The sequence below is a fragment of the Lupinus angustifolius genome, chromosome LG04 (assembly GCF_001865875.1).
Source record: "Lupinus angustifolius cultivar Tanjil chromosome LG04, LupAngTanjil_v1.0, whole genome shotgun sequence".
Taxonomy (NCBI): domain Eukaryota; kingdom Viridiplantae; phylum Streptophyta; class Magnoliopsida; order Fabales; family Fabaceae; genus Lupinus; species Lupinus angustifolius.
Genome location: NC_032012.1, coordinates 14,016,462 through 14,083,300, shown reverse-complemented (window position 1 = coordinate 14,083,300; position 66,839 = coordinate 14,016,462). Strand labels below are relative to the sequence as shown.

Below are 66,839 nucleotides of genomic sequence, written 5' to 3'. Positions count from 1 at the left end.
TTATGATTCTACCATTTTAGGATATACACTAAAAGGAGGATTTCAGACCTTGGTGTTTGGGGTTAACCAAAGTAAAACATAAGAACTTGTCTAAGTAGTTCAAACTCACAAGAAGTTGAGAAATTTATTTTCCATATTCAAAAATATTTTGTCTCCTCAAGAATTTGTGAATGCTTAGTTTATTTTTCTTGTTGATTTATTTATGTGCAAATCAAACCGAAAAAATCACCAAAATATGTTTAAACCATTATTTGTGATTTGACATGTTTATATGAGTTATTTTATTAGGCAATTCCATGTGGTTCGACATAACACTATACTATACTACAATTGAATCTTGAAAAAGGTGTAAATTGTAAAATAGTAAAGTGTTATCAATAAATTTATTTGTTGAAAACACCTTTTAATATACAAAAGTGATGAAACTAACTTACTAACTTTTATTTATTATTATTTACTTTCCGCATTTTTTTCTTTAATACCAATCTTCCTTAAGGAAGAAGTTTGGTTTGTTAATAAAATGAACTTGAAAATGAACCTGAAAGGGAGTAAATAAATAAAAAGTCACTAAATTTATTATTCTTTTGTTATTTATTTGTATCTAACAACTAACTATTCATTACTTTTATATATTAGAATACCATTAAACCGATGTTGGAATTTATTCCACAAAATTGAGATGGTATTCAAAGGTACTTAATAATTATGTAATAGGTAATTGTTTCGATACCATTATACTGGCGTTAGAATTTATTCTAACAAAGCCGAGATGCGGCAAAGAAGGAATGACTTATTCACATGATTATTAAGAAAGTAAGTTGTAAGTGGAATATTCTTGAAACCATTATACCGGCGTTGGAATTTATTTCAAAAAAGTCGAGATGGCGAACAAAGAATAAAACTGAGTTCTCTTACTTACAAAAGGAACATAACGAAAATGAGAGTATAAATCTTTCAACAAATTGATACTATTGTCAGGATGATTTGTTGAGAGAAGAAAACTCCCAACTAAAATAAACACCGAATAACGCTTTCAACACAGTCCATTCCTAAGATGATATCTAATTGTGATAAGGGTAGACATACTAGGTCTGCTACAAAGGTTTGGTTATCTAGTATTATGGGACTTCGGAGCACATAGTTGACACTATGACGGGTTCGTTGGTGGGTGTTGATAAAATTAGGTCATAGGGTAAGGACACTATATGTAATTCTAATCGGTTTACAACATCATTAGATATGAAAGAATGGGTCGCTCCCGAATCAAACAACACTGATAAGGAAATCTCATTCATACAATATGTACCTTGTATGAGGTCCTCATCGTCCTCAATCTCAGCTCCGCTCATGGTGAACACCCTTCTTTTGGCCTTAGGTATGGCCACTTGAACAATATTCACTTCTTCTCTTTTCAGCTTAGGCACATAGGCTTGATATGTCCAGGCTGGTTACAATGATAGCATACGGGGAAGTTGACACTGAAATGCTTCCCCTTGCACTTTAAGCACCAAGGTGGTGTATTGTTATTAGAGTTCCCAACTAATGAACTCATTTTGTTGTTGTTGTTGTTATTTCCCGGTCGGAAGCCTCTATTGTTAAAAGGCTTGAAGTTCCTCTATTGGTTCCTCGATGGCGATGCATATGGCTTCTAGTTACGGTTGAAGGGATTTCCCCTTCCATGCCCTAGACCAAAATTCCTTTGGGATCCATAGGAATTTATGGGTGGAATGACACTCTTCAGTGCCACATTCCTTACCTTTACACTCTTTTCATAGAGTCTACACTTGTTGACCAGAGTTGGGAAATCTGGTATTTGTTGATGTACGAACATCACTTTCAAGTCTTGTTTGAGTCTATCCTCAAACTTGGTACACTTGGACCTTTCGTCCCCCCCCCCCACTTAATTATAGTGTGGGGCATATCTTGTCAAATCTTCAAATTTGGCAGCATATTTCCCAACAGTCGTGCTCCACTATTTAGACGCAAGAACTTCATCTCTTTCTTTACCCTCATGTCTGCAGGAAAGTATTTTTGTAGAAATATTTCCTTGAAAGTTGTCCAGTTGACAACTTGTTGTTCATGCGTCATCTGGTGTCTGGTAAACTCCAACTAGTTTTCAGCCTCCTTTGTCAACATATAGGTCGCATAGGTGACCTTTTGTTCCTCAATGCACATTAGTGCCTAGAATATTCTTTCCAACTCCTACATCTAGTCGTTTGTAGCATCAGGTGCAAAACCTCCTTCACACTTTAGCGGTTGGTGACTATAGAACTTATCCAAACCTCTAGAATAAGCCGGTCCTCGAGTTGGTTGTTGTTGTTATTGATTTAGTTGATTCAAGTTAGCATTCACATTTTGAATTGATGTTGTCATTGCAGTCATGAAGTCGAGGTTAGCAACTCCACGTCCAGCCATCGTATATCTGTGAACATCACACGAGTATGAGATACTTCTTCTACCGAAATTACCCATGGTTTGTATTTTCGCTCGAATATTACTACCAAACACTTAAACAAGCAAAGTCACACAAGAAAGCATGTAAGGTCATGCCTGAGGCCGGATAGGAAAGAATAACTTTGATACCATGTTGTAACTTTCCGAAGATTACCTTATTAATATTGTTATTAAAATGGGAATTTGTTTTTTAAATATATCATTAAAAATTGATTTACTTATATTAATTTCTTTTTCGAGACATCACATTCTTCGTAACATAAACTGTGGAAAATCAATTACAGTTACCTAACGGTAACTAAAAATGATATAATACTTTCCCGAATACTTCTTCATTAATAATTAGACTTGACCCTACAACGCGTATAACGATATGTTGCTTGGTCAACTAAAATGTCAGTAGAGAATATAAGGCGTAATCTAATCATCGCCCAACTGAAGTTATACAAAATAGGATGAATTCTTCAGCACTATAAAAGTACTCTACAAAGATATTTTAACCCCAAAAATCAAAAAGGAAAAGGAAATAGCTCCTAACGATTAGCTCCAACTCTAACGGGGACTAGAACCCTCACTCGGGTCCTCCTCTAGCTCGGAGTCCAAAGAGAGATCTATCACCTCGATATAGTCCTTTATGCAGACCAATACCACACAATCGTCCTCTTCAGATTCCATCTCCTCCATGATATCATAGGCAGAACCCCGTGACCTAATCCCTGTCCTAGCAAACGCCTGCGATTCTGGCACTGTACGTCGAGCGGCTCTCCTTGGCAGTATAGAACGGGTCACATTATTCCAACTCATTCGCCTCATTGACGGTCCTGCAACAACTGGTCCACAAGGAGCCGAAGATTGGGTGGATGACATAGTAGGTATCGGCCTCCGTCCTAGTAGAGTTAAAGTAGTCTCCATGACTGCATGGTGAGATGGAAAGCGCATAGTGGTGTCGTCACACACCATCTCCAGCTCTATGCCACAAGGGCTTGTGTAGGTATAGTGGTTCCCCATTAATTCTCTATGCCCCCTCCCGGGATATCGAAAATCAATAGCTCTAATTTCGCGCTGACTTGTCCATCTGGACAAGGACGTGTACCGAAATACAAGCAGAAAAAAAAAATGAGTAAGACATCTCATGAATATTTTTCATTAACGGCGTGAAATTTTACAGAATATCACGTCCATAAAACACACATAATTACATACTATGTTATCACATACATAAATGCAGATGATGAATGATGTTTGTAACTCAAGATATGGGGGTCAATATCCATGAGTTCAATATATGAATGATATGTTTAGTTCATCCATCCTTACACCAATATCCTCTCAGTAAACTATTTGGAAATAACCAAGAGTACAGGTCCCATAACAAACCGATTTGAATTCATCAACTTATTCCTCATAAGGATATATGATGGATCTGTTCCAGTATAATTGTCCATTTCAGGACGGTGTCGTATCAAACACTTTCTGGGCATCCCTTTCATCAATCCTGGTTACAAAAAGGGGTTGTCAGAGATTGTCTAGTGTGCATTGTGAGAACTGTTCGATCCAACATAATACCTCATCCAGGTGTACAGGGAACTTGTCTCACCTAGACTTTCCCTTAAGGCTTTTGCTGACACATCATCGCCATCCTGTCCCTCTCAACATCTCAGGGCTCATTCATCTCCTGTAACTTTCCTCTCCACTACTTCATTGTTCATAATGAGATTGCACACTAACCGAGGTTAGCCGATTAAATCTTTAAATCATTATTTATTTTTACATGATCGGCCCAGCCTAAGATATCTCCCAAAGGAATGCTTCTTTTGGGGCCCGATATTACGTCATAACATAAAAGAGGAATAATATTCTCACCACTACGAACCATCGTCACCCTGGATGGCCCAATGGCCAAGCCACTTACGGTCAGACGATCTCGTTGCGTGGTAAACATGACCTTTTGGGCCTCGCCCTTAACAATATAACAATCGACGACCTTGCCAGGAGGGACCTAAGTAATCCCGTTACCACCAGCAGCCTATATTACCGGTAGATAATGTTTACTTATGCTCTAGTGATAGGTATTTGTTTCATCTTTGGGACATCGGTCCTTTTTAAAGTATTTTATTTTGTATTACTCGCATTCTCATACTTTCCGTCATTCAGACCATTTTATAACACTGATAATCGATTATGCCAAAGGTTAATCAATTATTCCTAGTTACAGTAACTAAAATAATTATAACTTATGATATCGATAATCGATTACCAGACCAGGTAATCGATTATGTCCATCAGACAAGGAGATTTTAGAATATTGATAATTGATTATGTTACATGTTAATCGATTATTCCTAATTACAGTAGCTACAAGATTTTGATTTTTGATATCGATAATCAATTATGTAAAAGGGTTAATCAATTACTCCTAGTTACAGTAGCTACAAGATTCTAATTTTTTATATCGATAATCGATTATCAACCATGGTAATCGATTATGACCATCACACAAGGGGTTTTAGAATATGGAAAATCGAATATCTCAAGGGATAGTCGATCCTTCCTAGTTACAGATATTCGAGTAATGTTCATCCATGGATAACCACAATATTAGTCCACATATAGACATAACTTAAACGATATGACATAAGAGATCATCCGTACTTAATCCTAACAGACAAACAACTGATTAAGTACGAGATTTCTTAATACTCAAGATAACTTCAAACTTTTGAGGTATTTTAGGAGGTCCAAATGTCATATCCTGACACCACAGTGTCACGATATATTCCCCCTCACCTTAGAGTGTCGTGCGAGTGGTTCTCTTAATGAGAAATGTGAAACGAGTATGCTACCCAACTTTGGAAGCTTAAAAAATAAACACAAGAACAAATTAGTAGGTTTGTCAGTTAAAATTCTTGCATGATAACCCTTACGTAAAGACATCTTTTAACCTATCATGGACTCAATCACTTTCATCTCTCTCACATACACCATTAGCTATCATAGTATTCTGGATTATGTATTTCAATGTATTATGTACGTGATTGTACTTTTGCTTATTCAACAAGTAAGCTTGACTCATGAATGGGTGATGTGACAAATATGATAAAACTCATGCTCGTGTATTGTCGGTTAAAACTCGGCCATAGATTAAAAATCTCTCGATTTAGGGTTACGTTAAGAACGTCGAAACTTGGATTTCAAAATAATATCTAGAGATGAGTTATGGACAAACGTGGTGTCTATTTTGACTCGAAATAATATTTCAAAGCTAATGGCGCAATCGGAATTCGATTATGAGTTACGGAACTTAAAAATTACATTTGGGCCGAATTTAGGGTGAATTTGGGCCCGAAAGAGGCCTGAAGATTTTCTGTGTCAGAAAATTATGAAAATTTACCATAAATTAGGAAATCACAATACAAGACTAAAACTAAACTGAAGTTTAGCCTAAATCAATGTCGATCAATTTCTAAAATTAATCGTTTGTCAATTAAATAATTAATAAAACGCGCACAAAAAATCACGGTGTTACATTTATTATCTCATCCTTTGTAACAAATTCTCCCATATAATAAATTGGTTGGACTAACTCATACTAGATTTTGAGCTCGGGAGTCGATTATGAATTATGGAAGATGCTAGCACTATGTCTGTCTGTATTAAAACGATATCCTCACTAATAAGATGGACTTTATACCCTTAAATAAATTTATTTATTAAAAAAATATTTTATTTGTTATTTTTGTGTCTGACAAAAGTTCATCTTGCTCCTACATATCCTTAGATGTAATAGGAAAAGCCTACATAGATCTGGTTTGAAATTTATAAATAATAAATGGTCCATTATTTATACAAAAAGGTAAAGCAAGAGAAACTAATGGTTGTATCGGACCAAAGCTTGAAGAGATGTTTAAAATGATTGATTTTTATAAAAAGTGAAATTAATACCAAAGAGACAATACTGATCGTAGACCGACTTTCCATTCTTAGAGTAGAAAGGAAGAGATGACACAAATGCAGACTGAACTATTCAAACTCCATTTAAAGATATTTAACCTTTTAAAGGATGATTAAAAACATCATTTTAGGAATATGAGATTAATAGCAAAAAAATACCACTAATCATAGAGTGACTTTCTACTTTAAGGCAGAAATGATGAAATGACACGGGATATAGAACGGATTATCACTCGGTTAATAAATTAAAACAATTTTATTATAAAAGTATTTATTATTAGTTTAAAAAACTAATTATAATATAATTTTTTATATAATAAAAGAAATAAGAAAGTAAAAAGTATATATTATCTGCAAAAGACCTTTCTCGACGTGGTTGGGGGGCATGGCCCTATTTGATGCGTTTGCACTTATTCTACTTTGGATATATTATTTATGTCTAACTTTGTGTCCTAAATTAATTAGAAAATTTCATTCAATTAAAAGGAAAAATATAAAATAAAAATAAATATTTTAATATTATTTTATAAAGTTTGATTAGTTAGTGATACGAAAGACAAGAAAATTATGGGATATAAGATTCTCGTAAAAAATAATAGTGGAAACAACTTTTATTTAGCATAAACTTTCATGGGTCCATGAGGCAATAAGTGTTGTTGGCCATGGTGCTCATTCGCCTTAATTTCCATCTTTTAACAATCCAAGATTAAGAAGGCAAGTTGATAATATTTTCCTCCAAACAAATGATACATAGGTGTAGAACCATCATGTACATGCTCATCTCAGTGCAAAGTAACTTTGCAACCCAGTGGAACTCCTCCAAAATGTGGACTCCTTATTTTTCCTTGGGACCAATTGTTATAATTCTTAACATCAAAGTCTCCTCCTTGAAGCACCAACACCACTGAGCTCCAATTGCTCCAAAACCTGTTCCTTTGGAATCTCCTTGGAACCGCGAAAAACATAAACTTCAGACATATCAAAGAACCCCAACTCATGAACCCGCACCTTTTACATTATGCTTAAAGAATGCAACTCTCTCTTAACTATGATGGGGCTTGCTGCTAAAATGTGAAGAGTCCTTGAAAAGAGAAGAGTCCTTGAATTTTTCTGATTAATTATTACCATTATCAATAATAGTGTTACATGACATTGATTTCAATAACTCTTGGTTCATTCCGAGCTGTATGTATGATTGGATGAGTATTGGAAAATATCTTTATCTGGAAGTGGCATTTTTTATGGGGACTATTGCCCTGCTGAAGCTCCTGCTTTTTGTTTCATTAAGTTCCTTTGATACAGTATTCTACTGTTTGATAATGAGAACTTGCCATATGCAAATGCAAATATGCAATGCATAAACATCCATTCTATTGATGCAGCGGAAGCAATGTTGCGCAGCGTTGGTCACAAGCAATCAAGTAAAGGACATACGAGTAAATAGAATAGAAGAAACAATGGAATTTGTTAACGAGGTTCAGCCAATTGTGCCCACGTCTCCGGAAGCGTTGAGCGGCTGCCAAGATATTATTAGAGAATAAGGATTACAAACTCTAGCACACCCATGAGCCCACCTGCCCATAGGGTGTTTCTATTAGGTGCTTATATCTGGTGTAGACCTGAGTCCAATATATAACATTAGTTATTCTACTCTATTCCAACACATTCTGTGCTTAGAATTTAGAAAGTGTGAATCAAGACTCGTCATCTGTGCAGAAGACATTCGCGGTCAGTTAGAAAAGACGGGTAGTACTTCAGAGTTATGTTCACAGCTTGGAGCAGTTTTGGGCATGCTTGGTGACTGCTGGTGCGTTTTCTCATTCTTTTTATTTTTCTCTATATTTGATTGGAGGAAGTTAACATTATACACCAAAAGTTTTGGACAAAGTTAATCACTTAATCCTCATATTTTAATTGTAATAATATTAGTATTAAGGGTAGTTTTATAATTTTCATTTAAAAAAAAAATCTATCCCTCTCCCTAACTTTTTTCTCCTCGCACATTAACCTACTCATCCAAAAATACCAAAAACTTCTTCACCATCATAACCTCCTCACACCAATTGCTACCACTGAAATCCACCACATAATCGCACTGTCATATATGAAGAGATATCAATTTATACTTGAGTTAAATTATATCAATTATACTGATTCAAGATAAATCTAACAGTACATATATGTTTTTTTGGGTTCTCTTATTTCCAACCAGCAATTAATGCTTCTTATGTTGCTTCTCTCTTCTTTAATCATTTGCGCCCCTTCTCTCTTAGAACTTGTATCACATCAGTGTCTCTTGTATGGTACTTTATTCCCTAAGAAGGATTACCTTGACACGAGTTTTGAAAATTTATGTACCAACTCATACACAAATAAAATCTAGTGATCTGACTAGCGAAAGATAATTCTAAGGACTAAGTTTCATATTTACTCATGTAGTTTTATAGGATATGTTGAACATGCAATCAAGAGCACCCCTTTATATGTGTGTTTTAAGAGGTATATTTTTGTAGTCTGGTACATGAATTGTGTAGCTGCCTAAATTAATTTCAGTGGGAATATTCCATTCCAAAGAGAACTTATCTTTCTAAAGATTTTCTTGCCAAGCTAAATTGCCTAGACCTTAGATAAGAAAAGTAGGGCTTATATCAAATGTTTAATTATTAAAAGAATACTTTAACATTGTGTTCACCAAGACACTCAACATTAAATTTACCCTTACTCAATAGTTCTAGTTGACATCTTAGATAACTAAGTTGAAGCTCATATGGGTGTGGAATTGATTATGATCTAGTAGTAATTGTGATGAGTTTTGTTCAATATTTAAGTTCTTCTTCTTTCTTTCATGGGATGCAGTGCCCCTTTTGGTCTCTTTATGGTGCTTAGCTAATTGTGACCTTGGAGGAGGGGTTTCGGTGGTGGACATTTTTAAATAATTTTTTTTATCTTTTAGTTGATATGTCTTTTTTAGCCATGGTTTTTTTTGTGCTTTTTCTTGATCAATATCATATTATTCTAAAAGTTTTACGTTGTCTGTCGACCGCCTAATACAACATTCACCTTGTGTCCAAGTTTAGGACCGATTATATATAGCATCAAACACATAGGCAAAAGGAATTAGAAATGAATTACATTTAGTTATATGAGACTGAATGTTGGATGGTAAAATGTCAACAAGAGAATAAACTCAATGCAGCAGAGGTGAGAATGTTGGTTGGATGAATGAACATAATAGATAAGATATAATTAAGAATGAATGCATTTGAGAGAAAATTAGAGTAATGCCTATTAGAGAAAAGATGGTAGAATTGCTCCTTAGGTGGTGGAGGAGACTATTAGAAGCCCCAGTAAGAAGAGTAGAACAAATGGAGGTTAGTCCAATTTCTAGAGACAGAGGAAAGCTAAGAATAACAATAAGCGAAATAATTAGGAAAAATTTAAAGGTCAATGCTTTGCTAATGGACATGATATCAGGTGAATATTATGGTGTTTTCAATCTATGTAGCTCACTCCAAGTAGTGGGAGTAAGGCATGGTTGATGTTGTTTTTCGTGCTTTTTGTTTACTTTTGTGGATTATCATATCTTTTGCTTTTGTCTACTGCATTTCTTCTATAGCTATGTTTCTTGTATCACAAAATGAAAGAAGAATTTTGTTCCACAACATGTTTAATGGAGGCAAATTTTGATGTGGATGCTAACATGATTTTTCTGCAGCCGAATGGATAATGCTAGTTCTGCAATTGCTTATTTTGAAGAAAGTGTTGAACTTCTGTCAAAGTTGCCAAAAGATGATTTGGAGGTTATTTCATTACACTCTTGCTTTTATGGATTGAAAAGTTATAAATTACATGACCACACTGCCTTCTTTTGTGGTCAATTCATTGTTCTAAACTTCTTGTACTACAGATTGCACACACACTATCTGTTTCACTTGATAAAATTGGAGACCTTAAATATTATGATGGAGACCTTCAAGCTGCAAGATCTTACTATTATCAATCTTTGAATGTCCGGCGTGATGTTTTCAAGCATACCCCAAATGTTCCATCCTAGGTTGGTTACTACTATCCCCATATTTTTTTTACTTGTTACAGATATTCTTGTCTCTTACATTGAAACACAACTCTCTCATTTTAGCAGAGAATTGCGAATTGGTTCTCTCGTACCAATTCATGTTTTTTTGTGAATTGGTTCCCTTTAAGGAATGAACCGTATTTTTTAGCTATAGTTTAAGTAAATGAAAAGAAGAGTAATTGGTAATGTACACTCAAACAAGAAAGAATTTTATCCTTGGGTATTTCTCCTACGGTAAAATAAAAGTTGATTCAAACCTACAAGAAGCAGCACTAAAAATGATTGTACAAAAAGCTATAAAAAAACCTACTTAATATTACTCCTAGCATACCAGTATTTGAGAGGGTAACTACCGTATACTACGTACCCATACCAAATATTGGTATATGCTACATGGATGTAATTTATACCAATCCTGTTTGATAGTTGATAACAATATGGCTGATTATTTCTGAAAAATGTGATTGATTTCTACACCTATGAATCACACATGGAGTACTTCTTCCTCTGACCAATCTAATTCCAAAATCAGGTGGTGAGCCAAAGAAACCTTAAACATGACTATGAGCATTACACTCTATCCAAATGCCACAATTCATAATGTGGATTGCACATTTTCATAAAGAATTTAGTTTCTTTGATTATACCAAATACTTGAAAGCTAGTCCTCAATAATTGGATCAAGGATGGCAAGAGGCTTCTAGTTTAATTGGCATTGGTTCATGTCTTCGAGACTTAGGTGTAATGATTAGGGGTGGAAACAAGTCAGACCGTCTATAAAGAGCCTATTTAGTTGAACAGACTAGACCTTAGGCCATCCAAAAGACATATTAAGCCTAAGAAACCGTACTATTTAGTTATCTTATGTCAGACATTTGATCCTCCATCACAACACTTGCCCCACCTCTCTAATCCGATGTGATGATCAATGACTTATGGCACTACCAACATTCATTAAAGCGGTCAGCAATAACACCGCAACATTGTAGACCATATGTTGAAAGAGTAGAAATCCTGTCTCTTCAGAAAATCCTAAATGATAAGGTTGCTGTTTCCATTTCTCATATTCCCATCACAATACTACAAATGGAATAGTTTTGGGTTTTCCCCCATTAAATCATTGAGTCTAAGGAATGGCTGTTACTGTAATTAACCTTTTTACTTGTTTCCAATAATTCAGGTCCTAGATGTTGCTGTTTCTCTTGCAAAAGTCGCAGACACAGACAGAAATCTTGGGGACGAAAAGTTGGCTACTTCTGGATTTCAAAACGCCATAGAATTATTTGAATCAATGACATTAAACTCAGAAGCCTGTAGGCTCTGGAGCAACGGATAAGGTTTACCTACTTTGTCACAAGTTATAGCCAAATGAAAGTATCATTCATATTAGTATCACTAGGTTATGTGCTGTATTTGCATATTAGATCCTAGACTTGATTTCATTTTCTATCCCTTCTATAGCGGCAATCAGTGCTAGAGTTCCTTAGAAACCAACTTGCAGATAAACAAGAACATGCTGAGCCAACACTCTGATATAAGTATAGTCGCAGAGTCGGTTTTCCACCGAAAATCCCAATTTGGAATAAATGTTTCCATATGGGACGGGCCAAGTTTGCAAAATAAGCATGGAGACACCCCTGATAGAGGCAGAAGAGATTTCAAAGTATTGATATTTCAGGCATTTCTGGCACTGTAGTATTTATTTGCCTTTGTCTGAGATTTTCTGCAGCAGATCCTCATTTACACAACTGTATATTTTTTGTTTCCACCTTTTTATGTTGCTTCTACTTGGTGCATAAGAACAACTATGCTAAGATCTTCCTTGCATTATTGTAACTTAAATGTACTTGTCTAATAAACTAGGAAAGAAGTAACATGATGAATACACTCTATATTGTGAAAGTGAAATTTAAAGAATATTTGGTCATTTATGTAGCCTTTAATTAAAGGAAAACAACATAAGTTGTTTATAGTTATACACTAGCTTTTCCTTTCTTATTCTCAGACTTCATTGACTGAAACTGCATTTGTTGAAGTCACTGGCAGAATTACTAAATCACCTTCTACATTGTTAACTCATAATCTTGTCTGAATTTTTTAATAGCAAAAAGTGCTTGTATTTTGTGTTATAATTCTGAAAAGTGTTGCTTCAACACAATGATATAATTTATTAAGATGTAGGATCATAGTCATCAAAATTTGTTTACATAATCTTGTATAGGGAATGATGAATCATTGGTTTTGACCAAGAAAAGGAAAGGCAAAGAGAGTGTATAACTAAAATCATTGTTATCAAAATGTGCTGAGCAGTAGTCCTCCATTGACGTACAAACTTTCCACCTATTTTTATTGAAACATTAAAAAATGTATGTAGGGATAGTATATGAGCTTTATATATTATTATTGTATCGTTTAAAATTTATGTTTTATTATCATTGACTCTTTGAAAAAAAGTAATACAACTAAATGATAGATGATATACTAATTATATATAACTCTTTATACTAACTATGCATAGATATTACACTCTAATTAATCATTGAATAGAGATGATGATATCATAGAGATATCATCATGTTGAAAAAAACAATAGTATATTCTCCTACTAAATCTTCTTATCAACAACAAAGTGATATATATTATTTTTAAATCAATCATTAATAAATAAAATATCACTTTGTGGCATATTATTTTCTTATAGGTAGGTGGATTAGTAAGAGGTATATCAGCATATAAAAAATTGTTACATAAGCAATTTGAAACATATATATACTAATACTCATTTCATTTTTTCTTGTTTTTAGACTTACTAATTTAGTCCTTAAAATTAAAAACCTTAAAATTATCCCAAATTTTTTAAATATAAGTCAAATTAGTTATTTGAAAACCATTTTCGATGTTTAATTTTTTAAACACAAAAGTGATATGATAAAAAAAACATAACGGAGTTAAAATGAATATTTAGGTGATTTGAACTGATCGTTCACATAGAAAATAGTTCACAATGCAAATAAAAAAGTTGGGAAAAGGGTGAAAGAATTTGGCTCTAACATCTATTTACATAGTTTAATTCTATTTTACAATTCAGATATGCATTCCAATTTACAAAACTTTACTCCTAAGCATACATTAAGAACTCCAAATCAGAATAAAATAAATAAGTACATTTATAAAAGAAATGAATGAACTTAGAATATAACCAATATCTTTAGAAAATAAATATAAAAAAAGACCATAACAACAAAGAATGCAAATATTTATAATCATGTAAAAATAGTGAATATGTGAAAGAAGATAAATACACAAATTAATGAATTGAACAAGAAATTGATGATTAACTAAATCTCAAAAAGATTAAATGATCACTATGTTAGTCCTTGATAATGAATGAGTTCGACTTAAGAAATAATATAATACCATTTTATTTTTGGGATTCAATGTTTAATTTCTTTGGAAGATTAACATCAGTTTATCCGATTTTAAAAGGATCATTGATTTCGAAAAAGTTTGGTGATAAAGAAAAATATATAGAATATAAGGATAATTAAAGTATTTTTTATTAGTTAGCGAAAATAATTAAAATATAAGTAAATTAAAATAAAATAATTAACGATTAAAATGGGATAAAATTAAAAGTAAGCGTGGTTGAAATTATTCTTTCTTTTCACGTGTCAAAGGACACTCACTTTGAATCTTTATTACAGCACGTGTTTCCATAGTCGGACACTGAACAAAACATAATTGTATTAAAAAAATATATAATTTTAATAAATCATCTTATAAATTTATTTATCACGAGAAAAAAAAGTATATATCAAAAGTAATATCTTTTTCTAGGGGTGGAAATGAGCCAAATTAAAATTTAGCTTGGTATAGCACAAAACTCAACTAGAGTTGTTTTTTTAACTTAAGTTTAATTCAGTTAAAGTATGCAAATTGTTTGATTCAGTTAAATTTGTGAACTGATCAACTCGATTCGAATTAACTCATTAACTTAAATAATTATTTCTTTTTAAAGAAATATTATTTATATATTTATAAATATAATAATGTTTATATATAATAACAATAAATATAAAAATAATGCATGAATCATAATAAACATAAAAATTAATTTATATATTTATATCGAATCAGCTCATGAATCTAACGAGTTGAACTGTATTCAACTGAAGTTCGACTCATTTATATAACGAGATTAATTTCTAGCTCAAATTCAACTCATTTGGTTCATAAACTAAGTTTCTCAAACTAAATAATAAATCGAGTTTCAAATAAATACCAAATTGATTCGGTTCATTATCACTTCTACCTTTTACAACCAAACATATGTCATTTTCTTCATAATTATTTATAGAATAATTTAGAATTGTACTAATAAAATCTTGATAGTATATTAAAATTTTAATCCAAATTAAAATTTAATTATAAATAATAACATAACAAACATATAAATATAGTTATATCTAAATATGATATTTATATGTCTCTATATTTCCCTCATAACAAGTTCGAAATCACTGTTTGGTACTTCGTAGTTCGTACCCCATTATTTTCTCTGTCTTGTATAGCAGATTCATCCATGACCTAGCACAAATCTTCATCAATCAAAGGACTCTTACAAGGTAACACTCGTAGAGTATTTTTCTCAATGTAAAGTTACCCCCTTCTAATTTTTTTCTTCATGTGTGTACTTGTATTGATCTCTCAAGCTTGGTTAGAGCTAAACAAATTGTGGGGTCCATCTATTTTCTGTAAAAATCCATGCTTGATCTCATTTTCTCCTAGGGTTTTTACTAAAAATCATTGTTTTATGAAACCATCTTCAAGATTGCATGACCCTTTTGTGATTTTCTTCAGAAAATGATGAGATTTTTGAAATGAAGTTGTGAATTTGATTATTTTGTCTGGAGTGAAAAAGTGGTATTTCAGTAAGAGTTTTGGGGTGATTTTTTGTTTTGAGTGAAGGGGTTGTAACTTTCCAGCTTGTGATTTTGTGAAGGTTGATTCTCTGTGAGCTTGGTTGAAAAGGGTTTTCTTTTGCAATGGAAGAAAGGGTAGGCCAAAATTCAGTTCCTCCTGCAGGTTCCATTGATAAGTATAAGATTCTGGATGTTAAACCTATGCGTAGTATGATACCGGTTTTCTCAATGTCTCCTCAAGCTCCAATCTCTGGTGAGTACCCTTCAGGGTTCAATCCATTTTTCCCATTTGGTGGACCTCAGCCAGCACCACCAAGGGTTGCTGCCACACCAGCTCCATTACGAGCTTATAGGGCTGGAGAAACCTCTGGTTTCGGCAGTTCGGGTACCAAGAAACATGGAGCATCATATTCAAAATCATCCAAAAAGAAGTATGTTGATAGAACTCCGGTGGTATATACTGATATGGGTTTTTTAGTTGGCATTACCCCACCTCTGAGAGAAGACGGTAATCGTGATGTGGTTAATCTTATACTCATGACATTTGATGCACTTCGTAGAAGGCTCTGCCAACTTGAAGATGCCAAGCAATTGAGCACTGGTATAATCAAGCGCGCGGATTTAAAAGCTTGCAATACTTTGATGAGCAAAGGGATTCGGACAAACCAGAGGAAGAGAGTAGGAGTAGTGCCTGGGGTTGAGGTTGGGGACATTTTCTTCTTCCGAATGGAATTATGTATTGTCGGTTTGCATGCTCAATCCATGGGTGGAATTGACTCCTTGCATATCAGAGGTGAGTTTGAGGAGGAAACTCTGGCAATAAGCATTGTTTCATCCGGAGAATATGATGATGAGGCGGAGGATAATGATGTTTTAATTTATACTGGTCAAGGTGAGAACTTCAACAAGAAAGACAAGCACCTGACAGATCAGAAGCTTCAAAGGGGTAATCTTGCTTTGGATAGAAGTTCGCGACAACATAATGAGGTAAGAGTCATCCGAGGTATAAAAGAGGGTGTGAATCAAACTTCAAAAATCTATGTCTATGATGGTTTGTATAAAATCGAAGATTCATGGGTGGATAGAGCAAAAAGCGGCGGCGGTGGTGTATTTAAATATAAGTTGGTGAGAATTCCTGGACAACCTAGTGGCTTTTCCGTTTGGAAATCAATTCGGAAGTGGAAGTCTGGCTTCCCTTCAAGGACTGGACTCATTCTTGCTGACCTCTCCTCAGGAGCTGAGAGTATTCCTGTATCACTTGTCAACGATGTTGATAATGAAAAGGCACCTGCTTATTTCACTTATTTCCAAACTCTTAGACATCCAAAATCATTCAATTTAATGCAGCCTTCGCACAGCTGCAACTGTGCTAAAGCATGTGCCCCTGGTGATTTGAACTGCTCTTGCATTAGAAAAACTGATGGTGATTTTCCATATATTGGCAATGGCATTCTTGTGAGTCGGAAGCAATTGGTTCATGAATGTGGCCCCGCATGTCAGTGTTCTCCTAACTGCAAAAATCGAGCATCACAGTCTGGTTTGAAGTACCACATGGAAGTGTTCAAAACAACGGATAGAGGTTGGGGTCTTCGATCACTGGATCCTATTCGTGCCGGATCTTTTATTTGTGAGTATGCAGGAGAAGTTATTGACAGGGTCAAGTTAAGTCAACTTGTGAGGGAAAGAGATGATGACTATGTTTTCGACACAACCCGAATTTTTGATACATTCAAGTGGAATTATGAGCCTAGGATACTAGAAGAAGTGAGTACAAACGACTCAAGTGAGGACTATGCTCTACCGTATCCTCTAATTGTAAATGCTAAGAGCGTCGGAAATGTGGCTAGATTCATAAATCATAGTTGCTCCCCAAATGTTTTCTGGCAACCTGTCTTATATGAAGAAAACAACCAATCCTTCCTACATGTTGCATTTTTTGCACTCAGGCACATTCCCCCGTTGACAGAGTTCAAATATGATTATGGAATTTCCGGTGCTGAGGGTAGCAGTGCGCAGAAAGGGGGGAGAAAGAAATGCTTTTGTGGATCACCAAAATGTCGTGGTTCTTTTGGTTGACATTTTCATACAATTGCTCATAGGCAGGCATATGCAGTATTGGCTATGAAGGTACCATGATCTCTTTCTTCTTCATAATTTATTAGTTATTCAGATCTAATCATTGTAATTAATGCACCTTCTCTCCGAAAAAACCTTTTCATTTTCCAATTTACTTTTGTGTTTCTTTTTTATGTTTTATGAAAGTTGATTACAAGTTTGATATTTATGGTTTCTTCCATCAAATTCATGTGACATGGATTATATCTGTTAGCATTACATTTTACCCACACACTTAAGCTGAGGAGCAGAAACATAAAGCCAGAAGAAATTTAGTATTGTATGAATGCATGCATCATGTTTCATTGCTACCTTTTATTTCTACCATTTTCCGAAAGTATTGTATAAGTACTCATTTCAACAGCACATCAAACAAATCAGAAGTCATAAAATTGTGTTAATCAGGATATTTTGTATGTTCACATTTTAATTCATTTTCTTATACTGCTTCTCCTACGATATTTGTATGTTAACATTTCGTGATTAACTTCCCTTCAACCAGGCATACAAAAATTTCATAATGATTCCCCAAATTCACTTAAGATGCTATCCCTGTTCATTATTATGATATTGTATGCATAAGTTCACAGTTTTTTTTTTAAATTTATTTTCATGCACATTTCTGATTGTATGCTAATTGAAGTTTACACATCTGCTTTATCTAAAACTTTCAACTTTGGTTAGCAAGCTCACCAAATTTTTCGACATGGCTTAAAAGTATGCAGGATGTTCTACTGAACTTACATATTTGTTATCAAATGGTAATGCTTCAATTATCTTGCCCATGTAAGCAAGTGATAATGCTTGAATCATTTCACAGATGGATGATGACATTCTACTTCAAGACCTAGATCCAGTTTAGTTGATGCATGCTTCAAAATATCATTGTCTGTTTTCGGCTATGGCCCCCGTTTTGGTTCCATCTTTATGATAAATAGTTAGTGAAGTTGTATGACCATGATACACTAGACAAGCTTATAACTAGACATATGCATCCACATGTTTATCTCTACTTTGTCCTCTTGACTTGAATATTTTGTGGTGTAATTATGTTGCTCAGAAGTCTGTAACTTTTTCTCTTCATATTTGGGATTGTAGAAGCCAACTTGTGAAACTAAGGTATGGATCATATTCTATGCTAATTGTATTTTCCAGGGACCTTTCATGACTCATGGTGGAGTGAACTGAGTTTTATTTATTATGAGATTTTTCCATGTGGACTGATTACTGCTGAATGGTATTTGGAATCTCCATTCCAATGTATGGATTCTTGTGTTTTGGCTAGTTAGGTGGGTAGATTAGGAGAAATTTTGTTACTCTTTAATAACATCTAGCCTTGCTTACAAATCTGGTCATATGGGTATGTTTGTGAGGAATGAAGGGTAGATGGAAAATATTTTCGTAGCTTCGAACTCTTTTATTTTCCTATATCGTACTCTAAAAATCAACTCGCAAACAGACCCTAAGGACTAGGAGATCATGTATTCACTTAGGGTCGATTTAGGAGTTGGGTTTTAAAGTGAAAGGAAGGGAAATGGAAGACTTCAGAGTCATTTCACAACTGTATTTCATGGCTCTAAATCCTTCTATTTTCCTTCCTTCCCCTCCAAAGTCTAACTTCCAAACGGACCCTTGCCAAAACCATTGAGTCTATGTAACAATACTAGAAACAAGAAAGGGAAAAAAGTGATGAACTGCTTTAGAGCTAAATGTAAGAGTGTCTTATTTTCAAGAGTTAATTATACTGACACCCACTTAGTTTTAGTGAAATTATACAAATCACCCCTTACTTTTCTACCCGTACACAAACCTCCCCTAGTTTTTATATTTTCATTACACTGATCAAGCCCGGCATGAGAAATAAATGTAATCTTTTAAACAAAAAATATGATAAATACAACTAAGTTAAACAAAACATGGTATATTGTGAGGAAAAATCCAAATAATATACAAATTAATATATCTTTATTATTTTTTGTTACAAAATGCATCAACAATTCTAAAAAGATATTGTTTAAATCGCTCTTATACTATATCATAACGAACCAAAAATAATAAAGAGGTATCAACCCATATATTATTTGGGTCTGTCTCCACAATATATCATGTTTTGTTCAACTTAATTGCTTTTATAACATTTTTTGTTCACAAAATTACACTTATTTCTCATGAAGGGGTGATCAGTGTAATGAAAGTATAAAAATGAGGGTGGTTTGTGTAATTTCACTAAAACTCAGGGGTTGTTAATGTAATTTACTCTATTTTCAAGGTTACATTTTCAGGAATTAGTTTTGTGACAAATCTTGTAATGAAGACACCCTAGGTGTATTGTGATTAGGGGTGACAATTGGATGGAAAACTATTTACTAATCCATATAAATCTTTACATTACATTTTTAAATTATACAATCCATCCATATCCAATGGATTCTAATTTATCCATTCTATCCATATATCCATTTTATTGGATGGATGGATATCCAACCCACTTTTTTTAATTTGAATAATACAATTTTAATAAAGCAATTTGAAGAAAAAAATTCTTTTAAAATTTATTATTTAATAAATCATTTTTAAATATCATTTTTTTAAAAATTTAAAAAGTGTTTTTTTAAAAAATTATTCTTAAAAAGTGATTTTTTTTTTAAAAACACATTTTAGAAAATAATTTTTTTAACAAACACTTTTAAAAATTGGTTTTTTGATAAGCACTTTTAAAAAGGTGAATTTGTAAAGCTTTTTATAAGCACTTTTATTGGCAAGAATCTCTGGTGCAATATAATTGTCAGTGATGTAAAAGTTCGGTTCAGTTTTTGACGTAATTTAGTGACCGAACCTAACACAAAGATAAAGTTCAGTTCTACTCGATTAACCGCAAATTTTATTTAGACACTAAACTGAACCCTTCATTAACGGTTCGGTTTTTTAACTTATTTAAAGAAAATCCTTTAAGAAATAGATGAACAAAATTTGCAAGGTACAGAGTCAACTAAATGAATACTAAATACATCAATATTAAAGTATTTAATACTCTTTCTAGTAAAACAATAATAATTCAACATCTCAGCGCATTACAAACTTAAAATTTTAGTCCACAAAATTTTTGACAATGTCCAACAAAATTTAAGAATGACAAACTTGGTACCAATATTTTAGTCCAACAGTAAGACCTAATACTCCATATCATTAGTAATGTCCTCAAGTTTTTCCTTTATTTTCTTTTAGTTCCTTAATTTCTTTATTTAATTAATTTTATCTCTGAATATTGATAAAATGTATACTAGTTTTTTAGTTTTCTTTATATCTTCTCAATAGATAATAGAGATAATAGATATTAGGTTTGTTTACTAATTAATTTTTTCTATTTGCGTCTTATTTATAGCATATATGTATTAATAATTCTAAATTCTTAATTATATTTTATCTCCCAACTTTAAAGTTAAACTATTCAAATATAAAATAAAATTACTTTTTTAATATGCGTTTCGGTTCTAACAGTTCCAAAATTTATAAAATCGTGAACCGAACCAAACTTAAATGGTTCTAAATAAATAATTGAACCGAACCGCGAAATCGAACCGCGGAGCTGAACCGAACCACATTTTATGATTCAGTTTCATCGGTTTCAGGTTTAAACCAGAACATTAATAATTTGGACTTCCATAAGTTATGTGTAATAGTCCATCATCCTGAAATATTTTATTTTGTTATTATATTATCACATTACTCAATAACAAAAATGATACATTTATACTTTGCATTAAGATGTTGAGGTAAAGCACTAAGGCCGAAATCGTTTATACTTTTTGATAAGCACTTTTAAAATCACAATTGCAATTTTCTACTTTTGTAAAATGTGTGGAATTATGCTTAGAAAGGTGAGAGAGATTTTTTATATTAATATTGAATTAATTGGAAAAAAATTTGTTTTTATTTTTATTTTTTGGATGAATTGGGTATCCATCCAAATGGATATACCCATAGATATCCATTTGATATAATGGATGGATTTGAATCCATCCATTATCAACGTTATCCATTGAATTATATTCCATTAATTCTAACATATGGATTTTGGATTATTGATAATTTTACCACCCTAATTGTGATGATGTGACCACAGAATTCTGTTGCGTCCCAAAATCAGGTAAATTAAGACTGTAGTGGTAGTGGATAATTGTGAGTTTGAGAGGGTTTCCATTAGCCAGTGAAGACACTATGGTGTATGGTTATGTTTGTGGATTCATGAGATGGGTCAAAACTATTGTGGTATTTGTGTCACTCCATGAGATTGTGAAATTGGCTTTTGTCTAATACACTCATGAAGCAAGGTGGAAGAGCCTTCACTTTTTTATTAGTTTATTTTTTTGGTACTACCAAGTGTATTATTTCACATTTTTGGGTAAAAAAACTAATTCCTTTTGGGGTACGTGATTGCCCTCTCAAAAAGTATCGCTCCTAAAAATCAAGTCTGTGACATTTTGGTCATCTATCTAGATGATCTAGTGGGGCGTTACAACACTAGATCAAATTAGTTTATTTATCATCAATATATGTTTAATATCCTCATGAAGCATGGAGTTGATTTATAACCCGAACCTATACCTCAGCTGACAGTTGGTAGATCTAGAGCGGAAAATTGACCATTAAATCACTAGTTGGAACCCCGGGAAGGGTCACTAACTTTGGAGTACATATGATATCTCATAAAGTGTCACTCAATATATTATTAATCGTGATTGGTGATGAATGAAGTAACACTTTTTTCCGACAACAAATGTATTTTCCACTAACTCAAACGAATAACTCAGCTGGTGTATCTAGAATGAAAATTTTGACCACCAGATCCCAGGTTCGAGCTGGGAAGGGCCACTGTGGAATTAAAATGGTGGTCATGATGCATGTCCGAGGTTTTTGATATAACACTTTCAGAAATCAATATATGTTTTCAATGAATAAAGTCACACGCCAGGCACAACCATGCAACAAATGACAGTGTTTCTATATAGATTTTTTAGTATGCAACAAAGATTTTTTTAAGGTAATTAAAAAGATTGAAACAATTGTTTTAGACAACCTGTTTCAACTTAGTCTTATTTTTTGCTTTGGGTGAATGCTATGGTACACTTGAAGTTGGAAAAAACTTGAAATTCAATGTGGCCTAATTACATATTAACAAATGTATTAACTATTTTCACATCATATCTAAAGTGCCACAGTACCCAAAATTGTTAAACATTTCAACTAATCTACCCCAGTCTAAGGCAATAGCAAATAATATCAATTTTCTGGGATTTTGGGTATGTCATTTTTGCAATGGCAATAAGCAGCTTTTAAAACCAGATGAAGGGTTTGAAGTGACCAAATTCATGAATAAATTGATAGTCATGGAGATAAGCTTTCAGATTTTATTTGTTTATTGTTTAATCATCATTAATCATCTATAGACTAATAATGTCTAAAGGCTGCTTTGTTTGCTTATAAAAATGGGTTTTTTTAGTTTAGTTTTTTATTATAACAAAGGATATTTCCCAGCTTAAGAATAACTAATTAATCCTATTCAGGGCCGTGTGATAACCCTTTTTGCTATGATATTTTAGACATTTTAATATTTTGGCTTATCTAAAAATTCAATTAAGCCTTATACCACTAAAAACGTCTTATTAGTATAGGCTTCTTTAATTATGCTAAAATTCTCTATGGAGAAAGGCTAAATTTAAGCACAATAACAATGTTTACAAGTAATTTCATATCCTGAATCTTCTATTCTATATTTATATTTTATCTTACTAATAATTTATATTTCCAATTTCCCCTTCCAACAAAACGCCCCTTCTCTAATCAACATTCATACAAAGAACAAGACCAACAATAGCTACAACAAATGTCTATTGATGTTTGTTATAAGGAAAAGGAAACAACTAGACGAGTCTGCTCTATGTGATTATTCTTTAATAAGGCAAGAAAATTCTATCATTTTCCTCAATGAATGAAGTTCTTGTATCTCTGCAGATAATCAAATCAGGAAAGATAGATAACTCTGGTGTTTCAATTCTGTCATGTGACTTAGCCAAGTGATTCTCTAGTTGTGATGGAATGGAGATGGATTTATACAAGGCTTTGTTATTACAATCTCCTATGAAGTTGAAAATTCATAATCTGAGTTCTCACCAAGGTTTGAGTGCTACCCTGATATGCGGAAGATACTTCCCAAAAAAATGTATCATTCTATGTTTTATTATTTGTGATTAGTCAGAAAAATATTTAATTATTAAATTTTGAATTTATATACATTTTTCAACAATCACAAAAGTGACATATGAAGTGATACACTTTGCGAGACAGCAGATATGGAAATAGTTGAATTAACTTGCATTGCAGTGCAGCATGTGACATGCCCCTTCTGAAAGATGCATATAGTCACAACTCACAACTCAACTCACAATTTTCCTCAAAGTGGTAGAGTTCAACAAAGGGAAGGCAATGCATATCTGTCAAAAATGTGCCATCTCTAGCACTCACTTTAGGATGCTTGAACCATAGTTACCTGGTACACGGTATGGATAAGTAATTTATTTGGGTATATGGTTTATCACTTCTTACATTACTTTTTATGAGATATTATTTATGACAAACCCAATACGCGGTATGTTAAACTGATACGTAGTATTATGAATACTGTACGCAATAATCCTTCATATGCATTTGTGACACTTCAGTCAAATTTTGTACGCAATAGATAGGCTAGACGAGGAAACGGTGTAACTATTTAGAAAATATATTTTAGAGAATGTTTGCCTTCACAACAATCTTTAGATTGTGGTTCATTGTCTGAGTGCCTTGCCTCTGTTCTGATAACTATGATGAGATTGATGCTAGTGCAGCAAAAATGAATAGTATGTTAGGAAGTAAGTCTTCTATTTAAGACATGAGGCTGCAAATAAGGAGCAATGGTGGAGGATAAGGATTGCTACCCATGTCATGCTTCTTGTTCAATATTCAATTCAAAGATTGAACAACAACCAAGAATACATGTCTCTATTCCTTCTACATCTTTGTACATGAAGTTCCCCAAGAAGGCTTGCCAAATACAAGATTGGAATAAGAAAAACAAAAAATCCAGGAAATAGAAATGGGAAAATACTACTTATGACCAGCATGTTAAAAGGATTGGTCTAAGATACTTGGCTTTATATGGCCTAATATAATAGCCTAACTAGCATTATTTGTGCAGTTAAATGGTTGGTCTCACAAATAGTTACATAGTTCCCTCATATTGCCTACATATTGCATACCACGTTTCCTATTTATCATAAAGGAAATCTTATAATAATAATTTTAAAATCGACGAATTGCATAGAACTAATACTACACACTAAAACAGGTAACACATAGCATGTAATTATATGGTATGACGTGTTTAGCGGGCATTACATATTTTATTTTGTATTCATCTTTTAGCAACAAGCTTTCCAACAACATGATACTAAAACTAATTCTCACAGATAACCTTGAGACACTAGACCCCTTATGTAAAACTTACTAATATAATTACAAGAATGTAAGACTATGTATATTTACTGTTCTAAGACTCCACTAGGTGGGAGTCCCGTGCATTGAGCCATCTTTTTTATCAATATAACTGCTCCGAGGGCATTTTCATTTTTACACTAAGGAATGGTCTGAACATCAAGAGCACTCCAAGCCCTTCAACAACATTCAGGATAAAGAAGACTACATGCGAGCCTGCAGTTAAATGCACAATGGTGAGTTTCCAATAATACAGCTACCACAAGGAAACATGTTCCTAATATCCTAATACTATAGTTACATCAAAGTATAGGAAAATAATAGTTTATACTTTATTAATCACCACCACCCTGTCCTTAAGACCCACACACTTTACTTGTCATTATAAATTTGCATTTTCTTTCTTTGCATTGGTTCAGTCAAGGCAAAATCTCCATGCCTTAAAATAAAGCTTTTAAAATTGTTTCCTATGTTTATAGCACATGTCATAAGTGAAAAAACATTAACAACTAGATTAAGGATTTTCATATTCAATACATGTAATATAATCAGCTTAAACAAACTATTGAGCATCATACCTGGGAGGAAAGAAGCATTTGTCCGCTTTTGTGACCAAGTTAATCTAAATTTGACCAACAAGAGCTTAAGAAAACTGATATAATTTTCAAGATACCATTATCATCAGAAGGTATTATTGATCAATGTGATTTATGGCATACCCTATAAAAAATGCTTTAGTAAAGAAAAATCAGTGATTTAAATTGCAGATTACATCACGTGATATGGTCGCAACATTGCGGACTGCATCACGTGACATAGTTGTAATATTGTGGACTGCATCACACAACAATTGCAGTATGACACTGAATCACAATGATGCCCACATTGGGCTGCAGCGCAACCTCATCGAACTGCATTTGGGCGCATCGGATCGCATTAGACCACATTGGACTGTATCAAATTCAAAAATATTTTTGAATCACAAAATAGTTCACACTGCAATAGCCACAATCTGCATTGCAACAACCACAATACAATCAGAGTAACCTCAATCACAATTGCAACAATAATGAATGAAATATTTGTCAACTGCATTAGATCAAAAAATGGAGAAATTGATCTCCGTTACTCTTGTCTGTTATACCCAATAAGGCTCAAAGTATACACTATACAGTGACAAGAAATAAGATAGCTGCATCTTTCAATCACTTTCAATGAAGAATATATTCTCCTATACATAGTTGTTTATTGTTCTTGTTGAAGGTTCAGTCAGTTCCACTTGTTTGCCTACATATTTGGGAGTTGTTCAACACCATTACATTCGTAAGTCATTGAATTTGTTGATAATGTGCCTATGATATCTATTCCTCTCATTGAATCCTCAGAAAGTCTGAAAGTTTGAATTTACTAAGCTTGAACACATGCATAAATGACAGGACCATTCCCATGTTACACAGGAACTTAATATGAACTTTCATATGCAAAAGAATTTATATTACTCTACTTAACAGAACATTGATTCATAATCATATGTTAAACATGTACCATGCATGTTTTTAGCAACAAGAAAAAGGCAGCCCAGTGCACGAGACTTACCTAGTGGAATTTGAAGAGGGTAGACCTGCAAAGACTTATTCTCGTAATTGAAGAGACTTTATGCATATTTTGAAACCATAAAATTCAGGTTACAAGACAAACAACTCTACCGTTAAGCTGAAGCCCTCCCTCTGAATATGGAGATAGATAATGACATGTTTTTTACAATGTCTTAAACAGCAGCTAAAGAAATTAGAGGGACACTCACAATGCACCACCTCAAGCTGGACCAATTGCTTTGAATGCTGACATAGCAGTAAGAGTCAATCCATTAGCTGCTCCCCTTTGATGTTGTTCCTGTTTTCCAAATAAACATGGCATATAAGCTACAATTGTATAAAAAATTTCCAACTTTAGGAAAATGTATGAGCTAATGAACAAAACCAAAATTTTACCACTGCTCTATTTTGTAGAAGGAACAAGCAAGTCACAATTGTCTCCTACTCCAGCAAACAGAATAATCAGAAAACTTTGTGATGAAATATCCCTTTTCCAATAGAGTGAACAAATCTTTCAAGGTTTAATGGAGGAAATTCCACTAAATACAACCTCCATATAGTACTGGTCCTGGCCTTTTGTAGGCCCAGGGGTGACAAAAAATTTCTCCTACTTTAACTATACAATGCTTAAATATCATCAGAAGTTAAAACAAATTGTGATGGCTACCAACGGGCGTTGGTTCAAGTGGTACATGCTTGATTCCCCTTAAGCAAGAACCCAGGTTCGAGTCTTGTGGATGAAAAAATGTCCGTTGGGAGAGTTAGCCCCACTTACCTGTGGATGTGCCCGGCTTGGACAGGATTGCCTCCAGTGCGAGGATACCTGTGGGAAACCAAAAAAAATTGTGATGGCTAAATAAAAATGATTACTTACTATATATCAAATAATTTAATTATTTAATACTTTAAAATAAATTTTAAATAAAAGATGTCTAGTACAAATTTTGAGAATGTAATATATTTTCTTTTGTCTTTATTATTGTTACTTATTGGAGACTTAAGTCCAATATATTTTTATGGGATCATCTTTTTAATAAGCGTTAAACGATCTCCATCTTATATGATTGTGCAATTATTCATATTTTCTAGATAACAATAATACAAATTATGAGATTGAGTTGATGTATATGAGTTGGGGTAGAGTGCTATTTATTTATGTTATGTAAATCTAATGCAACAAGGAAAAACGATCAAACACAAATCATATTTCTCTAATACATAGTGGTAGTATCTTAATGCTCCCAGAGACATGGGCATACTTTGCCGAACCTCGTTACCAAATTCCTTGTGTTATTCTCTTACTCCACTCTTTTATTATTTGATTGTTCGCTTGTTCCCAACAATTGGTATCAGATGACTCTTAACCTAGATGCCAAATTCGAGATGGGAAGTTCGATGAAACTGGTAATTTCAGATTATGGCAAAGGAGGGTTAAGGATGTGTTGACTCAACAAGGACTATAAAGGCACTGCGTGAGAATAAACAAGATGATATGGACTAGCTAGATTGAAAAGAGTTGAGAGACATTAGAGAAATAGTTCATGTTCAAGTTTCTAATAAATAAGTTGTATTTGAAATAGAGATCTATGGCTTGAAGATGCAGGAGGCTATTGATTTGCGACAAGATCTCAACAATTTTAATCAATTGATCAATGATTTGCAGAAACTTGATGTGAAGTTTGATGATGATGACAAAACAATAATATTAGTATGTTCTTTGCCAAATTCCTACGAACACTTGGTGACAACATTGATGTACGAGAAAGATTCAATCAAACTAGATGAAATCACATCCGCACTTCTGTTTCACGCTCAAAGAAGACAAAATGTAGGGGAAGAGTCTTAGGGTGATGGCGTGTATGTGAAAGGGAGCCAAGCATGAGAGGAGACAAGGCGGAGGAGGTCATGCCAAAGGGAAAGAACAAATTTCAGCAGCAGAACACCAGTAAAGTACTTTAAATGCAAATAGACTGTGCATTACAAAAATGATTGTCCCAATTAATGGAGTCCTAGCAAGCTGGTGGAGAAAGATAGAGTATCTACATCTGCAAATTTTGCATAGAAAGATAACACTGGTTACAACAGTAAAGGTGATCTACTATATGTATCATCAAATCATAGTGCAGGTGAGTGAATACTTGATACTGATTGTTCATACTATATGACGCCAAACAAAGAATGATTCACCACATACAGGTAGGCAATTTTGGTTTCATATATCTCGTAAATAATAAAGCATGTGTAATTATTTGCATGGAAGAAATCAGAATTGTGATGAATATTGGTGTAGTGAAGACATTATGTAAGGTTAGATACATACCAGATTTGAAGAAAAATTTGATTTCTTTTGGGGATATCGCAAACAAAAGAGTTTAGCTATAGAGATGATGGAGATAGTGATATTATCCGAGTATGCAAAAGTGCTCTGATTGTGATGAAGGGTAAGAGGACTGTTGGGAACACTTACAAGCTGTTAGGGAGAACAATGGTAGGTGGAGTTGCTGAAGTGGCTGAAGGGATTTCAATATATTCAAACCATTATGCTACAAAATTACGGCACATGCGTTTGGACATATTAGTGTATGAGATGACATAACTATGCAAAATAGGATTGTTGAGGGGAGTCAGCAAATGTAAGTTAGATTTGTGCAAGTATTGTGTACTTGGGAAACAGACACGAGTTAGTTTCAAGGCTGACCAACACAAGACTCAGGGCATTCTAGACTATATCCATACTGATATATGGAACCCACTCAGGAACCATCTCTAGGAGGTTCTAGCTATTTTGTTACCTTTGTTGATAACTTTTCTCGCAAGGTCTAGGTATATTTTCTGAACCATAAGTCAGAAGTCTTTGCCAAATTCAGGGTTCAGAAGGTAGAAGTAGAAAACCAGACTGATAGAAAAATCAAATATTGAAGGTTAGACAATGGTATAAAGTGTTAAAATAGATGACATTGAACATTCCAACATGACCAAAGCCCAACACAAAGTCAAGCACAAAAGGCCCAAATGATTTCTCTCATAGTTTAGTTAAAACTATTTATTTCTATTTCTATTTTATTTGTTGAAAGTTCATATATGGAAACTTTTTTGTTTTTCATTCTTTTCTTTTCTTCGCTTCTTGGCACTTCTGGTAGTATAAGTTTACTCTAGTTTAGTTGTAAATAATTTAGTTTTTCATATCATCTTTTTCTGTGTAAAAAAATATTAGTCATTCAATAAAGGGTTCTGGTGAGGTTATTCATTGTTAACCTTATGAGCATCTTCTTATTCTTTCTTCTCTTATTCTTCATTCATGGCTTACCATTTTTCATATGGAGTACAAAAACTTACAGTTTTAGAAATTTTGTGAGGAACATGGCATTCAGAGGCACTTTTCAGTGAAAAAGACTCCTCATCATAATGATATTGTAGAGAGGATGAATAGAACTCTTCTAGAGAGAGTAAGATGTATGAGAGTGAATACTGGACTTTCTAAAGGATTTTGGGAAGCGGCACTTAGTATGACATATTTTGTCATCAATAGATCACCAAGAGCTTCATTTGATGGTAAAGTTGCAGAAGAAGTATGGACAAGTAACCCAACCAATTATAATATGCTACACATATTTAGTTGTCCTACTTATGTACATGTACCTAGTGATGAATGACCTAAACTTGATCTCAAGTCAAAGAGGTGTATCTTTATTAGAAATACCAAAGGTGTGAAGAGGTTAAAGTTTTGGGATCCAATTTCCAGAAAATTGGTGTTGAGTAGAGATACAGTGGTTGATGAAGATTTCATGCTGAAACAATCAATTTTGACAGAGGTGCCCAAGCTAAATGGAGAGACTTTGGGATCAAATATGATTCCAGTGAGTAATCAAATGGTTCAAGTGAATAAAGGCAAGGAACCATGCACTAGTTCAAGTCAAGAACATGATGATTCTTAAGCGGATAGTTCAGGTGTGTAGGAGTATCTACTTTCCAAAGACATGGATATACGTCCTATGAATCCTCTAGGGAGTTATGGCTTTGAGGATATGGTTTCAGTTGTTCTCCATATTAGTTCAGTATATCCATATAACTTTCAAGAGGCAATAAACAACTAGGAGAAAAAACAATAAATGGGTGCCACAATGGAGGAATGAAGTCTTTACACAACAACCAAATTGGGAGCTTATCCCATTGCCCCTAGACAAACGTTTAGTTAGGTGAAAATGGATGTACAAGAGGAAGCTAACAGTATCAGAAAAAGAAGGGGAAAATTTCAAGGCTCGTCCTGTAGAAAAAGAGTATTCACAATAGAAGGGGATCGACTACAATGAGATTTTCTCTCTAGCGGTGAGATACACTTCTACTAGGATAGTACTTGCCTTGATAGCCAGCCGAGATATGCACTTAGAACATATGGATGTGAAGACTGCCTTTCTCCATGGTGAATTAGAGGAGAAAATTTACATGACACAATCAGAAGGGCTCAGTGCAGCTGGATAGAGTCAAGTGGTTTGCAAGTTGAAGAAGTCGCTATATGAGTTGAAGCAATCTCCTAGGCAGTGGTACAAATAGTTTGACACTTATATGCTGAAGCTTAGTTACAAGCGTTGTGAGTATGATTATTGTGTTTATATGAGAAGCCTTAATGATTGTTCTTTTATTTTTCTGCTACTTTATGTTGATGATATATTGATTGCTAGAAAGATTCTTGGGAGGAAGATTCACAAGAATAGGGGAGCTAGAAAATTATGGTTCTCCCATCAAAACTATGTTGAAAATATGTTAGAGAGATTTGATATGAGCAATGCTAAAGTAGTGAGCACTCTATTGAGTTACTTATAAAGAGAAGAAGTACATGTCAAAGGTTGCATAGGCCAGTACATTGAGTTACTTAATGTATATATGGGTTGTACTTGACTGGACTTGGCACAAGCAGTTAGTCAAGTATGCAAGTACTTATCTAAACCAGTGAAGCAACATTGTGAAGCACTAAAATGGATTTTCATATATTTGAAGAGGACTATAAGTCTCGATATCATGGTTGGCAGTCAACAGAGTAAGCCTTCAGTTATGGGTTATGTTGATTCAGACTATGCAGGTGACTTGGAAGATAGAAGGTCCACGATGAGGTTTGTCTTCACCCTTGCAGATGGACCAGTTATGTGAAGATCATCAGTTCAGTCTGTTGTTGCTATGTCTACAACTAATGCAGAGTACATGACAGATGGTGAAGCTTCTAAGAAAGCCCTATGGCTTATGAGGCTGGTAAATGAATTTAGAATTGAGCAAAGTGGAGTTTCGCTATATTGTGACAATCAGGGTGCTATCTTCTTCACAAAGAACCAGGTCTATCATGCTAGGACCCAACACATTGATGTGAGATTTCACAAGTTCAGAGAGTTGGTAGCTTGTGGGAAGATACTATTTTAGAAGGTTCACACATCTGAAAATGCAGCTGATATGTTAACCAAGCCAGTTATCGTGGATAAGTTCAGGCATTGCCTGGGCTTGTTGAACATTCACTGATGCTAGACTATGGAGCACCTCCAACCCAATGGCAGAAGATGGAGATTGATGATATTAACCAAGGTGGAGATTATTGTGCAATAACTCATATTCTCTAAATAATAGCAATACAAGTTACGAGTTTGAACTGATGTAAATGGATTGTGGTAAATGGCTATATATTTATGTTATGTAAACCTAATGTTACAAAGAGAAACAAACAAACAGAAATCCTAATTCTCTAATACATAGTGGTAGTCTCTTAACGCTCCTAAGGACGTAAGCCTGAACCTCGTTACCAAATTCCTTGTGTTATTCTTTTATCTCTAGTCTTTTACTATTTGATTGCTCACTTGTTTTTAACACATACTTTTCTTACTCCAACTAAGATCCTTGTTTCAACTACACATCAACCATATAATATTATAAGACAATGATCATCACAACCAATAAAATATTAAACAAATTGATACACAAAATAATAATAGTTGACAACCTAACAAATTTTAAAAAGAATAAAAACAATGACATATTTGTTTTTGGGCCCCTCGTTAATTATGGGCATGTGTTACGCACTTGCCACAAACCGGTAAGGCCGGCCGTGCTTCTATCACTAATGATTCAATTTATAAAGAAATAGGTGTATTTACAAACATAAGATTATGCATAATAGAAGCAATATTTATCACTATGTATAGCCTGAAGCCTGACAACATTGTCATGAAATGGTAACATTGTAATAGAGGTATGCATAACACCTACATATATATTTCCAAACAACAAAACATGTTTAAAATAAAGGAAACAGGGAAATGTTGTATTATGATTTCAGAAGAAAAAAATGTATGCACTCATAGTGTACGAGTTTTGTACACTATCACTACATTATTCACTATTTATATTTAATCATTATTGACTCTTCAAACAAAGTAATACAAAAGAATGATGGATGATATATCGAGTATATATAAATCTTTATACTATGATGCATAAATATTACATACACATAATTGGCACATAAGGTGAAAACTAACTGTTGTGATGCGAATAAGGGTAACTGTGAGAAAGATATTTAAAAAATATCATAATTCATGGTTAAGTACATAGAAGTTGTTGATGATTTATGAAATAAAGTGTTGTTTGGTGTAACGGTTGTGTGTGTGGGCAATGGGTTCGTGGTTAGGTGTTTGATCCCATGTTTCGTGATTTTTTGTTCATGTTTTTTACAATGCGTATAAATAAAAATGAAAGATCACACCCGTTGGGATTCGAACCAGGGTACGATAATTAGCGAGCATTGTAGCTACTTCTAAGCTATTACACATGTTTGGTTATTTACTAAACTGTTACACTATATAACCTTTCGTTAACGCGTACATAACTCTTAAAGGTACTTCTCTCCCTCAAGTGATATGAACTTCTCTATAAATAGAGACACTTGAAGGCATAATCATTCATCCGAATTTTATCTAAGAAATCATCCTCCATTTCTCTAATGCATGAGAGACGTATAGGAAACATAAGTTTGTAAACTATTATGGAAAGATACGCTTGTTGTGTTTGTGCAAAACATATCAAGGTTTTCCAAAGTATCCTGAAGAGGAATCGTTGTTCATCGCATTTGCATCCAATATACGTAAATTGGTGGGAGCGAATCGAACCTAAAGGTTAGTGTGGTAACACACGCTTTGGAAGTTTTATGTGCGTATCCATCAACCAGTTCTTTGTTCAAGTGTTGCACCATATTCCTAACAATTTAAGTTTTCTCACAATCTTTAGGTTCGATTCTGTATTAATGGCTGCATCACTCAAAGAAATGACTTCTGATTTTGTGAAATTGGAAAAATTTGATGGAGGCAATTTTATCCGTTGGCAAAAGAAGATGAAATTCATTCTTACTACTTTAAAAGTGGTATGTTCTTAACACCACAAGACCATTAGAGAAGGAAGATGAAACAATTGCAGAAACATGAGAGAGACAAAAATGGGTCAATGATGACTATATATGCATGTGGCACATCCTCAATGATATGTCAGACTCATTGTTCGATATTTATCAAAGTTGTCATCCTGCAAATGATCTATGAGAGAAATTAGAATCAAGATACATGCAAGAGGACGCAACAAGTAAGAAGTTTCTTATTTCTCATTTCAATAATTATAAAATGGTAGACAATAGATATGTTATGGAACAAATGCATGAAATTAAACGTATTCTTAATAATTATAAACAACATAACATGCATATGGATGAGATCATTATTGTATCCTCCATAATAGACAAACTCCCTCCTTCTTAGAATGATTTCAAAAGATCCATGAAGCATAAGAAAGAGGACTTATCTCTTGTGCAATTGGGTAATCACCTTCGTTTAGAAGAAGAGTAACAAAAACAAGATGATACTAAAATTCAAAATGCTAATGAAAGGTCCATGTGATAGTAAAATTTCCAAGAAAAGAAACCGAGATTTTAATAAGTCTCATGATAATTTCAAGAGTAATGTTGTTAATAATAATGATGATATGTTATCTGCTTATATTGTCGAGTCTTGTTTTTGTGGTATATGTGACTAGGATATGTTAATTTTAGAAAATTGAATGATATGATGAAATAAAAATTAATTCCTACTCTTGGCAAAAATTTAAATTCATGTACTACTTGCATGTTAACTAAAATCACAAGACAACCTTTTAAAAGAATAGAAAGAAGTTCTAAGGTACTAGATTTAATTCATTCTGATGTATGTGATTTACATGGTTGGCCCACTAATGGTGGCAAAAAGTATTTTGTTATATTCATTGTTAATTATACTAGATTCTGTTATGTTTATCTAATGCACTCTAACGATGAAGTTTTAGATAAATTAAATTTTTTTAAAACACAACTAGAACTTCAACATGAAACTTTTATTAAATGTTTTAGAAGTGATAGGGGATGAGCGTTTTATCATCATAATTATTTTGAGTCTACTGGTATTATGCATCAAACAACTGCACCCTACTTCCCACAACAGAATGGAATAGCAGAAAGAAAAAATAGAGTTTTAGAAGAAATGGTAAATGTCATGTTATCATATTCTGGTTTGTCAAAAGGTTATTGGGGTGAAGCCATGTTAACTGCATGTTATATATTAAATAGAGTTCCTAATAAAAGGAACAAGGTAACCCCATATGAAATCTGGAAGAAAAGAAAGCCCAATTTAAACTATTTAAAAGTTTGGGGTTGTAGAGCAATTGTAAAAGTTTCTGAACAAAAGAGAAAGAAATTGGGTGAAAGAGGAATTGAATGTGTATTTCTGGGTTATGCTGAAAATAGCAAAGCATATAGATTCATGGTTATGGAATCGAATGACTCATATCCTATTAACACAGTGATTGAGTCAAGAGATGCAATTTTTCAAGAAAATTGATTTACCTCAATTCAAAATCTCAAAGACATTATTTATTATAATATGAAAAGTCTAGAAAACAATGTATCCAATAATGGTACATTGGAAAGTTCAGAAACTAGAAGAAGTAAAAGAATCCGAAAAGAGAAAAATTATGGACATGACTTCTTTGTGTTCCTCTTTGAAGGAATAAACGATTTCATTAATAGTTATGGACCAATTTGCTATAATTTAGAAAGTGATCCAGAAACATATGATGAGGCAATAAAGTCTCAAGATTATGCCTTTTGGAAAGAAACTATCCAAGAGGAAATAAAATCAATTATGGAAAATAAAACTTGGAAACTAGTTGATCTTCCACTAGGATCCAAACCAATAGGTTATAAATAGATCTTTAAGAAGAAAATGAAAGTTGATGGTAACATTGTGTTAAGTGCCAAATTGTAATAAAATTGTATATGATTTGTGGGGCACTTAGTATGCATTTATGTTATAATTGTGTACAATTCTTGATAACTTAGTTAATCTTGCTATGTTTAGGAATTTATTGTGTTTTTGTTGTTTCAAAACAATAAATAAAGAAAAGAGGAGAAAAAGAAGAAGGTTGAAGATTCTGAATACTGCAAGCCTCGCTCAAGCGAGGAAAGGGTCGCTCAAGCGACAAATAGGAGAAAAAACACCAAAATACCTGATGCCCCTGGCTCAAGCGAAGTATCCTCGCCCAAGCGAGGGACACCTTGCCCAAGCGAGGTGCTCAGGCCTGGGAGTCTCTTGGCTCCTCGCGCAAGCGAGAATCTCTAGCTTGGGCGAGAGCATGGAAGTTGGAATTAGAAATAGCGGTTTCAGAATTCAGAAGGGGGAAATCATTCATTCTAAAGAAAAATCCTACACGAAACTCAGGAGAGAAACACTGGGAAGGACGATTGAAGTGGCGGGAACGATTTTATGTCTAATTTCTTGTATAATTTCATGAGTGGATACTGTATAGCGAAGATGAGTGATTGATACTTACCTATTGGGATTCGAAATGTAATCTTCTAACATTTTGTACTCTTGGATTCAATTTTAATGCATATGTTATTTGAATTTGGGAAGTTTATCCCGTGTTATTACTTGATTTTAATTAGCTACTAAAATCTTGTTCATAGGTTAAGTTTAATTGGGAAGTTAAATTTGATATCGGATCTGGATTATCTTCCTTTGTGTATCATTGTCTCAGGAATAGATAATGATGCATGAATTGCTTTTACATTCACTTAATGTTAGATAATTGGTCAAATATTTAAGGAATTGGTATTTGAGCAATTATCTAAGGATTTTACATTTAAGGAATTGATGTAAATGATTTACAGAAAAATGTGCATCAAAATCAGTAACTTCATAAGTGCTTAGAATTGAATCTGGATGTCAAATAGGAAAGAATGATGAGTTTCGATCCCAACTCTTTTAACTTAGTGAAATTTTTTTATTACAACTCAGTAGTTTACAAAACAAAACCAAACTCACTTATTTGATTTAGTTGCTCAATTTACTCGTATTAGAATTAGTGTGAATCCACTCTGCTCCCAGAGGACGATATCCCGGTACTTTACCGGATTTTATTACTTGTACGATACGGTGCGCTTGCCGTTACAAATTAGCTTAACAAGTTTTTGGCACTGCTGCCGAGGAGTTATGAGCGATTTACATTAGTTATATATAGAGTTTATTGAGTCTTGTACATAGTTCGTCTTTAATTTTGTTTAGTATAATTAACCCTTGTGCTAACCTTTGCTGTAGTCTGCTTATTTATGCTTTAGCGAGGTAAATCTACAGAAGAGCAACTACAATGCAATCCAGATATTGAGAAGTCTGCTAAGAGTAAGCGGAAAAAAGCAAAAGAGAAGAGACAACAAGGTACTCAAGAAGCACAGTGTAGTTCTGAATCGGATACAAGTTCAGAACCTCAGTTGGATAAGATGGAGAATGCTCATAATGCCAATATGAACAACCCAGGACCTAACCCTCCGAGGAGGATGTTGGGTGACTATGTAATGTATCAAGGTCCTAGGCACTATTCTAGCATTGTGATTCCACACACCGCAAGGACAGTGGAAATCAAGCCTGCATACCTGAATCTCGTCAGTGCCCACCAGTTTACGGGAAAGGATTATGAAGATCCATATGCTCACCTTCACAATTTTATGAGCTGGTGGCTACGATGGGATATTCAGAAACTGAGAGGGAAGCTGCATATATGATGCTGTTTCTCTGGTTGGTGAAGCTAAGGAATGGCTCAAATCTCACCCTACCCAAAGCTTAACCAAGTGGAGCGATTTGGAAAGCAAGTTCTTGACCCGATTTTTCCCTCCGGCGAGGTATGTGCAGGCCAAGTTTGAAATCTCTACATTCAGACAAAGTGTCGAGGAAGCTTTTTATGAGTCTTGGGAGCGTTTCCAGTTGCTGCTGAGGAAATGCCCCAATCATGGGTTCGAGGATATTGATCAACTCAATATCTTTTGTAATGGGTTGAAACCGGAGACTAAGATGATACTAGATGTCGCAGCTGGTGGCACTATGATGTCAGTAGACGCTGAGCAAGCCACAAGAATTATCACTGCCTTATCTGCTACAAATAGGCAAGCTCAACATAACAGAGGAACAGTGCAGAAGATAGGAGTATTAGATTTGAGTACTTCAGATACCATTCTGGCTCAGAACAAGATTTTGACTCAACAGATTGAGGCACTAACTAAGCAAATGTCTAAGTTGCCTCAACAGCTTAATGTGGTTCAGACTCCTCCTGTCCATCAATAGGTGCTATGCTACGAGTTTTGTGGTGGTGATCATGTCACTGGTCATTGTTCTATGCCTATCAACATACCAGAAGAGGAAGTTCAGTATGTCAATAATCCACCTCGTCAGGGTAATTTCCCTAACAACCCTCCATTCAACAATCAGTTCTCACAGGGTTGGAGGGGAAACCAGAATCAGAATTTTGGGTGGAGACAAGAAGCTGGGCCATCTAACAGACAACCACCATATCAATCCTTATATCAACAAGGTCAACATCCACCACTGCGTGAGAGGCAAACAAAGCTAGAAGAGACATTAGAAAAATTCATGCAAGTATCTATCTCCAATCAGAAAAATACCGATGCATCTATCAGGAATTTGGAGACTCAAGTGGGTCAGTTGGCCAAGCAAATGGCAGAGCAAAACTCAGATAGACAACAATTCTCCGCCAACACTCAGACCAACCCGAAATAACACTGTAAATCTATTACCACCAGAAGTGGTAAAGTCATTGGTAAGGGTATTGGCGAGAACTTAGCTGTTGAGGAAGACGTGCTTAAAGAAACTAAAGTTGAGCTATAAGAGAAGGTAATCAGAGATGCACACAAGGGTGGTTTGGTACAAGATGAGGAATGGATTACTACTAAAGATGTTATTAGGGAGAACAATGATAAGAGGAAGGGTGACCTACCTCAACTGAAGGATCTCCCTTATCCAAAGAGACCTTCCAAGAAAGACAAAGCGACAATATGCTAGGTTCTTGGATTTATTCAAGAATCTCTAGATCAACATTCCTTTTATGGAGGCAATGGAACAAATGTCTGTCTATGCTAAATTCATGAAAGATTTGTTGACAGAGAAAAGAAAGTTGTCAGAAGAGATATTGACCTTAGAAGTTGGGTGCAGTGCAATAATTCAGAAGTCTCTACCTGAGAAGACTAAAGATCCGGGCAGCTTCACTATTCCGGTCACTATTGGTGAAATATCAGTGGGAAAGGCGCTGCTTGATCTGGGTGCTAGCATTAATCTTATGCCCCTTTCTATGCTGAAGAGGATTGGGGATTTAGAGATCAGGCCTACCAGAATGACCTTGCAACTTGCAGATCGATCTGTCAAGTATCCATATGGAGTTGCAGAGGATGTTTTGGTGAAGGTAGATGGGTCAGTCTTTCCCATAGACTTTGTTATCATGGATATTGAGGAGGACAAGGAAGTTCCTCTTATTTTGGGCAGACCCTTTATGAAAACTGCAAGGGTCATTATTGATGTTGATGATGGCAAGTTGAAGGTGAGAGTGGAAGACTAAGAGGTCAATTTCAATGTGTTTGAAGCTATGCAACATCCGAGGGATAAGCAACACTGCTTTCGGGTGGATATCATTGAGGACTTATTCATGCTTGATGACATTCACTTGCATAGAAGTAGTCCCTTGGAGAAGGTGTTGAGGGGAGATCTAGACGGGAGCAATATGGAGGAGGATAAATTGATCAAAACATGTTTGGCAGAGTTGGATGCACCCAACAAGGTTGCATCTAATCAGAATCATATTGAGGAGTTGGGTAAAGAGAAGATATCTGATGTTCCAAAGATGGAGCTAAAACTACTTCCTTCACATTTAAAGTATGTATTTTTAGAAGACGGAGGGCAGAAACCGATAATCATCAGTAGCACCCTATCATGTGATGAATAACAACAAGTGATTGGGGTGCTGAAGAAACATGCAGGGGCGATAGGGTGGACATTGGCTGATTTACATGGAATCAATCCATCCTATTGCATGCATAAGATTCATATGGAAGAGGATTACAAACCAGTGGCACAACCTCAGAGGCGTCTTAATCCACTATGAAGGAAGTTGTGAAAAAGGAAGTGATGAAACTATTGGATGCTGGGATGATTTATCCCATATCTGATAGCAAGTGGGTGAGTCCGGTTCAGTAGTCCCAAAGAAAGGGGGTATGACTGTGGTTAGGAACGGAAAGGATGAATTGATTCCAACCAGAACAGTCATTGGATGGCGTATGTGCATTGACTATCGGAAACTGAACCTGGCTACTAGGAAAGATCACTTCCCTCTTCCATTCATGGATCAGATGATTGAAAGATTGGCTGGACAAGCATTTTACTACTTCTTGGATGGGTACTCAGGCTATAATCAGATCATGGTGGATCCTCAAGATCAAGAAAATACAGCTTTCAAATGTCCTTTTGGTGTCTTTGCATACAGGAAGATGCCATTTGGACTGTGCAATGCACCAGCAACATTTCAAAGGTGCATGTTAGCTATTTTTCTGATCTTGTGGAGCAGTGCATTGAAGTTTTCATGGATGACTTCTCGGTCTTCGGGTCGTCATTTGAGAGTTGTTTAGCAAACCTGGACATCGTTCTGCAACAATGTGTGGAGACAAATCTGGTACTGAATTGGGAGAAGTGTCACTTCATGGTGACTGAGGGAGTGGTCCTGGGACATAAGATCTCTTCCCGAGGCATCGAAGTTGACAAGGTAAAGATCGAGGTCATAAAGGACCTCCCACCACCACTTAATGTCAAGGGAATTCAGAGTTTCCTTGGACATGGAGGTTTCTACAGAAGGTTTATTAAAAAAATTTCAAAAATTGCTAAACCACTCAGTAATCTTCTTAATAAAGATATTGTTTTTCATTTTGATGCTAAGTGTGCAAAAGCTTTTGAAACCTTAAAAGAAAAACTGATTTCTGCTCCTGTTATAGTAGCACCCGATTGGCATCTTGATTTTGAACTCATGTGCGATGCTAGTGATTATACTGTCGGGGCGGTACTAGGACAACGAAAATCTAAAGTTTTCCATGCTATATACTATGCTAGTAAGGTATTGAATGAGGCACAAATTAACTATGCCACCACCGAAAAGGAACTACTAGCCATAGTATATGCATTGGAAAAATTTAGATCATACTTGATTGGTTCGAAAGTGATAATTTATACTGACCATACTGCTATTAAATATTTGCTAACAAAATTGGATTCCAAGCCGAGATTGTTGCGTTGGGTGTTATTATTGGAAGAATTCGACTTAGTGATCAAGGACAAAAAAGGAAGTGAAAACTGTGTAGCTCATCACCTTTGGCGGTTGGTAAATCAAGAGGTCACAGTGCGGGAATCAGAGGTGGTAGAGGAGTTCCTAGATGAGAAGCTCCTCTTGATTCAGGAAAGGCCGTGGTTTGCTAACATGGCCAATTTTAAGGCTGCAGGGGTCATTCCTGAAGAGTTGATCTGACATCAAAAGAGGAAGTTCATGCGAGATTCCCGTCAATATGTATGGGACGACCCTCATCTTTTTAAGACTGGGTCGGATGGACTATTGAGGTGGTGTGTATCTGTAGAAGAGGCCAAGAGCATCCTATGGCATTATCACAGTTCGCCATATGGAGGACACTTCAATGGAGAGAGGACAGCTGCAAAAGTCCTCCAAGCTGGTTTCTACTAGCCTTCTGTTTTTAAAGATGCACATCAGTATGCTCAGCAGTGTGACAATTGCCAGAGATCAGGCAGGATCTCCAAGAAGAACAAGATGCCCTTGACTAACATCCAAGAGATTGAAGTGTTTGATTGCTGGGGAATAGATTTCATGGGACCATTTCCACCATCATGCTCACATGTCTATATTTTAGTTTCAGTGGATTATGTGTCTAAATGGGTAGAAGCAGTAGCTGCACCGAAGGATGATGCCAAAATTACAGTGCAGTTCCTGAAAAGAAATATATTCAGTCGGTTTGGCACACCTCGGGTTCTAATTAGTGACGGAGGATCCCATTTCTGCAATTCTCAACTAGAGAAGGTCCTTCAGCATTATGGAGTCCGACACAAGGTGGCATCTCCTTACCATCCGCAGACCAATGGGCAAGCGAAGGTATTCAATAGAGAGATCAAGAGAATACTCGAGAAAAATGTGTCAACCACAAGAAAGGATTGGTCTCTCAAGTTGGATGATGCACTCTGGGCTTACCGCACCGCTTTTAAAGCCCCCATTGGACTATTCTCGTTTCAGCTGGTGTATGGGAAGACTTGTCATTTGCCTGTTGAGCTTGAGCACAAGGCATTCTGGGCTCTAAAGTTCTTCAATCTGGATGCAAAGGCAGCAAGTGATCATAGGAAGTTGCAACTTCAACAATTGGAAGAGATGAGACTCAGTGCTTATGAGTCTTCCAAATTGTATAAGGAAAAGATCAAGTTGTATCATGACCGGAAGATCAGAAAAAAAGACTTCTGGGTGGGTCAAACTGTCTTGCTGTTCAATTCCCGGATGAAACTCTTTCCGGGAAAGTTTAAATCCAAATGGTCCGGACCTTTCCTAATCAAGCAAATCAAATCACATGCTGCGATCGAGCTCCAAGATCCAGCCTCCCAGTGAAGTTGGACAGTTAATGGTCAACGACTGAAACCTTACTTAGGTGGTAATGTCGAGCGGCTCACCACAGTCATCAACTTATTTGAAGCGTAATGAAACAGGCGTCAAGCTAGTGACGTTAAAGAAGCGGTACCTGGAAGGCAATCCAGTTCATTTTTCGTTTTAACTTTTATTGTAGTTTGCATATTTAGTTGTGTCAAAAATAAAAAAGAGTCAGAAAACAGGTCTCCTCGCTCAGGCGAGGTGGATCTCGCCCATGGGACAAATGCCCAATTTAAAGACCTGATTCCCTCGCTTAAGCGATCCAGTCTCGCCCAGGCGACAGACATGTGGTAGCTACTGTTTCTCCCTCGCCCAGGCAAGGAGAACAGGTGGGAAAATCTGAAATTTTCGCTCAGGCGAGAACCAAAGAGTCATCTTTGAATTTTCTCGCCTAGGCGAGAATACCTCGCCCGGGCGAAGGGCACGAGTTTGTTCTTAAAAAAAAAGAGGGGGTTAGGGTTCATTATCTCACACCCCCATTATTCAAAAACGAAGGAGCAAATTTCGTGTCGCATATCACCATCATCATCATCTTAGAGCACACATTCACTACTAGCATCATGAGCGGACAACTGTAAGTCCATTTTTCTCACTTTTTGATTCCACATTCCTCTCAGTTATGCATTCTGGTTAATCTTCTCTGTTCTAGGCACATTTAGGATAGTTTAGAGGCTCATGATGCTACGTTGCTGTATTTTGCATTGCATTGGTGTTGTGAAACCATACATGTCATTACAAATGTCGTGGATTTCTAAGTGGGAACCTTTGATACTTCGGAACTTCCATTCCGAAATGCTTCCATGTGTGTTGATGTGTTCACACTAAAATGATGACATAGTGTATTAGATAGTGCATGCATGCTGTGGTTGTAGATTACTGATTATGTACATGCTTTTGATGTATTGCAGGAGAAAGAAAACAATTGCTAACAAGAACCCCCCTCCCCCAAAGAAACCAAGAGGTGCATCGAGCTCACAACCTCCAATTGAGTTCGATCGCACTAAATTTAGGAAGAAAGGAAAACAGGAACGATATAACCTACTCCTCAATTAGGTTTTCGTTCCTGAAAGACAAGTACAAATGGAAACAAACAAATATCCTGCTTTCATGACACCCCTGAATGTGCTGAAATGAGGTGCATTGGCAAGCCCACATGACAAGTTCGACCCTGAGGTGGTGCGAGAATTCTATGCTAATGCCTACCCATTGGAGGGGGAGGAGTTTGTTCACAAATCTTGGGTGAGGGGGAAGACTATCCTCTTTGATCAGGACACAATCAACGACCTGCTGAATAACCCGTTTGAGGCTCGAGAGGTGTTGATGTGTGACTTCTACAAAGCCCTTGCTGACCAGGAGTTCACTCCCGGCAACACTGTTGCTTTATTATGTGTGCTCGGGTGATCATATAGCTGCAATAGTGATGGACAACCTCTCCGTATCTACAGAAAGCATATGACCTAGCTAGCTCCGGCTTGGATGATTTTTGTATTGCACATTATTCAACCTAACAGCCACGTTTCCTCTCTGCCCATGGTTGTGTGTTATCTGGTTTTTGCTATCTTGCGGGGCATGATGATTGATGTGGCTGAGGTCATAGCACAAGAGATGTTCCGCACCGTGGTCTGTGCGGGCAAGAAAAGCACTTTGGGTTATCCATCCTTGATCACTGAACTCTGCGCCCAACAAGGGGTTCAGGTGAATCGAATTGAAAAAATTAAGCCCCCAATCACCATGCACTACATTTCTCAAAACGGCACAGAGGATTCTGGTCTCCAGCAGGGTCAAGGTTCCAATCCAAAACCACCACCTCCTCCACCTGCATCCATCCGCCCACAGTCACCAGTTATTCCATCTTCAGCACCACCTCTAGAACTCTCAATTCAGGAGCACCTTCATCATTTAAGCTTGCAGAATAAGCATCTAAGCCTGCAAAATGAGCATCTCGCAATTCAAAACGAGATGTTGAGACAAGGACAAGTATTTCAGCAACAAGGATTGTTTTCTGCATTTCAGTTCTTGAGTGCGGGGAACCAATTCTGGGGTTCCACGGACACTTTCACTCAACAATTTCCTTGGCCTGGGGTCATGCCTAACTTTTCGGAGGGGGCAGGAGCTTCGGGATATGCTGGAGTTGATGTTGATAATGCTGGCGAGGCGAAGGATAATGACGGAGATGGATATGGAGATAACAATGATAATGATGATTTTATGGCCTCATGAGCATTAAACTGCCCGAAAAAAAAAACAAACAAATCAAAGACCTGGTTCTTTTGTACTTTTAGTTGTTTACGTGTTTACGTTTACGTGTTTATGTTCTGTTTAGGTTGCATGTTTAGGATCAATGTTTAGGTTGTATGTTTAGGATGTAGGTAGTAGTATGCTTATTTTGTGTTTGTGTACCATGTGTTGTGTATGTGTGGCTCAAGCTGGGTAACAAGTGTAGTGAATGAAAACAATATCTTGTTAAATGTGTTTATGCTATCCAAGTATGCTTGCTAGAAACATGTTAAGAAAAGTTGTGACTCTGTGATTGTGATTGATTAGAGTTCTGAATTCAATTGTTTCGGGATGTGAATGTTGACCCAGACACAAACCGAATAGGTTGAATAATGAGCAGTTAGTCAAAGAAATATGACCTAAAACTTGGTGAGAGAATATATCTATACACAGATGAGTGACTTTGCTGGAATTGCATTAATTAGCTTTGCCTGATTTTTGGTTGTCATTAAGTAGGGAATATCATGGAGATGACTAAGGCCTAGTTTAGGATAGTTAAGCTACAGCTAGAAAGCCAACCCGTATTAATCATGAACCCATTTGTGTAGCCCCTTGAGTTGAAATGGAAATTTTGTTTGAGAATCATGCACCTAAACCTTAATGACATACATCAATTTCCATACCTTTGGAGACAGATCATTAGTACATATGGTTTTTAAGTGTAATGTTGGGTATACAATATGGATGTACATCTAAGTTGGAATGTGACTCCTTCTTCAATCATATGAACATGAGGCAACAAAATGTTAATCTTGCCAAAAACAAAAAGTGAAAACACAAAATATAAGAGTCAATTGAAGAAGGAGAATCACAATGGTTGATAGTAAAAGTGTGGGGTGGTACAGAAATTTTGAAAATGAAATTAAAAGTGAACAATAGAAGGAACTATTTGTATGCACTAATGATTTTCCCCTCTCTTTGTATTCAAGAAAAAACAAGTTCTTTATAGCCCGGTCTCATTACAACCCTATGTTAAGTCCTTAAGATCCATGGTTGAACCTGTGTACATGGCTTGACTGAAATGAAAGGCAAAGTTAAATTAAATGGATCCAGCAAAGAATTGAGCGAAACATTTAACCTGTGAGCATGAGAGAATTCCTTTGATCAAACTGAGTAGTTATTCTTTCTATTCAGTTTGGAATTGAATTGCATGAATATTTCGTCTCAATAGACTTGGTTCACTATGATTGATCATTAATAGGTCTTTATAAATAGTGAATGAATGATTCTAGCCTGCTACAATTGGATGAGTGATTAAATTTGAAAAATCAGATACCTTGAACTGAATTACACTTTATTACTTTGCTTGAGGACAAGAAAGATTCTAGGTTGGGGGGAGTTTTTTAAGTGCCAAATTGTAATAAAATTGTATATGATTTGTGGGGCACTTAGTATGCATTTATGTTATAATTGTGTACAAATCCTGATAACTTAGTTAATCTTGCTCTGTTTAGGAATTTATTGTGTTTTTGTTGTTTCAGGTCAATAAATAAAGAAAAGAGGAGAAAAAGAAGAAGGTTGAAGATTTGCAAGCCTCACTCAAGCGAGGAAAGGGTCGCTCAAGCGACAAATAGGAGAAAAAGCACCAAAATACCTAATGCCCCTCGCTCAAGCGAAGTATCCTCACCCAAGCAAGGGATACTCGCCCAAGCGAGGAACTGGGCGACAAATCACCATTGCTTATGTTTGATCCTCGCTCAAGCGAAGGATCCTCGCCCAAGCGAGGGACACCTTGCCCAAGCGAGGTGCTCAGGCCTGGGAGTCTCTTGGCTCCTCGTCCAAGCGAAAATCTCTAGCTTGGGCGAGAGCATGGAAGTTGGAATTAGAAATAGCGGTTTCAGAATTCAGAAGGGGGAATTCATTCATTCTAAAGAAAAATCCTACACGAAACGCAGGAGAGAAACACTGGGAAGGACGATTGAAGTCGTGGGAACGATTTTATATCTAATTTCTTGTATAATTTCATGAGTGGATACTGTATAGCGAGGATGTGTGATTGATACTTACCTGTTGGGTTTCGAAATGTAATCTTCTAACCTTTTGTACTCCTGGATTCAATTTTAATGCATATGTTATTTAATTTTGGGAAGTTTATCCCGTGTTATTACTTGATTTTAATTAGCTACTAAATTTTTTTTCATAGGTTAAGTTTAATTGAGAAGTTAAATTTGATATCGGATCTGGATTATCTTCCTTTGTGTATCATTGTCTCATGAATAGATAATGATGCATGAATTGCTTTTACATTCACTTAATGCTAGATAATTGGTCAAATATTTAAGTAATTGGTATTTGAGCAATTATCTATGGATTTTACATTTAAGGAATTGATGTAAATGATTTACAGAAAAATGTACATCAAAATCAGTAACTTCATAAGTGCTTAGAATTGAATCTGGATGTCAAATAGGAAATAATGATGAGTTTCGATCCCAACTCTTTTAACTTAGTGAAATTTTTTTATTACAACTCAGTAGTTTAGAAAACAAAACCAAACTCTCTTATTTGATTTAGTTGCTCAATTTACTCGTATTAGAATTAGTGTGAATCCACTATGCTCCCAGAGGACGATATCCCGGTACTTTACCGGATTTTATTACTTGTACGATACGGTGCGCTTGCCGTTACAAATTATCTTAACACATTGATAAATTTAAGGCTACACTTGTTGCAAAGGGATTTACACAAAAAGAAAGTATTGACTATTTTGATACCTACGCACCTGTTGCAAGAATTGCATTCATTAGAGTGTTTTTACCACTAGCTTCCATCTATAAGTTAGTAATCCATCAATTGGATGTTAAAACTGCTTTTCTCAATGGAGAATTAGATGAAGAGGTGTACATGAAACAACCTGAAGGGTTTGTTGTCAAAGGACAAGAACACAATGTGTGTAAATTGAATAAGTCTTTATATGGATTAAAACAAGCACCCAAACAATGACACCAAAAATTTGACAAAGTTGTGCTTGTCAATGAATATAAATTAAATGAATCTGACAGGTGTGTTTATAGTAAATTCCAAAATGGAAAAGGTGTTATGATTTGTTTATATGTGGATGATATGTTAATATTTGGTACTGATTTAAATGAGGTAGAAAAGACTAAAACTTTCTTATCCAAAAGTTTTAATAGGAAAGATTTAGGTGAAGCGTATGTGATTTTAGGTATTAAAATCATAAGAGATAGTGAGAATATTGGTTTGTCCCAATCTCACTACATTGAGAAAGTTCTAAAGAAATTTGATCATTTTGATTGCAAAAGTGTTTCTACCCCATTTGATCAAAATGTTAGCTTACAACCACATAAAGGTTGTCCAATGGCACAACTATAATATTCAAAGATAATCAGATGCCATGACTTGTACTAGACCTAATATAGCTTATGCTGTTGGTAGATTAAGTAGGTATACAAATAATCCGAGTAAAGAACACTAACATGCTGTTAATAGAGTATTGAAATACTTTAAAGGAAAAATTAACTATAATTTAACCTATAATGGATATCCTTCAGTTTTGGAAGGATATACATATACTAGTTGGGTAACTTATGTTGAAGATTATGCTTCCACAAGTGGATGGATCTTCAACCTTGGTAGAAGTGCATTTCTTGGAGTTCAAAGAAACAAACTTGCATAGCCGACTCCACCACGACTGCGTAATTTATTGCTTTGGTTGCAGGTAGTAAAAAGGCTAAATGACTAAGAAACTTATTGTATGAGATACCTATTTGGACAAAGCCAATGACACCGGTATCTATATATTGTGATAGTCAGTCTATGCTATGAAAAGCATACAACCAAGTGTATAATGGAAAATTCAGACATATTGGTTTAAGACATAACTATGTAAAAGAATTAATTGCAAATGGAGTAATCTCGATAGTGTTCGTAAGAACTGAAAAGAATCTTGTAGATCCTTTGACGAAAGGTCTGACAAAAGATATGGCGTTGAAAACATCATTGAGGATGAGACTCAAGCCCATGTCTAATTGATCACTAATAGTGTTAACTCAACTCACACTTGAGTAGCATCAAGTCCCGAGTTCAATGGTGGAAAACACTATTAGAGTGATTGCAAGTACTTGACTATAGACACATCCCAAGTGATAAAAGTACTTAGACCATAAGTAAAAAGTTGGAAGGTTGAGTTTTACTCTTAATGGACATGTAGCAAGAATTTGATGCAATGCATATTAAGGGTGCATTTCTGATATAGTCTACCTATATGAGAATGAATTTGGGCCGCTTCATACAGTTAAAGGGCTTGACTCTTAAATTCTCTCATGAAAATGGTACGTGACAGAAGGCCTTATCAAATGTGTCATATTTATAAATCTTCAATAGTACCGAGATTTCATGTGTTAGTTGTGCACGTTTATTCTAATGAATAGTCGATTCAAAGCTTGTCTACCAATTTCTGTTCGGAATAAGTGGAACCCATAACTCACTAAGTAATGGTTCAAATCGTAAGATACCGTAGTTGTGCACGTTTATTCTAATGAATAGTCGATTCAAAGCTTGTCTACCAATTTCTGTTCGGAATAAGTGGAACCCATAACTCACTAAGTAATGGTTCAAATCGTAAGATACCGTTATCTGAAATGATGATATTTTTAGATTTATGAGATTTCTTATATTTTGAAATGGTGGGGGATTGTGAAAGATATTTTTTTGTTCATGTTTTTTACAATGCGTAAATAAAATGAAAGGTCACACCCACTAGGATTCGAATCAAGGCACAAGCATTGTAGCTACCGCTAGGCTATCACACCTGTTTGGATTTTATTGAACCGTTACACTACATAACCTTTTGTTAACGCGTACAGAACTCTTAAATGTACTTCTCTCCCTCAAGTAATATGAACTTCTCTATAAATAGAGACACTTGAAGGAATCATTACAAACATAAATTATCAATGAGAGAAAATATAATAGTGATATGAACGCCAATGACAATAGAGCATAATGTTATAATCACCATTGGGGTTATTGTCAATAGGGAAAGACTAACTATTCACATAATTCGTTAATATGAGAATATCCTCCAAAAACAATAATAACTTACAATATAAACATATAGATAAATTCAAATAAATTGAAACTACCTTAATCTTAAATAAGATAATGATCGATTAATGCAAATATCCTCCAAAAATATTGAGGATACATGTATTCAAACTAATAAGTCAAAAATCAACTAAAGATTCAGTACACCGTTCTTTAGATATTAGATATTACGTAAGGTCCTGGCATTTAAAATATAATCTACTATAATTATTTTATACACCAGTCCAAATTTTTTTATTTGAAATTAAATGAGTTATTTTAAGTTAAATTAATTATTGAATATAACTAACTTGGGACATATATCTAGATGATTAATTATGTTGATAAGCAAAACTAATTTACAAACTATATAATTAGTTGCATTGATAAGAATGATTGTTGATGAGAAATTAAATCATTACTAAGATAAATTATCAATGAGAGAAAATATAATAGTGATATGAACGCCAATGACAATAGAACATAATGTTATAATCACTATTGGGGTTATTGTCAATAGGGAAAGACTAACTATTCACATAATTCGTTAACATGAGAAAAGACAATACTACGATAATTGTTAATGTGATGATTACCATTTATCTAATCTAAACTATATATAAAGGGAAAACTACAAATAACTACCATGGCATAATTTTTCACATTCCAAAGTTACCCTTTTGTATTTCCTTCGTCATTCTTCCACAATATATCATTATTCTTCAACAAATTTTCTTATTTTCATCTTTTCTTCTTCAATTCTATATTTGATTAATCTTCTTATATCTTTGGTTTTTATTGAGTTTTTGTGTAACATTTCTTATATTAAATTATTTTTATTTAAAGAATGTAAAACAAAAATGATACATATTAGAAAAATAAGAATGCGGGTCGATGGGCATGAAATGTCGATCGACACGCTAGTAAAAATAAGGGAAGAAATTGAATTATTATAATTGAAAAATATTTTTTATATTCGAATATTTATTGAATTTAATAAGGAAATTGTGAATTGGAGAGACACCATTATTTATATATAAAATAGTACATAATCTCCTAGCATTTAAAATCATAATCTACAATAATTATTTTAAGTTAAATATATTATTGAATATAACTAACTTGAGACATATATCTAAATAATTAATTATGTTGATAAGAAAAACAAATCTACAAATGATATAATTATTGATAAGAATGATTTTCGATGATAAATTAAATTATTATTAACATAAATTATAAAAGAGAGAAAAGACAATAGTGATATGAACGTCGATAACAATTGAACATATTTTATAATCACCATTGGATAATTGTCAATAGGAAAAGAATTAACTAATAACATTATTTGTTAATTAATAAGATAAACATATAGATAAATTCAAATAAATTAAAATTATCTTAACCTTAAATAAAATAATGATCGATCAATCCAAATATCCTCTAAAAAAATTGAGGATACATGTATTTAAACTTAGACGTCAAAAAACAACTAAATTATCCATACACCATTATTTAGATATTAAATATTACGTAATGTCCTAGCATTTAAAATCATATTCTTGAATAATCATTTTATACACTAGTCCAACTTTTTTGTCTCAGAGTTATTTAAAGATATTATATTATTGAATATACCTAATTTGGGATATTTTTATGTAAATTATTAATTACTTTGATAGCAAAAACTAATTTATGAGCTGTATAATTAGTTGTGTTGATAAGAAAGATCGTCGATGAGAAAATAAATCATTACTAACATAAATCATCAATGAGAGAAAAGACAATAATGAAGTGAACGTCGATGACAATAGAACACATTGTTATAATCACCATCAGGATGATTGTAAATAGGAAAAGAATTAACTACTAACATAATTCGTTAATATAAGATAAGACACTACTAGAATAATCGTCAATGTGATGATTACCATTTATAGAAATAAGGGAAGAAAATGAATTATTATATCGGAAACTATTTTGTTATTGGGTTATTTTTTGCATTTATTATGGAATTGTGATTTTGAGAGGAAAAAATAGTGAATATTAATGAGATGGTGATATGACAAAGAGATATGGCTAATTGAAGTTCCGAATTTTCAACATCTTGGAGTAATAGTATCCAAACATGTCACAAATGATGAAAATGTTTAGATACCATGTATAAATTTAAGACAATATAGATTGGTCAAACTCTAATATGAATTAGTACAAATCATTTATTATACGACCAAACGTTACTACAAATAATAGAATAATAAAAAATAATAATAACTAACACAATAAATAGATAGATAAATTCAAATAAACTAAACCTACCTTAAATAAAATAATGACCGATCAAACCAAATATCCTCTAAAAATATGGAGGATCAAAAAGCAACTAAAGAGCCAATAGACCATTATTTAGATATTACATATTACGTAATGTCCTACCAATTAAAATCATATTCTTGAATAATTATTTTATATGCTATTCCAAATTTTTTATATGAAATTAAATAAGTTATTTTATGTTAAATTATATTATTGAATATAATTAATTTGGGATATTTTTATCTAAATATTAATTACGATGATAAAGAAACTAATTTACAAACTATATAAGTAATTGTTTTGATAAGAAAGATCGCTGATGAAAAAATAAATTGTTAATAACATAAATCATCAATGACATGAGATATCATTCTAGAAGAGTTAGAATTCTAACCTTGTGTCAAGACCTACGGGCCAAGGGACAGTTTCAGGTAGACAATTTCTATTAGGCATAGGTCTCCCAAAAGACAACGGAGGTGTGCAATGGTTTCCTCGGGCAGACGGAAATTGGCCCTCGAGTGCAAGAGCAGAAGGGTGCATGACTGCAAGACCCACCCGTCGAGAAGGGACGAAAGAAATATAATAATGAAATGAACGTTGATGGAAATAGAACACATTGTTATAATCACCATCAGGATGATCGACAATGGAAAAGAATTAACTATTAACATAATTCGAGTAATTCACATATGGTATTACAAAACCTCTTCACCCAAATCCTTTTCACACCTTCAATAGCAAGTTTGTTCTGTGTGATTTACACTAACCAACTTGAAGGGGGAGGGGGTAAAAGCCACTTATAAACCATAGCTTCGTTGCCATTCAAGCAATGTTCTCTTCATCTTATACCTTATCAATCATTCTGTTTTTTGCTTATTGTGTTGTTTAGCTATATTTTTATTTCTCTTATTGGGCTTGTTGCTCTCCTAGGCCCAATTTCCTTTTTCTGGTTGCTAGTTAGTGAGGGAGTTTTCCTTTTATATAAGCCTAGTTAGTTTAGTTAGGTACTTACTATTTTGGCAATATACTTAGAAACAAGTTATAGCTTCTCCTTCTTCTTCCCTACGGTGTAAGCTCTAGTTCAAGAACTTCCATTAATAAAGTCGTGTTTCTTTCTTGTTCTTCTATGAGTTCTCTCAAACTAAGAGAAGTCATTCTTACTTTGATATTTTCCTTCTCACTTCCTCCTCCAATAAAAAATACCAACTCCGTTCCTTAGACTTTTTAAAATTTTTCCAAATCTGTTTTCTCTCCCTCTGAAACAATTTCAAACATGTCACATGCTTGCGTGAAAGTTCTTTTTTTGAATTTTTTTATTTTATAAGACTAATGACATTTTATTAAAAAGTAAGGAAAAGTTTTAATTTATTATTAATAAACTAATTAGAGTAAAAACTGCAGCTAATCGAAAGGTTTTCTAATTGATGATCATGAATTGCACAGTAAAAAATAATAAGATTGCTTTCGGGACCTATATTTAAATATATAATATAATATATAAATAAAAATAAAAATATAAGGTTTTATTAAAAATCTTCCAACAAAGCATAGAAGGTTTTTTTTGGTACACAATGCTTACAAAAACACATTCTTCATATTAGCAAACTATACACATATATATAGAGCTAGTTTATGAACTTAACAAGTCGAACTATATCTAACTTAAGCTTAGTTCATTTATGTAACGAGCTCCATTTCCAACTCAATTATGACTTATTTAGTTCATGAATCAAGTTTATCGAGCTAAATAATGAGCCGATTTTAGAACGAATACTAAGTTGGTTCGATTCATTGTTAGCCCCAACATCCATGGGTAGGGATGGTAATAGGCGCGGGTAGGGCAGGCGCGGGTAGGGTTTTCCCATTATCAAACCCATAATATTTGCGGGTACCCGTGTGAGTAGCATGTATTTGTGGGTATTCAACGGGTATTTAATTTTAATTATATATTTATATACATTGTAATAATCAATATGTAAAAAATATATGATATATAATCTTAAAATAATAATAAAAATATAATATATATAAATATTTAATTAAAAACTAAATTTATAAATTTGCCAGTATCCGCGAGACAGGTATCATAAAACTCGTTCGCACTCATAATCTATCATTATGGATACTCGCTAAAATCATGACATATATTCTGCTAAATCCTTTTCTACAAAACTATTTCTATAACATTAAAAAAATAGTGCAAATTGGTGGAACACATTTAATTCCCTTAGGATCACGAGGATGTGGTTGAGCTAGCACGTCGTACTAGCTCTGATACCACTTGTTAGGTATCAGTGGTCTAGGAATACCTAGAAGTGGGGGGTTGAATAGGTGTGGTAGTTAAAAATCACCGTTTTTTAACAACAACCCAACTAATGGAAAAACTGTCCAGTTAATCGATTAACGGAAGAGTTTAATCGATTAACATAGTTACAGAACAGATTAACAGAACAAGCAAATTGCACGACAAATAGGATACACTTTAAACATATATATTTCAGATATTATTGCATACAAGTGTTAACTATATAACATTAAACATATATCCAAATTCTCAAGTATATATTCAGTGTATCAATGCAAGAAACAAAAACAAGATAAAGAAAGAAAGAACAGTGCAAAAGGATTTTTATCTTGGTTCATTTGCGGTCCACTGCAAACTACATCCAGGCCTCCCCTTCTGGATCAGGGAGATTTTCTTTCTTCACAATATTGAATTAAGATACAGTTACCAATTCAATTTACAAGCACAAGGGATGCTCCATTCTTGAAATCTAGGATCTCTAAAACCTGGTTTGACTTCTACCCTTTCGCATATTGAGAAAACCTTTCTCGTGAACAAGCCCCAGCCAAGAATCTTATCCTCAAATCAAGACCTCCCTGCCTTGGTGAAGAACTTCAATCTCTATGGTGATTTCACACCAAGAGACAAATCCAGACTACACAACACACGTTAAAATCAAGGTATTCTAAGCACATAAAGCCTAAGATATTACAATGTAAAGACTAACGATTAACCCTTATCCTAATCAGTTAAGCCATCAATATAAAAGTGAGTTAATCAGAATACAGTATCCAACAAGTTTCTTTCAATCAGAATCTAATGCATGATCATATGAGCAATATCAAATAAATATCAAATTATGTAGAAACATAAACCATGTTACAGAAAAATAGCATAATCTCTCCTCTCATACATGCAACTCTCAAGCAAAATAATAGTGAAATTACGAACGCAAATGCTCTCTAATACAGCCCTAAACAAATAGAATGTATGCTAATGAGTTCTGAGTGAAGCCTCATATTTATAGCACGGTAAATAAGTGGTTTAAGTTGTTGCAAAAACAGTTAAATAGTTATGTAGTTACAACAGAAAAAACAGATTTCAGTTATAATACAAAACATACACGTTAATCGATTAAGACTACCATTTAATCGATTAACGGACTTACAAAATGACATCCAAAACAGTTAAAACAAAGAACACATATTCAACAGAAAATCAGTTATGTTAATCGATTAAGCTACCACCTTAATCGATTAACTGGAGCATTTATGCATATGTTTTACAAGACAAACTTCTCATATGTTATGTGCAATATGTATACATGTTTTACCATTTATATTATGTCTAATATGCAGAAATAACATGTATGATATATGCATGAACATAAGATCAACTAGATGATGTATCTCATGTATATGGTAGTTCAATTATGATGGCTTAAGAGACTAGCATCTAGGTTCACCTAACCTATACTCACATACTATGACACACATCTCAGACTACTTAGGTTATAGACTCAATTTATCTCCTAGTCTAGATATGACCAAATGAGCATAAATCATGTTGATTGTTGAGCCATCTTCAAGCTTTGTTAGAACCTTGTATTCATCAAAACATAGGCTAAGATATGCTAGTGCTATTCTTGACACTTTGCACTTTCAGAAAAAGCAATACCAGAATAATTGTCAATGTGATGATTACCACTTGTATTAATAAGGGAAGAAAGTGAATTTTTGTATTGGAAAATTATTTTTGTATTTGGATATTTATTTAACATAATATGAAATTGTGAGTTTGAGAAGAAAAAAATTAACGAATACTAATGAGATGTGATATGACAAAGAGAGATAGCTAATCGAATTCCAAGTTTTCAGCACCATGGAGCGGAATAGTGACCAAACATGTCAGAGATGATGAATTTGCATAGATACCATGTATAAATTTAATATAGTATAGATTGGTCAAACTCTAGTATGAGATAGTCCAAATAATTTATTATATGACCAAAAGTTGTTACAAACGAAAGAATAACAAAAACAAGTAATAACTAATACTATAAACATATAGATAAATTTAAATAAATTGAAACTACCTTAACCTTAAATAAGATAATGATAGATCAATTCAAATATCATCCGGAAATATTGAGGACATGTATTCAAACTGAGAAATCAAAAAGCAACTAAAGATTCAATACACCATAATTTATATATTAAATAGTACATAATGTCTAGCATATAAAATCATAATCTACAATAATTATTTTATACACTAGTCTAGGTTTTTTATCTACAATTAAATGAGTTATTTTAAGTTAAATATATTATTGAATATAACTAACTTGAGACATATATCTAAATAATTAATTATGTTGATAAGAAAAACAAATCTACAAATGATATAATTATTGATAAGAATGATTTTCGATGAGAAATTAAATCATTATTAACATAAATTTTCAATGAGAGAAAAGACAATAGTGATATGAACGTCGATGACAATTGAACATATTTTATAATCACCATTGGATAATTGTCAATAGGAAAAGAATTAACTAATAACATTATTTGTTAATATAAGAGAAGACAATACTGAAATAATCATCAATATGATGATTACCATTTATAGAAATAAGGGAAGAAAGTCAATTATTGAATTGGAAAAGTACTTTTTTTTATTTGGATATTTTTCAGATTTAATGTGGAATTGTGAGTTTGAGAGAAAAAAATTAATGAATAATAATGAGATGGTGATATGACAAATAGAGATTGCTACTTGAAGTATCGAATTTTCAACACCTTGGAGATAATAGTAATCGCACATGTCACAGATGATGAAACTGCTTAGGCATCATGTATAAATTTAAGATAGTACAAATTGGTCAAACTCTGGTATGAGTTAGTCCAATTGATTTATTATATAACTAAAAGTTGTTACAAACGACCGAAAAAGAAAAAATAATAATAACTTACAATATAAACATATAGATAAATTCAAATAAATTAAAACTACCTTAATCCTAAATAAGATAATGATCGATTAATGTATTGATGTATTTAGTTTACATCAACATATCAAAGGAAGGCAAACTATCCACAAGTAACTTACTTCCTAAGCTACTCATCAACAAATGAATCTAGTTTGCTTTTACTTCTCCAATTCATGCTGAATGCACCTGGATACATTTTAGCTTCATCATTCATTAATGAATCTAGCTTAGATTAGATACATTCTACTTTCTTGCTAAACAAGAAAACTGCTTCTGTTATAGCTTTTCTTTCTTTCTCAATGTATAAATAGACAACAATATAATTGAATTGAATCAATGAATGAGATGAATTCTTCTCTTGGAAAATTGCAATATGGTATCAGAGCTAGTCTCTGATTACCAAAGCTGTGCAAATATATCACGAATCCCTTACCTAAATCTCTCAAATTCTGGTGCAAGTTTTCTGAAAATTCCTTTGTGATCTTCTGCAATTTTTTGCAACTCAACTATGACGAATCAGATGAGTTTTGAATCAGATCGAGAAACTTCTTCATTTCTCAATAACAGTGATGTCCAGAGTCCCTTCTACTTGCATCCAGGTGAAAATCTAAGAGCAGTCCTGGTCACACCTCCTCTTGATGGTGTGAATTATCATTCCTGGTGCAGAGGTATGAAATGAGCTTTACTTTCTAAGAATAAGTATAAGTTCGTTGATGGAACAATTGCGATGCCTAATTCAATAGATCATGAGTTTGATGTATGGGAACGATGTAATAACATGGTGGTTTCAGGGATTACTCGTTGTTTATCTCCAAACATAGCACAAAGTGTGGTATAAATTGAAAATGCAGAAGAGTTATGGTTAGATCTAAAAGATAGGTTTTCTAAGGGAGATTACTTTAGAATGTCAGATGATCTTCAAGAACTTCATTTAATCAAACAAGGTGATAGGAGCATTTCTAATTATTTCACAGATTTAAAAATTCTATTGGAAGAATTAGAATCATTGAGATCATTACCGTCATGTGTGTGCATTGTGAAATGCAAATGTGATAGGATGAAAACTGTGAAAAAGCAAAGACACATTGAGTATGTGGTGTGTTTCTTGAAATGATTAAATGATGAGTTTAATACTACTAAGGCACATATTTTGTTGATGGAGCCTTTGCCTTTGATAAACAAGACTTTTTCTCTGTTAGTTCAGCAAGAGAGGCAATTAATTGGAATGAATCTCATTGCTCCAAAATCAATGATCAATGCTGTTGAAAGATCTAATTTTATATCAGGGAATAGAGGTGGATTTTGAAGAGGTTTTGTGCAAAACCGAGGAAGATACAATGGTAGAGGTTATGGAAGAGGAATCTCAACCAAAGTGTGCACTTATTGTGGAAAAGAAAGGCACACAATTGAAACATGTTATCTCAAACATGGCTTTCCACCACATTTCCAAAGCAGCAGAGGAAAACAAAGCACTGGTGATGTCAATAGTGCTGTAAAGATTGATTCAGAACCAGAAGAACAAATGGATTCATTGCCACTTGGTAATCACAAACTCTTACCCATCCTTAATTTTAGTGTTGAACAATGTAATGAACTTGTAGCCTTACTCAAAAACTTCATTGTGTCAAACACTACCACTCATAATGTCAATCAGATAAGTCATGTTCGTGATAGTGAGTTGCAAATCCACAAAGGTGAATGTTCAAGTAAATCAGAAAATTGGATCTTAGATTCTGGTGCCACAGGTCATATATGTCACAATACTTTATTGTTCATGTCCTATCATTCTATTAAACCTATTCATGTTAAATTGCCTAATGGAACTATCATACACACAAACTACTCTGGATCTGTGAAATTTTCTGATTCACTAATACTATATGATGTCTTGTTCATTCCTAGTTTTAAGTTCAATCTCATATCAATTAGCAAGTTAAGCGAGTCTCTGAATTGTCAACTAACTTTTTATGATTCAAAATGTGTAATCCAGGATATGATTACATTGAAGATGATTGGAATTGTTGCAGTGAGAAATGCTCTATATGTGATTAGTACTACTGTTTTCCAGCCCAAATCTAAGCTCCAAAAACACAATGTGAACTCTGTTTTTCAAGCCAAACATAATAAGCCTCAGTTTGATTTCTGGCACTTCAGACTAGGGCATCCATCAATATCTGTGTTGCACAATGTATGTAAAAGATTTTCATATGTAAATTCTGATAGCAAGATAGTTTGTGATCATTGTTACTTGGCAAAACAATCTAGGTTGCCTTTCTTGAGTCAAAAACATAGAAGTCGTGATTTTTTTGCAATTGTTCATATGTTTATATGGGGTCCTCTTTCTATTAGTTCAATACATGCACATAAATACTTTCTTACAGTGGTTGATGATCATAGCAGAAACACATGGACTTTTTTCATGAAATCAAAAGCTGAAACAAGACTTTGATGCAAAATTTTATAACCTTTGTTAAGAACCAATACAATAAAACAGTAAAAATCTTAAGAACTAACAATGGAATTGAGTTTAATGATTCACAATTTTTTTGTAACTTGGGCATCATTCATCAAACCTCATGCACTGAAACTCCTCAACAGAATTCAGTGGTTGAGAGAAAGCATAGACATCTTCTTAATGTTACTAGGGCTTTGCTGTTTCAATCAAATTTGTCTCAGCATTATTGGTCCTATGCTTTACAACATGCTACTTTTCTCATAAATAGATTACCAAGCAAAATTCTTAAAAACAAATGTCCTTATGAACTTTTGCATCAAACAAGTCCTAACCTATCTGATATTAGAGTCTTTGGATGTTCAGCATTTTCCCCCACAAGTCCTCATAACAGATCAAAACTAGAGGCAAGGTCAAGGAAGTGTGTGTTTCTGGGGTATAAGTTAGGCACAAAAGGTTTTATTCTTCTAGACTTGTATAGTAGACAAATTTTTGTGTCTAGAAATATTATATTTCATGGAAACATTTTTCCTTACATTGTGCATACAGAATTTAATCATGATACACTACCTTCATCCACTCTTTGTGACCTAACAAGCCCAATAATTTTTCTTTCCTGGATATTAACCCACCTAATCATCCAAACACTAATAGAACAACTATGCACCAAACTATCATACAGACCTCGCCTACACATAGTAGACATTCATCACCAACTGAATCTCATCAACAAATCCATTCTCTTTCACCTTCCTACCAATCCATGCCAGCTTCCTTCAATATTCCAACAACGAATGCGCCTAGTACTTCTCCATTATCACCACACACCAGAAAATCAGATAGACTAAGACATCCTCCCACATACCTTAGAGAGTTTCACTACAATATTGTCACTTCATCTCCTCCATCATCACAAAAAGGTATTTTTCATCCTTTATCCTCTATTTTATCATACACATCCATCACACAACCATGTCTCAGTCATATTTTGTCTATAACCACCAATATTGAACCTAAACACTATAGTCAAGCTGTCAAATTTCCTGATTGGGTCAAGGCTATGCAAACATAATTAAATGCACTAAAATTAAACAACACTTGGAGTTTGGTTGACTTGCCTAGTGACAAGGTTCCCATTGGTTCCATATGGGTTTATAGAATCAAATACAAGTCAGATGGCAGCATAGAGAGATACAAAGCCAGACTTGTTGCCAAGGGTTATAATCAAACCGAAGGGATTGATTTCTTTGATACGTTTGCACCAGTCATCAAACTTACAATTGTGAGATTATTGTTATCCATTGCAACATCTCAAAATTGGTTGCTTTATCAACTTGATGTGAACAATGCATTTTTTCATGGTAACTTAGAAGATGATGTATATATGGCAATTCCTGATGGTGTCCTTACTACAACACCAAATCAGGTCTGCAAATTGCATAAGTCTCTTTATGAACTCAAACAAGCAAGTACGCAATGGTATACCAAATTGTCCTCTTCTCTGATCTCTGTTGGCTATAAACAATCCACTCATGATCACTCATTATTCACTAAGAAGAACAATTCAAAATTCATTGCCTTGCTTGTACATGTTCATGATTTGATCCTAGGAGGCAATGATCCCACATACATAAATCTCATTTTTGAAACATCACCTTGATTCTGAGTTCAAAATAAAGGACTTAGGAGCATTGAGGTACTTCCTTGGATTGGAGGTTGCTAGATCTCATGCTGGGATTACTCTTTGTCAAAGGAAATATGCTCTTGACATACTATCTGATACTGGTTTTCTTGCCTCAAAACCAGTCTCCACTCCTATGGTTAAAACCAAAAAGCTTCATCAGGATCCTTCAAACACATTGGTTGATCCAGTCTCCTATAGAAGAATGGTTGGTAGGCTGCTATACTTGACAAATACACGACCAGATTTATCTTATTCTGTGCAACAATTGAGTCAATTTTTGACTAATCCTACAACCCTGCATCATCAAGCTCTCACTCGAGTATTGACATATATTAAAGGATCCCCTAGTCAAGGGCTTTTCTACTCCTCCAAATCTTCTCTTCAACTTAAGGCTTTCAGTGACTCAGATTGGGGTGCATGTCTTGATTCAAGGAAATCAATTTCTGGTTATTGTGTGTTCCTTAGTCAATCTCTAATTTCATGGAGAACTAAGAAACAAACCACTGTTGCTCGTTCTTCATCAGAGGCTGAATACAGGGCTTTGGCTGCCACTGCTTGTGAGTTCCAATGGCTCACTTATCTATTTCCCAATTTCTACATCTCCTTCTCTGGCCCTACTGTTTTGTATTGTGATAATGATTCTGCAAGACACATTGCTGCTAGTTTAGTGTTCCATGAGAGAACCAAACACATTGACATTGATTGTCATGTTGTTAGAGAACGATTGCAGGCTAAACTCTTCCATCTTCTACCTATTCCTTCTGCTGAATAGTTGGGTGACATCCTCACAAAACCCTTGGATCCATCTCCTTTTCACTATCTTCTTGGCAAGCTGGGAATCATCAATCTATATTCTCCAGCTTGAGGGGGGCTATTGATGTATTTAGTTTACAACGAAATATCAAAGGAAGGCAAACTATCCACAAGTAACTTGCTTCCTAAGCTACTCATCAACAAATGAATCGAGTTTGCTTTTACTTCTCCAATTCATGCTGAATGCACCTGGATACATTTTAGCTTCCTCAATCATTAATGAATCTAGCTTAGATTAGATACATTCTACTTTCTTGCTAAACAAGAAAATTGCTTCTGCTATAGCTTTTCTTTCTTTCTCAATGTATAAATAGACAAAACAATGTAATTGAATTGAATCAATGAATGAGATGAATTCTTCTCTTGGCAAATTGCAATATAATGCAAGTATCCTCCAAAAATATTGAGGATATACAGGTATTCAAACTCATAAGTCAAAAAATCAACTAAAGATTCAGTTCACCATTATTTAGATATTAGATATTACGTAAGGTCCTGGCATTTAAAATTATAATCTACTATAATTATTTTATACACTAGTCCAAATTTTATATCTGCAATTAAATGAGTTATTTTATGTTAAATTAATTATTGAATATAACTAACTTGGGACATATATCTAGATGATTAATTATGTTGATAAGCAAAACTAATTTACAAACTATATAATTAGTTGTGTTGATAAGAATGATTGTTGATGAGAAATTAAATCATTACTAACATAAATTATCAATGAGAGAAAATATAATAGTGATATGAACGCCAATGACAATAGAACATAATGTTATAATCACCATTGGGGTTATTGTCAATAGGGAAACACTAACTATTCACATAATTCGTTAATATGAGAAAAGACAATACTATGATAATTGTTAATGTGATGATTACCATTTATAAAAATAAGGGAAGAAATTGAATTATTATAATGGAAAAATATTATTTTTATTCGAATATTTTTTGAATTTAATAAGGAAATTGTGAGTTGGAGAGAAAAAATTAATGAATACAAATGAAATGGTGAATGAAATGAGAGATGACTAATCAAAATTCCGAATTTTCAACACTTTGAAGTGGAATAGTAATCAAACATGTCAGAAATAGTGAAACTGCTTAGATACCATGTATAAATTTAAGATAGTATAGATTGGTCAAACTCTAGTATGAGTTAGTCTAAATGATTTATTATACAACCAAAAGTTATTACAAACAATAGAATAATAAAAACAAATAATAACTAATAAGATATACATATAGATAATTTCAAATAAATTAAAATTATCTTAACCTTAAATAAAATAATGATCGATAAATCCAAATATCCTTTAAAAAAATTGAGGATACATGTATTTAAACTTAGACGTCAAAAAAACAACTAAATTATCCATACACCATTATTTAGATATTAAATATTACGTAATGTCCTAGCATTTAAAATCATATTCTTGAATAATCATTTTATACACTAGTCCAACTTTTTTGTCTTAGAGTTATTTAAAGATATTATATTATTGAATATACCTAATTTGGGATATTTTTATCCCAATTATTAATTACTTTGATAGCAAAAACTAATTTATGAACTGTATAATTAATTGTGTTGATAAGAAAGATCGTCGATGAGAAAACATAAATCATCAATGAGAGAAAAGACAATAATGGAGTGAACGTTGATGACAATAGAACACAATGTTATAATCACCATTGGGATGATCGTAAATAGGAAAAGAATTAACTACTAACATAATTCATTAATATGAGATAAGACACTACTAGAATAATCGTCAATGTGATGATTACAATTTATAGAAATAAGGGAAGAAAATGAATTATTATGTCGGAAACTATTTTGTTATTTGGTTGTTTTTTGCATTTATTGTGGAATTGTGATTTTGAGAGAAAAATAGTGAATACTAATAAGATGGTGATATGACAAAGAGATATTGCTAATCGAAGTTCTGAATTTTCAACATCATGGAGTTGAATAGTAACCAAACATGTCACATATGATGAAAATGCTTAGATACCATGTCTAATTTTTAAAACAGTATAGATTGGTCAAACTCTAATATGAATTAGTACAAATCATTTATTATATGACCAAAAGTTACTTCAAACAATTGAATAATAAATACAAATAATAACTAACACGATAAATATATATATAAATTCAAATAAACTAAAACTACCTTAACCTTAAATAAAATAATGACGGATCAAACCAAATATCTTCTAAAAATATGGAGGATCAAAAAGCAACTAAAGAGCCAATAGACCATTGTTTAGATATTACATATTACGTAATGTCCTAGCAATTACAATCATATTCTTGAATAATTATTTTATAAGCTAGTCCAAATTTTTTATATGAAATTAAAGGAGTTATTTTATGTTAAATTATATTATTGAATATTATTAATTTGGGATATTTTTATCTAAACACTAGTTACGATGATAAAAAACTAACAAGTCGAACTATATCTAACTTAAGTCCAGCTCGTTTATGTAACGAGCTCCATTTCCAACTCAATTATGACTTATTTAGTTCATGAATCCAGTTTATCGAGCTAAATAATGAGTCGAGTTTCGAACGAATACTAAGTTGGTTCGGCTCATTGTTAGCCCCAATACCCATGAGTAGGGATGGTAACGGGCGCGGGTAGGATTTTCCCATTACCAAATCCATAATATTTGCGGGTAACCGTGTGAGTAGCATGTATTTGTAGGTATTCAACGGGTATTTAATTTTAATTATATATTTATATACATTGTAATAATCAATATGTAAAAAATATATGATATATAATCTTAAAATAATAATTAAAACTATAATATATATAAACATTTAATTAAAAACAAATCAATATGTAAAAAATATATGATATATAATCTTAAAATAATAATAAAAACTATAATATATATAAATATTTAATTAAAAACTAAATTTATAAATTTGCGAGTATCCGCGAGAAGGGTATCATAAAACTCGTTCGCACTCATAATCTTTCATTATGGATACCTGCTAAAGTCATGACATATATTCTGCTAAATCCTTTTCTACAAAACTATTTCTAAAACATTAAAAAATAGTGCACATATGATAATTTTAGTGGTTGGAGGAAACAACTTATCTCCTCATATAAGGAAATACTTTATTCTCTTCATTTTAATAATGTGCTTTCATTTCAAATTTAATTGTGATCTTTCAATGTAATCAAATTGACATCCTATCATTTAAAATTATAATCTAAAATAATTATTATATACACTAATCCAATTTTTTGATCTGCAATTAAATGAGTTATTTTAAGTTAAATTATATTATTGAATATAACTAAATCATGAGTTTTTCGTCTAAATAATTAATGGTTTTGATAATAAAAATAAATATATAAACTATATAATTAATTGTATTGATAAGAATGATTGTCGCTAGGAAAAGAAAAAAGAAATTATTAATAATATGAATCATCATTGAGAGAAAAGACAATATTGGAATGAACATCGATATGAATAGAACACAATGGTATAATCACCATGGAGATCATCGACAATAGGAAAAGAATTCACTACCAACATAATTCGTTAATACGAGAAAAAATACTATCAAAATAATCCTCAACATGATGGTTACCATTTATATAAATAAGGGAATATAGCAAAATATTGCATTGGAGCAGTATTTTTTTTATTTGGATGATTTACATGTGTTATGGAATTGTGAGTTTGAGAAAAAATGAATGAATACTAATGAGATGATGATATGACAAAGATAGATGACTAATCGAAGTTCTAAATTTTCCACACCTTGGAATAGAATAGTGATCGAACATGTCACAGATGATGGAACTACTTTGATAACATGTATAAATTTAAAATAGTAAAGATTTATAAAACTCTAGTATGATTAATCCACATAATTTATTATACGACCAAAAGATGTTACAAACGATAGAAAAATAATCACAAATAATAACTAACAAGATAAATATATAGATAAATTTAAATAAAATGAAACTAACTTAATCTTAAATAAGATAATAATTGATTAATGCAAATATCCTCTAAAAATATGAAGGATTCATGTATTCAGAGACAGATGTCAAAAAGCAACTAAAGGGGTCAATCCATTAATTAGATATTAAATATATTAGGTAAAGTCATAACATTTAAAATCATAATCTTGAATAATTATTTTACAGGCTAGTCCAAGTTTTTTATTTGCAATTAAATGAGTTATTTTAAGTTAAATTATA

The 66,839-nt window shown here is 33.7% G+C and overlaps 1 protein-coding gene and 2 pseudogenes across 1 annotated transcript; 2 read left to right on the top strand and 1 right to left on the bottom strand.

Annotated features, from left to right (window-relative positions):
- LOC109344850 lies at positions 8,088–12,339 on the top strand (annotated as a pseudogene).
- LOC109345936 (histone-lysine N-methyltransferase, H3 lysine-9 specific SUVH1-like) lies at positions 14,987–18,677 on the top strand. The gene is made up of 3 exons (XM_019585228.1): positions 14,987–15,105; positions 15,483–17,529; positions 18,338–18,677. Exon 2 carries the CDS (start codon positions 15,526–15,528, stop codon positions 17,476–17,478), a length of 1,953 nt encoding a protein of 650 aa, XP_019440773.1. The 5' UTR covers positions 14,987–15,105; positions 15,483–15,525; the 3' UTR covers positions 17,479–17,529; positions 18,338–18,677.
- On the bottom strand, positions 24,947–32,878 carry LOC109344849 (annotated as a pseudogene).

What these genes read in the sequence shown, in the direction of transcription:
- LOC109345936 (XM_019585228.1), top strand. Translation starts at nt 15,526, where the DNA reads ATGGAAGAAAGGGTAGGCCAAAATTCAGTTCCTCCTGCAGGTTCCATT.